The sequence below is a fragment of the Chrysemys picta genome, chromosome 17, assembly GCF_011386835.1.
Source record: "Chrysemys picta bellii isolate R12L10 chromosome 17, ASM1138683v2, whole genome shotgun sequence".
NCBI lineage: Eukaryota > Metazoa > Chordata > Testudines > Emydidae > Chrysemys > Chrysemys picta.
The window spans coordinates 10,425,849-10,478,067 of NC_088807.1; the positions used below are offsets into that span (position 1 = coordinate 10,425,849).

At 44.2% G+C, this 52,219-nt stretch overlaps 1 protein-coding gene across 2 annotated transcripts; it reads left to right on the plus strand.

Annotated features, from left to right (window-relative positions):
- The first annotated feature begins 21,389 nt into the window (after window positions 1-21,389).
- Window positions 21,390-43,110, plus strand: LOC101941008 (butyrophilin subfamily 3 member A3-like). Of its 2 annotated transcripts, XM_065571421.1 has the most exons (11): window positions 21,390-21,562; window positions 25,618-25,714; window positions 28,851-29,213; window positions 30,620-30,904; window positions 33,862-33,963; window positions 34,848-34,904; window positions 37,134-37,160; window positions 38,675-38,701; window positions 39,883-39,903; window positions 40,038-40,064; window positions 42,026-43,110. In XM_065571421.1, exons 2-11 carry the CDS (start codon window positions 25,648-25,650, stop codon window positions 42,631-42,633), a joined length of 1,584 nt encoding a protein of 527 aa, XP_065427493.1. In that variant the 5' UTR covers window positions 21,390-21,562; window positions 25,618-25,647; the 3' UTR covers window positions 42,634-43,110. The 2 variants fall into 2 exon arrangements, with proteins under 2 accessions (XP_065427493.1, XP_065427494.1); XM_065571422.1 differs by lacking the exon at window positions 25,618-25,714.
- Window positions 43,111-52,219: the final 9,109 nt, after the last annotated feature.

Genomic DNA, 52,219 nt, shown 5'->3' on the forward strand with positions numbered 1-52,219 from the left:
ATCGCACATTAGCAGAGTCTTCCCTGAGCAGCAGATCGTGCAATAGGCCTGAAGGCCATCGTAGTACACTAACTGCCAAGCGCCCAGTATTTGCTGCCAAGCACCCAGAAGATGCCGAGGGCTATCAGTCATGCTGCACTGTCGTCTTAAGATGTAAAAAATAGATTTGTTCTGTATTCATTTGCTCCCCTCCCTCCGTGAAATCAACGGCCTGCTAAACCCAGGGTTTTCAGTTTAATCTTTGGGGGAACCATTCTGTGTGACAGTTGTTTGTGTTTCTCCCTGATGCACAGCTACCTTTCTTGATTTTAATTCCCTGTACCTGTACGCCATGTCGTCACTCGGCCCTCCCTCCTTCTCCTGGTCCATCAGATACTAGTTTCGCGCCTTTTTTCAGACCAGGCGCCATAGCTAGCACTGGGATCATGGAGCCTGCTCAGATCACCGTGGCAATTATGAGCACTATGAACACCACGCGCATTGTCCTGGAGTATATGCAGAGCCAGGACATGCCAAGGCGAAACCCGGACCAGCCGAGGAGGCGATTGCAGCGCGGCGAAGAGAGTGATGAGGAAATTGACATGGACATAGACCTCTCACAAGGCACAGGCCCCAGCAATGTGGAAATCATGGTGTTACTGGGGCAGGTTCATGGCGTGGAACGCCGATTCTGAGCCCGGGAAACAAGCACAGACTGGTGGGACCGCATCGTGCTGCAGATGTGGGACGATTCCCAGTGGCTGCGAAACTTTCGCATGCGTAAGGGCACTTTCATGGAACTTTGTGACTTGCTTTCCCCTGCCCTGAAGTGGAAGCTTGCAACGCCAGACAGCTACCGGTCAGTCGGGAATCAATTTGGAGTGGGCAAATCTACGGTGGGGGCTGCTGTGATCCAAGTTGCCAGGGCAATGAAAGACCTGGTGATATCAAGGGTAGTGACTCTGGGCAATGTGCAGGCAATAGTGGATGGTTTTGCTGAAATGGGATTCCCAAACTGTGGTGGGGCCATAGACGGAACCCATATCCCTATCTTGGCACCGGAGCACCAAGCCACCGAGTACATAAACCGCAAGGGGTACTTTTCAATGCTGCTGCAAGCCCTGGTGGATCACAAGGGACATTTCACCAACATCAACGTGGGATGGCCGGGAGAGGTACATGATGCTCGCGTCTTCAGGCACTCTGGTCTGTTTCGAAAGCTGGAGGAAGGGACTTTCTTCCCGGACCAGAAAGTAACCGTTGGGGATGTTGAAATGCCTATCGTGATCCTTGGGGACCCAGCCTACCCCTTAATGCCATGGCTCATGAAGCTGTACACAGGCAGCCTGGACAGGAGTCAGGACCTGTTCCACTACAGGCTGAGCAAGTGCCGAATGGTGGTGGAATGTGCATTTGGACGTTTAAAAGCGCTCATGTCTCATGTCTGACATTGACTGCCTCCACGCATTCTGCTGTGCTCTATCAGAGTGGGAGGACATCTGGAGCTCCGTGAACATATCGTCCCGCGTCCTCCGTTTTCTCTTTCTAATGTTCACTAGCCTCTGTGAAAGAGAAACATTTGCAGCTGGTGGAGGAGAAGGGAGAGGTGGTTAAAAAAGACACATTTTAGTGAACAATGGGTACACTCTTTCGTTACAAGGTCGCATTTTTCCTCTTATAGTGAGGGCCTGCTGGTTTGGTATGAGAGATCACTCATGCAGTGCCAGGCAACAGATTTCGGCTTGCAGGCAGCCATGGTAAGCCACAGTCTTTTGGGTTTTTTAACCTTCTTAACATGTGGGAATGGTTTCAAACAGCAGCGCCCTCATTTTCCATATCAAGGATGAATTGGGTTGGCCATTTAAAATGGGTTTTCAATGTAAAAGCAGGGGCTGCGGTTTCCGGGTTAACATGCAGCACAAACCCAAGTAAACCACCCCCCCCACACACACACGATTCTCTGGGATGATCACTTCACCCCTCCCCACACCGCGTGGTTAACAGCGGGGAACATTTCTGTTCAGAAGAGCAGGAACGGGCACCTCTGAATGTCCCCTTAATAAAATCACCCCATTTCAACCAGGTGACCGTGAGTAATATCACGCTCCTGAGGATAACAAAGAGAGATAAGGAATGGATGTTGTCTGCATGCCAGCAAACACCGTGACCATACGCTGCCATGCTTTGTTATGCAATGATTCCAGACTACATGCTACTGGCCTGGCGTGGTAAAGTGTCCTACCATGGCGGACGGGATAAGGCAGCCCTCCCCAGAAACCTTTTTCCAAAGGCTTTGGGAGTACATGAAGGAGAGCTTTCTGGAGATGTCCCTGGAGGATTTCTGCTCCATCCCCATACACCTTAACAGACTTTTCCAGTAGCTGTACTGGCCGCGATTGCCAGGGCAAATTAATAATTAATTATTAAACACGCTTTCTTTTAAACCATGTGTAATATTTACAAAGGTACACTCACCAGAGGTCTCCTGTGTGCCCTCAGGGTCTTGGGTGAGTTCGGGGGTTACTGGTTCCAGGTCCAGGGTGACAAACATATCCTGGCTGTTGGGGAAACCGGTTTCTCCGCTTCCTTGCTGCTGTGAGCTACCTACATTACCTCCATCCTCATCTTCCTCGTTCCCCGAACCCTCTTCCCTGTGTGTTTCTCCATTGACGGAGTCATAGCACACGGTTGGGGTAGTGGTGGCTGCACCCCCTAGGATCGCATGCAGCTCCGCGTAGAAGCGTCAAGTTTGCGGCTCTGCCCCGGACCTTCCATTTGCTTCTCTGGCTTTGTGGTAGGCTTGCTGTAGCTCCTTAATTTTCACGCGGCACTGCTGTGTGTCCCTGTTATGGCCTCGGTCCTTCATGGCCTTGGAGACCTTTTCTAATACTTTGCCATTTCTTTTACTGCTACGGAGTTCAGCTAGCACTGATTCATCTCCCCATATGGCGAGCAGATCCCGTACCTCCCGTTCGGTCCATGCTGGAGCTCTTTTGCGATCCTGGGACTCCATCATGGTTACCTGTGCTGATGAGCTCTGTGTGGTTACCTGTGCTCTCCACGCTGGGCAAACAGGAAATGAAATTCAAACGTTCGTGGGTCTTTTCCTGTCTACCTGGTTAGTGCATCTGAGTTGAGAGTGCTGTCCAGAGCGGTCACAATGAAGCACTGTGGGATAGCTCCCGGAGGCCAATAACGTCGAATTCCATCCACACTACCCCAATTCTGACCCGCAAAGGCCGATTTTATCGCTAATCCCCTCGTCGAAGTCAGTGTAAAGAAACCGGTTTAAAGGGCCCTTTAAGTCGAAAGAAAGGGCTTCGTCGTGTGAACGTGTCCAGGCTTAATTCGATTTAATGCTGCTAAAGTCGACCTAAACCCGTAGTGTAGACCAGGCCTGTGTTACACTGAAACAGTCTTTGGTCTTCATTCATAAACGGGAACATTTTTTGTTGCAATGCTCCTTTTTTTACCGCTAAGTGGTTTCTATTGTTTGCAGTTGTGTCTGATGGTTTTCCATTGAAAGTCTTGGGATGGATCAAGGCTACACAACTGAGCCTTGGATTGCATCTTCGTCTGACCAGGGAGGGTGACAATTCCCTCCTGCTGGAACAGACCATCACTGAGACGCGTTAACTCTAGTAACTAACTTTCATACCCAAGTCCATACAGCATACTTTCAAGATAGTTATTTAATTTCTTAAACATTATCGGTACATACATCTGGCAATGATTGTGAATCTTGACAAGTTATGAGCTTTCTGCAGATACCTTATATGTTACCCCTTATGGATAAATACCCTGCAAGACATGTGTCTTTTGTAGTGATTGTGTCAGGTCTGAGATGAGAGTTGTTTTCAAACAACAGGGGACCTTTTGCCATGGGGGAATGAGACCACACAACATTCCTGTTGGGGGATGGGAGAAAGGGGGACAATGATAGGGGGTCAAGGGACATGGGAGACACACACAGCCTGTGGGATGGGAGGAGGAGGTAGTTCCCACAATAGAGGGGGTGGAAGGATGGCTCACAGGGACACTTACAGTCACTCCTCACTCTGATCATCTCTCCTCAGCTGCTGAGGGCTCAGGTACCAAAACCAAACTTTGTCATTGCTCTGAGCCTCCTTCAGCTCATCAGGGTTTAGGGAGCTCGTCTATCTCTGAGATACATTGTCTACATCTGGCATCTGAGATCAGTACTGTTCCATGTTTCCTGCCCTGCCAGCCTCACCTCCAGCCACAGCCTCTCTAGTTAGGGCTGGAAGTTTGAGAATTGAACGTGGTTGGGTTTTGTTTAAGCCTAATCATATCACTAAACTCCCCTCTTATTCGTTACTGAGAAAGGATTCAGAAAAATGAACGCACAGCTGGGATGGGGCCAGGTTAAAAGTCCCCATGTGATAGAGGTGTCCTGGGAGACTCTCCCTAAGCATAACAGTTTTGCCTCCATCCTGCTCTCTTATCACTGGTAAGAAAGATGCTAGTCCCCAGCCCAGGGTGGAATTCAGACCATGGAGGGTGTGGCACGATAAAGTTTAAGGCCAGAAGCGCTCACTAATCATCTAGCCGGACCTTCTATATTTCACAGGCCACCAACACCACCCAGCTACCAAGCCCAACAACCAGAATTAGTCTAAAGTATCACATGCCTCAGGAGACTACACTATTGTATGCTGTAGACAGAGAACAGGAGGGACCAACATGCACCAATACCCGAGGTTCAACAAAGCTCCTGTATTAAGGTGTGTGTGTGTGTGTGTGTATGTAAGACACGGGAGGTAATTGTTGCATTGTACCCAGCACCGGTGAGGCCTCAGATGGAGTTCTGTGTCCAGTTCTGGGAGCCACTCATTAGGAACTGTCAGGGCTGGATCCCCACTTTGAACTTTAGGGTACAAATGTAGGGGCCTGCATGAAAAACTTCTAAGCTTAACTACCAGCTTAGCTCTGGTTCGGCTGCCACCATTTCAATGGATTCCCTTCCTGGGAAGCCTTGAAAAACCTTCACCAAATCCCTGGTGAAAACAAATCCAAAACCCCTTGGATCTTAAAACAAGGAGAAATTAACCATTCCCCTCCTTCCTCCCACCAACTCCTGGTAAATCAAGATCCAAAACCCTTGGATCTTAAAACAAGGAAAAATCAATCAGGTTCTTAAAAAGAAGGCTTTTAATGAAAGAAAAAGGTAAAAATCATCTCTGTAAAATCAGTATGGAAATTAACCTTACAGGGTAATCAAACTTAAAGAGCTCAGAGGACTCCCCTCTAGTCTCAGGTTCAAAGTACAGCAAACAAAGATAAACACTCTAGTAAAAGGTACATTTACAAGTTGAGAAAACAAAGGAAAACTAACACGCCTTGCCTGGCTATTTACTTACAAGTTTGAAATAGGAGAGACTTGTTTAGAAAGATGTGGAGAACCTGGATTGATGTCTGGTCCCTCTCAGTCCCCGAGAACGAACACCGTCCCAAAAAAAAGAACACAAACAAAAGCCTTCCCCCCCCCAAGATTTGAAAGTATCTTGTCCCCTTATTGGTCCTTTAGGTCAGATGCCAGCCAGGTTACCTGAGCTTCTTAACCCTTTACAGGGAAAAGGATTTTGGAGTCTCTGGCCAGGAGGGGTTTTATAGTACTGTACACAGGACAGCTATTACCCTTCCCTTTATAGTTATGACAGGAACAATGTGGACAAACTGGAGAGAACACAGAGGAGAGCAACAAAAGTGATCAGAGGTTTAGAAAACCTGCCCTATGAGGAAAGGATAAAAAGCCTGGGCATGTTTAGTCTTGAGAAGAGAAAACTGAGGGGGGAGGCAGTATTTAGGGACTTAAAAATACAAAGAGTCACCTAAATACTTTTTAAAAATCTGATGCCTAATAATCTAAATCACCCTGAAAGTCAAAGAGATTGATTTTACATCTTCCAAGGCAGATTTTCCAGACAAATTATTGTTGTTAGATCTTCTCTGAGCTCTCTCAGGCCTGGTGAGCCCCTGCTAGGACATGGTGTGCTGTTCTGGTGCAAAAGGATTGTGCCTAAACCACTTTAAAAAACTGGATTTAGGGGCCTGTAAATTAATCCACTCACTGCTATGCCTCCCCCAGGCATGGCACCCCTGGACTCTTACTAGGCTAGCACCCTCTGCTGATGATCGCTCTAGCGCAGTGGCGATTTCTGTGCCAGGTAACTTCGACCTCTGCTGGATCACCATGTTTAGTCCACCCCTTCCGAGGGACAACTGTCCAAAAATGTCTAACAGAAACAATTCCTTCCTCCTTCTCTGGGGTGACTCCTCAGTCTGTCCTCAGCTCAGCCTGCTACCCCTGGCTGGGCTTAGTGACCATCTCTGTGCACTTGTATGCCCCTTTCCTTGGAGCCAAGAGGGGAATCCAGTCCCACTCTCAACACTAGGTTCTGGCCCCTGTACTGAACAGCTAGGTCTGCTCCTTTACCTGTGTCGGGGTTTTCTCTGGGCCACTTCCTACATCTCTTCTCAAGTTCCCTCTGGCAGACCCAGAACACTGCATTGAAAGACCCATTGCACAGCCACAGCTGGCCTGGATCAGCTGACTCAGGCTTGCAGGGCTTGGGCTGCAGGGCTAAAAATTGCAGTATAGACATCGGGCTCAAGCTGGAGCCCAGGTTCTGAAATCCCATGAGAGGGGAGGATCTCAGAGACTAGGCTCCATCACAAATCTGCACATTTATACTGCAGTTTAGTCCCACGTTCTAAGCCCCACAAACCCAGGTCAATTGACTTGTCTGAGACACAATGCTATAGGCTTTTATTGCAGTGTAGACATATCCCGGTCACTTCTCAGGCTCCCTGCCTGGAGAGTTTCTTCCCTGCTCTGAACTTCCTTTCCTGCTATGGCTCCCCCCCTGCTGCCTCAAAGCACTGCAGCAGCCTTTATGCTCTCTGCAGCATCTACAGGGAACTGCTGTCTACTTTTATACAGGAATCACCCAATTCCTCTCAGGTGAGGCCCATCCTGTAATCAGAACTGGCTTATCCCCAGGCTCCAGCCAAGGGTCAAGTTAAAGCAAAGCAAAGTGAATAACTGATTGTTCAGTTCGGTAGCCAAACTAAACAAAAGACCAAAATATGTTTTGTTTCTAACCTAGACTGATTTTTTTTCCTTGCTGAAAAGAATCCCTCCTCCCAATTTCATTTGGGTCAATTTGAAACAAAATGAAAAGTCAATAAAATGATTTTTTTTAATGAAATGCCAGTTCAGTTCTACTTTTTTTTTTTAAATGTTGATTTAAAATGAACTGTCAGAACAGATCATTTCAGCGTTTTCTAAATGGACTGTTTTGACATTTCTGAAATGTTTGTTTTCAGTTTTTCTTTTGGCTGAAACTATTCACTGAAACCTACCTGAGTTCACTAATAATGTTTGTGCCCTGAAAAGTGCATTTTTCAGCAAATTATTATTGATTTGTTGTCTTAAAATCAAGTTTAGATTTCTGTCTAAAATACACACTCTTGCTCATCCAGAAGATATTTGGCTTGGTAGAGAAATCAATTCATGAAATTCTCTGTCTTGTGTTATGCATGTTAGACTTTGAATCATAGAATCATAGAATATCAGGGTTGGAAGGGACCTCAGGAGGTCATCTAGTCCAACCCCCTACTCAAAGCAGGACCAATTCCCAACTAAATCATACCAGCCAGGGCTTTGTCAAGCTGGGCCTTAAAAACCTCCAAGGAAGGAGATTCCACCACCTCCCTAGGTAATGCATTCCAGTGCTTCACCACCCTCCTAGTGAAATAATGTTTCCTAATATACAACCTAGACCTCCCCCACTGCAACTTGAGACCTTTGCTCCTTGTTCTGTCATCTGCCACCACTGAGAACAGCCGAGCTCCATCCTCTTTGGAACCCCTCTTCAGGTAGTAGAAAGCAGCTATCAAATCCCCCCTCATTCTTCTCTTCTGGAGACTAAACAATCCCAGTTCCCTCAGCCTCTCCTCATAGGTCATGTGCTCCAGACCCCTAATCATTTTTGTTGCCCTCCGCTGGACTCTTTCCAATTTTTCCACATCCTTCTTGTAGTGTGGGGCCCAAAACTGGACACAGTAATCCAGATGAGGCCTCACCAATGTTGAATAAAAGGGAACGATCACATTCCTTGATCTGCTGGCAATGCCCCTACTTATACAGCCCCAAATGCTGTTAGCCTTCTTGGCAACAAGAGCATACTCTTGACTCATATCCAGCTTCTCGTCCACTGTGACCCCTAGGTCCTTTTCTGCAGAACTGCTACCTAGCCATTCGGTCCCTAGTCTGTAGCAGTGCATAGGATTCTTCCGTCCTAAGTGCAGGACTCTGCACTTGTCCTTGTTGAACCTCATCAGGGTTTTTTTGGCCCAATCCTTTAATTTGTCTAGGTCCCTCTGTATCCGATCCCTACCATCCAGTGTATCTACCATGCCTCCCAGTTTAGTGTCATCTGCAAACTTGCTGAGAGTGCAGTCCACACCATCCTCCAGATCATTAATAAAGATATTAAACAAAACCGGCCCCAGGACCGACCCTTGGGGCACTCCACTTGAAACCGGCTGCCAACTAGACATGGAGCCACTGATCACTATCCATTAAGCCCGACGATCTAGCCAGCTTTCTATCCACCTTACAGTCCATTCATCCAGCCCATGCTTCTTTAACTTGGCGGCAAGAATACTGTGGGAGACCGTATCAAAAGCTTTGCTAAAGTCAAGGAATAACACATCCACTGCTTTCCCCTCATCCACAGAGCCAGTTATCTCATCATAGAAGGCAATTAGATTAGTCAGGCACGACTTCCCCTTGGTGAATCCATGCTGACTGTTCCTGATCACTTTCCTCTCCTCTAAGTGTTTCATAATTGATTCCTTGAGGACCTGCTCCATGATTTTTCCAGGGACTGAGGTTAGGCTGACTGGCCTGTAGTTCCCCGGATTCTCCTTCTTCCCTTTTTTAAAGATGGGCACTACATTAGCCTTTTTCCAGTCATCCGGGACCTCCCCCGATCGCCATGAGTTTTCAAAGATGATGGCCAATGGCTACACAATCACATCTGCCAACTCCTTTAGCACCCTCAGATGCAACGCATCCGGCCTCATGGATTTGTGCTCATCCAGTTTTTCTAAATAGTCCCGAACCACTTCTTTCTCCACGGAGGACTGGTCACCTCCTCGCCATACTGTGCTGCCCAGTCCAGCAGTCTGGGAGCTGACCTTGTTTGTGAAGACAGAGGCAAAAAAAGCATTGAGTACATTAGTTGTTTCCACATCCTCTGTCACTAGGTTGCCTCCCTCATTCAGTAAGGGGCCCACACTTTCCTTGACTTTCTTCTTGTTGCTAACATACCTGAAGAAACCCTTCTCGTTACTCTTAACATCTCTTGCTAGCTGCAACTCCAAGTGCGATTTGGCCTTCCTGATTTCACTCTTGCATGCCTGAGCGATATTTTTATACTCCTCCCTGGTCATTTGTCCAATCTTCCACTTCTTGTAAGCTTCTTTTTTGCGTTTAAGATCAGCAAGGATTTCACTGTTTAGCCAAGCTGGTCGCCTGCCATATTTACTATTCTTTCTACACTTCAGGATGGTTTGTTCCTGCAACCGCAATAAGGATTCTTTAAAATACAGCCAGCTCTCCTGGATCCCTTTGCCCTTCATGTTATTCTCCCAGTGGATCCTGCCCATCTGTTCCCTGAGGGAGTCAAAGTCCACTTTTCTGAAGTCCAGGGTCCGTATTGTGCTGCTCTCCTTTCTTCCTTGTGTCAGGATCCTGAACTCAACCATCTCATGGTCACTGCGTCCCAGGTTCCCATCCACTTTTGCTTCCCCTACTAATTCTTCCCTGTTTGTGAGCAGCAGGTCTAGAAGAGCTCTGCTCCTAGTTGGTTCCTCCAGCACTTGCACCAGGAAATTGTCCCCTACACTTTCCAAAAATTTCCTGTATTGTCTGTGCACCGCTGTATTGCTCTCCCAGCAGATATCAGGGTGATTAAAGTCTCCCATGAGAACCGGGGCCTGTGATCTAGCAACTTCTGTTAGTTGCCGGAAGAAAGCCTCGTCCACCTCATCCCCCTGGTCTGGTGGTCTATAGCAGACTCCAACCACGACATCACCCTTGTTGCTCACTCTTCTCAACTTTTCCTAAGTTACCTACGTGCTTTTGAATAGTTTACCCTTTGGGATTATTGTCTAAAGCAGGTAAACATGAGCTGCCTGGTGAGCAAGAAACGAGCAAAGTTCAAAGTGGAGTTAAGATGCAAATTTTTACCAGTGAGGGTAATTAACCAGCGGGACAATTTACCAAGGGTTGTGGCAAATATTACATTATTTGTCTTAAAATCAAGTTTAGACGCCTTTCTAAACGACACACTGGAGCTCACTTGGAAGCTATGGGCTTGATAAAGGAATCAGCGGGTAAAATTTTCTGTCCTGTGCTATTCAGGAAGTCATACTAGATGATTATGATGGTCCCTTTTAGATTTCAAATCTAGGAATCCTGCTGTCATAACTATAAAGGGAAGGGTAACAGCTGTCCTGTGTACAGTACTATAAAATCCCTCCTGGCCAGAGACTCCAAAATCCTTTTGCCTGTAAAGGGTTAAGAAGCTCAGGTAACCTGGCTGGCATCTGACCTAAAGGACCAATAAGGGGACAAGATACTTTCAAATCTTGGGGGGGGGAAGGCTTTTGTTTGTGTTCTTTGTTTGGGAGGGTGTTCGCTCTCGGGACTGAGAGGGACCAGACATCAATCCAGGTTCTCCACATCTTTCTAAACAAGTCTCTCCTATTTCAAACTTGTAAGTAAATAGCCAGGCAAGGCGTGTTAGTTTTCCTTTGTTTTCTCAAGTTGTAAATGTACCTTTTACTAGAGTGTTTATCTTTGTTTGCTGTACTTTGAACCTAAGACTAGAGGGGAGTCCTCTGAGCTCTTTAAGTTTGATTACCCTGTAAGGTTAATTTCCATACTGATTTTACAGAGATGATTTTTACCTTTTTCTTTAATTAAAAGCCTTCTTTTTAAGACCCTGATTGATTTTTCCTTGTTTTAAGATCCAAGTGGTTTGGATCTTGATTCACCAGGAGTTGGTGGGAGGAAGGAGGGGAGTGGTTAATTTCTCCTTGTTTTAGATCCAAGGGGGTTGGATCTGTATTCACCAGAAGTTGGTGGGAGGAAGGAGGGGGGATGGTTAATTTCTCCTTGTTTTAAGATCCAAGGGGTTTGGATCTGTATTCACCAGGGAATTGGTGAAGGTTTTTAAAGGCTTCCCAGGGAGGAAATCCATTGGAAATGGTGGCAGCGGAACCAGAGCTAAGCTGGTAGTTAAGCTTAGAAGTTTTCATGCAGGCCCCTACATTTGTACCCTAAAGTTCAAAGTGGGGATACAGCCTTGACACCTGCAGTATAGTGTGTAGCAGCATTTGTAGACTTGGAAATGTCATCCACCAACAGAACTGCAAATGCAATTCAAAAACATTACAACATTTACTTCCCCCTCCTCTCCAGCAGCTTCCTCGGGCTGCACTGATCCATACAGCTGTGTTCCCCCTTCCCCAAAAAGGAAGGGACAATGGTTCATAAAGGAAAGAAATGACTGTGCTTGATATCTCCCATAATTCCTTTAAAAAGCTCTGAAAGGTTTCAGCTACAGAGTATCTACTTTTAGATTTATATATTCTTTAAAAAATATATTGGTCTCACTCATAAAAAGTTAGGCCTAGAACTGCAAGTGCAACATATTAATAAACCTAATTTGTGTGCTCAGTCACCATGTTTATGCAGGCAAATCTGGTAAGTGTGAATACAAATCAGCAGTACTGGTCATTTGCTTGTCAAGATGCCTCATTGCATGTAAACTTGTGATAGCTGCATGCACAAACCAGGTATGCAGTGTTACATGTATTTTTCACACATAAAAGTGTCCCTGATTTCTGAAAACTCTGGGCCTTTATGTAAATTTTTCACAGCTTCTTTCATTCTGCTTCTGTTAAACATGGTATGTGAATTTCATTACAGGGAATGGAAGAGATTGACAACCTTGGAAAGTTAATGTACTGATGTATCCATAAAGCAAGGACATGCAAACATTCCCCATAGACTGCTGATTGACAGTTCAGCTGCCCCCTGCTCTGGAGAGAGCAACTCTAGGATTGAGAAGGGGATTTCTGTCTCCTTGGCCCATTCAGTCCTGGCCATCTCTGCTAGATGGCGCATAAGGAAGTGGAGTGGGGCAATTGGTGCCTGTTGTGATTTTAAATGTAGCCTGTATGCTGAGTAGAAGCAGATTTCAGGTTTTAGCAGCTCAGTTGCCTGTTGAAGGAGAAATCAGTGACAGAGTCTGGGTATTTTATTAGTGTAATTTGTTTATTTACACCATATACACCAGTCCTGGAACAGAATTGGTCATAAACAGCATGCAGCTAAACTTTTTTTTCTTCAGAAATCTCAGCCAAAGTACCAATTCACAGTTCTGCATCAGGATTTGACAGTAATTAGAGAGATGAAGGCAGAGAAAAAACTCTTACTGTTACCAACAGCTCATCCAAAGAAACTACATTGCAAAGGTACTAATAATACAATATTTTTTCATAAACTATTCACTGCTCACATGCCAAGAAATCGGACTAGTGAGACTATGAATAAAATAAAAGACCACTATCTCCTGACTCCCACCATATCAGCATTTGTTGTGTCATTCTAGAACAGACCTATTGTGTTTATTCTTAATGATGGACAAAACCCTGGCTGGGATGATTTAGTTGGGGTTGGTCCTGCTTTGAGCAGGAGGTTGGACTAGATGACCTCCTGAGGTCACTTCCAACCCTAATCTTCTATCATTCTAAGGATCCAAATCTCAGTCAGCCTGACATTTACTCTTGTGTGAAAATGAGGAGACTCAGAAAGAGGCTAAGTGTTAGAGACAAGCTGCTCTGACCAGGAAATTACATCACAGATGATTTAATTTGTATAGCAGAGAATCCTCTTCACTGTCCCTTGTGGCTCATTATGACAAATCCTTTCCTCTCTCACACCTCTCTGAAATCAGGGCAGAACTGGGTCTGTTATTGCTAAAACCTGTGAAGAAGTTCGTGAAGGCAGACACTGTGAGACAAGGCAATGAAAGGCTGAACTCCAAAAAGGGCAGCAAAAGGGGAGATAATAAATAACCTGTAAGCAGTTGTTTCCTGGTTGATGCCTGTTTGTTTGCAGACACAGTCTGATTGCACAGCATAGCTGCAAAGAGAGGTCTGTCTTAGAGGCAACCACAGCATAAGGCGACAACTTCATTCACCCGAGCATCTGCAGAGAGTTCCTTGTGAAGATGCTTCATCTACCACTAGTCAGTGACCATTCCCCATGTCTCAGCCCCAATTTAGCAGTGCAGAAAGTTTGGTGTTAATACAACATAAGATACATTCTCTTCAATGATTTGGCAACACAATGATATGTCTGGCCAGATATGTAAACATACCTCAATTGCTATTCTTTGTATGTTAATGTTTTCATTGATTTTAAAGCCAGAAAGCGCTGGTGTGACCATCTAGTCTGACCTCCAACATAACACAGACCAGAGAATCCCAGCCAATTATTCCTGGATGAAGTCCAGTACCTTGTGACTGAGTAATAGCAGACCTTTAAGAAAACTATCTAGTCTTGATTTAAGGACTCCAAGTGATGGAGAATCTACCTCATCCCTAGGGAAGATGTTCCAAAGTTTAGTTACTCTCACTTAAAAATTTTGCACCTTGAAGTCCTAACTTACCCACACTAGACATTCGTAAATGATACTGAAAGTTTATCACTCCAAATGTGGCCCTGAGCTTTCTGGTGAACGTGTGTCCAACAGAAATTGCAGAGGCGAGAGGTAGCAGGCCAGAAAAAGACAAACAGAAAGGATGGGAACTCTGAGTAATCAACTTAATCCAGTTTCCTCCATTATCTTCTTGATGTAATAGTTTAAATAAAAGCCATTACAGTAAAACCTGAAATCGTGAGTCCAGGATGGAGGACTCTGTCCTAGGAAGAAATAGCTCTGAAAACTATTCAGGATCAGTGTGGATAATGAATGGAACATGAGATCCCAGTGTGATTCTGTGGCCAAAAGGGAGATCCTTTGGGTGTACAAACAGGGGAATCCTGAGTAGGAGTAGGGAGGTCATACTACTTCCATATTTGGCATTGTTGCAACCACAGCTGGAATACTGTGTTTGATTCTGGTATCCATAATTCAAGAAATGTGTTGATAAATTGGAGCAGGTTCGGAGAAGAGCCACAAGAATGATCAAAGGATTAGAAAACCCGCCTAGTAATGATAGACTCAAGGAGCTCAATCTGTTTAGTATAACAAAGAGAAGATTAAGGGGTGACTTGATTACAGTGTATAAGTGCCTGGGGAACATTTTGGGGGAACATAAATTTTATATTAGAGGGCTCTTGAATCAAAGGTCTAATGGTATCCAATGGCTGGAAGTTGAAGCTAGACAAATTCAGACGGGAAACAAGGTATAAGTTGTTGAAAATGAAGATAATTAACCACTGGAAAAAACTTCCAAAAGATTCTGATGAATTCTCCATCACTGGAAATTTTTAAATCAAGATTGGGTGTTTTTCTACAAGATCTGCTCTAGTTCACACAGGAATTATTAGGGGGCAGTTTTCTGGCCTGTTTTATACAGGAGGCCAGACAGATAAGCACAGTGGTCCTTCTGGCCTTAGAATCTATGAATTGTCAAGACTACTACAGTTTGGTACGAGTGATGGTTTGGTGAGGAAGTTTGAGGAAGAGGACAAGTCCCTATTTACCACCTCCCCTGCCTTTCAACTTAAATGCAACTGATCTCTGTGCAGAATTTAAGATGTAGACAGATTCTTTCCCCTTCTATGAAGCTGCCCATGGATACACAAAACAGATAATATGAAATGAGCTTTCCTGCACTGTAAGGGACCTCTTGTGCAAAGGATTTTCTCTATTTACCAGAAAAGGAAGCAGTGAATAAACAATCAAAAGCAGCCTTAGATGTTAAATTTACACCCCACACAAATGTAAGATCTGAACAATGCAAATTCAGCAAGAGAATGCAAATTAATGAATCCATCAGTTCATATGTAAACACATGAAGGGAACTAGCTAAGTCTTACAATTTTGCTACAGTTGACTCAGACATAATTTGTGATTGAATTTGGGAAAAGTGTGCTCATAATACACTGTGTGAAAGGCCTTGTCTAAACATAGAAGCTGCACTGGTATAAATGATAAGTTTCATTAAGTTGATACAACTATTTTAGTTCTGTGTTCCCACAGCTGATATTGCACTGTAACGGGTGGTGCTCACCACTGTGGCGCCTCCTGCTGGTTGCTCCGGGAATTAGCTCTGTCCAGCTCTGGAGCGCCCTCTGCAGATGGTGTCTCACCCATTGACTGCCCTGCTGTTTGTCTCCACCACCGGGACATGCGTCACTCTCTTCAGTGTCCTCTTCAGGTGGCTGTCCTTTTCAGGACACTGCCTACTGGCAGTGCCCTCTAATCCATTCTCACTCCTTCCGGGGTGGGGGGGTAACGGCAGTCCTCCAGCTTGCCCCTGACTCAGTGGCCAACCACAACCCAAAATCTAGCCCCTCACCTCAGGGGCAAGTTTCAGTCTGTATCAGTCATGCTCCTCCGCGGCCAGGTGCAGTATAAAGGGGAATGGGGGGACAACCCAGGCCTGCCCATTACTCTGGGTCCTGACCCAGGGCCCCTCTAGCAGCAGCCTCTCTCTGCCATCCTTCTTTCCCCTTGTCTGCCTATCATCCCTGGGCCATTTCCCGTTTGGCCCTTGCACCTTCTTGACCCTTTTTACCAGGAGCTGCAGTATGGCAGGTAAGGGGCCTGAGCTCTCTTCTGCTCCCTAGAGCCTGCCCAGCACTGCTCTGTCCATGGCTTCCTATTTCATGGCCCTGAGTGGCTCCCCACAGGCCCTTGCTGATTGGCTGATGGTCTGTGCAGTCTCTCTGGCCTATTCCAGCCCTTTTTCTCATGGAGTGGGGCAGCTGCCCCACTACATGCACCTATACAAACAACATCACTTGTGTCTACATCGGGACACCCTGAATCTGTTTAAGTACAGTGCAGTGTGAATAGGTTGCTCTGCCTTCAGATTCACTAACAAATTTATGGGCTATTTTGTGCAGCATTGTGGTGTACATACTGGTGTCCTAGGGTATTATGGGAGCAGGGTCAAACACCCGCTGTCTCTTCTGCTGTTGCTCATAACTCACCTACTGTTTATGCCATTTCCAAACTGCTCCCTGCCAGCATGGAGGGTCCCAGGAAACGGATATGATCCTGTCCATTATTATGAGAGTTAAGCAGATATTGTCATTCTGGTGAAACCATGGCACTGTGTCTGAGGTACCAGCTAAGTGAATCTGCAAGGGGAGGGAGTTCTCAGAAGAAAACCCATGCTGTGATGATGTTCCTGTTGGATCTGTTCTCAGATCAGCTGCACTTACTGCAGCAATGCTCTGAGGCCATACAACAAGCACTGAAGGATGTGATGTGATTGTTATGCAGACATATGATGTCCAGCACTGGCTCCAGAACTTCAAGATCTGGAAGGCCTCGTTTCTGGAGCTGTGCACTGAGCTTGTCTCTGCAGCTCAGGATCACCAACAACAAGAGTGAGGGCATGGAAAAGCTAATGATTATCACAATATAGAAGCTTCCCACCCCAGATTGGTATTGGGGAATCAGACTGGCGTAGGGAACTCATTGGTCATGGAGGTCTGCAAGACAGAACTTTGGACATATTGGTTGAGTGAATAGTTTATTTGATGAGAAATGCAGTTTTGGTGGGTCTGAAACTTTGCAAATTTGAGATTCACCAAGCAGTCAGAGGAGGAGGAGAAAGAAGAAGTGCTGCTACCCCCACCTTCAATTTCCCTCTCCCCTGCTCTTTTCACCTATAGTCCAGTGGGTAGTGTGCTCTCTTGGGATGTAAGTGATGCAGGTTCAAATCCCTGTAGTAGAACAGACCCTCAAAAATCTTTTTCGGTTTGCCAAACATTCAGATTCAGTTTAGCCCAAACTGATGTTTTTATTATTATTATTTTTTAGAAATGCCACCTAACCAAAAAATCAATTCTTCACCTAGCTCCACTGCAAGACAGGATGTCATACAGGATGATCAAGCTGGGAAATGTGCAAGGTATAAGAGGTGGATTGAAGCTGGTGTGATTCCCTAACTGTGGTGGGGTGCTTTGCAGCCATATGCCAAGTTTGTGCTTATCTCCCTTAGCTTCAGAATATTTCAACAGGAAGGGCTATTTCTCAACTGTTCTGCAGACCTTACTGGATCACTTGGATGGATTTACAGACATCAACATCAGATGGTCTGAAAAAGGCACAGACACTATTGTTATTTACATATCATGCACAAAGTATGAATTCTATCACTGTAAATGACAATTGTATCTGCTGATATTGTGGTGGTCTGTGTACACATTCACAAGCTATCTGTGGAGCAAGGATGCTAAATGTATGTACTTATTAAAAAGTGCGATGCTATGTGAGAGCTGCAGAAAGTAAGCAAATAATGGAAAAATGGACATTGAGATTCTGAACTAAATCAGCCTCAAGATAAAAAAGAGATTTAAAAAATGGTTTATTTAAAACAAAGAAATGAAAAAGACAGACTTTCAGCTTAGAAAAAGAGATGACTAAGGGGGATGTGATACACATCTATAAAATCATGACTGTGTGGACAAAGTGAGTAGGAAAGTGTTATTTATCCCTTCACATAACACAAGTGTGAGCTTTCAGTCCATATGTTTTATAGAAATATGCTCATGAGTGTGAATATAATGTAACTGGAATATGCTTCATGCAAAATGTCTCTTTGTAAGGTATCATTACAAAGCTTATAATCTACTGAGTATGTTCATCCTATTTGTTAGCATGTATTATTTCTATGTCTGGAGTTAGGAGAATAAGATATAAACTTGTATCACTGATGTAAACATGTTAAGTGGAAGCCATTCAGGGTGCTTCAGAATCAATGAACTGTGAATGTGTTTGTTTACCTGCAAGTCTTCCTATGTACCTGTGGGCCAGCTCCTAGGTAATGAAGAAGAAGGTCTAAAAGTGGCATGTGATCATGTCAACTGAACTGGGATCCATCTTAAACCAGGTGCTTTTCCATTTAGAAGGAGGGGTGGGGATCCAGAGAGACAAAAGATTCCGCTCTTGTGCCAAAGCTAGAAAACGGGGTTGAACAGAACAAAGGAGGCTGCCAGTCATGAGAAATCCCCGAGTTACGACCTGAGCAGGACCTAAGAAGGTCTGTACCAGGGGAAAGGGTTGGGCCCAGACTAGAAAGGAGTCTAGACTGTGAAAGAAGCTTATTGGAACATCTCTGAGGGTGAGATTTATCTGTAATCAGTTTCTTAATGTATTAGGCATAGACTTGCGTGTTTTTTGCTTTATTTAGCTTTGTGACTTACTTTGTTCTGTCAGTTATTACTTGAAATCACTTAAATCCTACTTTTTATACTTAATAAAATCACTTTTGTTTATTAATATACCCAGAGTAAGTGATTAATACCTGGGGGAGCAAACAGCTGTGCATATCTCTCTATCAGTGTAATAGAGGGCAGACAATTTATGAGTTTACCCTGTATAAGCTTTATACAGAGTAAAACGGATTTATTTGGGGTTTGGTTCAGACCCTGGGTCTGTGTTGCAGCAGTCTAGCATGTGTGGCTCAATAAGACTGGGTTCTGGAGTCCCAAGTTGGCAAATAAAATGGGCTCAGAGTTAATTTCAGCACATCAGGTGACAGTCCCAAGGAGGTTTCTGTTACTGAACCCATCACAGCAAGAAGTAGGGGTCACTCAGTGAAATTAATTGGCAGCAGGTTTAAAACAAATATAAGGAAGTACTTCTTCTCACAATGCACAATCTGTAGAACTCATTGCCAGAGGATATTGTGAAGGCCAAAAGAATAACTGGGTTCAAAAATAATTAGATAAATTCATGGAGGACAGGCCCATCAATGGCTATTAGCCAACATGTCCAGGGATGCAACCCCATGCTCTGGGTGTCCCTAAGCCTCTGAAGCTGGGACTGGATGTCAGGGAATGGATCAATAAATAATTGCCCTGTTCTGTTCATTGCCTCTGAAGCATCTGGTACCGTCCACTGTCAGAAGTGGATGGTACCAGATGGGCTAGATGAACACTGGGCTAGATGGACCATCAGTCTGACCCAGTAGGTTTGTTCTTAAATTCTTACGTTCTTAAATAGAAAAAAAGAGTGCTGGATTTCCAACCTAACTTGTGATTTAACACACTATCAATAACTACAGCTGTGCAAATAATGTTTTCCCCCCACTGGCAATTCAAAAAAAATATTTAAAGAAATCATTTTGGATTGAGCCGAAACAGAAATTTTTATTTTCTTTTGCTGGTCCCATGGCTGTGAATAATGAGTGTTCTACACAAAGAGACTGTAGCAGCTGGTAGTTGGTTAACTCATCTAACATGTGAGAACTTTAAATCCTTTCTCCACATCAGGCAGATGGGGAAGTGAACCTAGACCACTTCTGTGCCTAACCTCTGGAAAGGGAAACTATTCTCATGGGCTGCTCTGTGAATTTGTTTTTGTCAAAATACCCAACATTAAAAAAAAATAGAGTCATGTCAAAACAAAATGTTTCATTTTAAACATTACTGAAACATCTTAATTGATTTGGTTTGGTTGAAATTATTTGGCAAACTTGACACAAATTCATGTATAATTTCAGGTCAACTGAAACTTCATTCACCAGCCAATAAAGAATTTACCAAAATAATCAGGCCAGCTCCTAATTGTAACTCCATTATCCTAGGTGTTAAAGCAGATCACCCTGATGAACAATATGTTGATAGAGAAACCTATGAGTTTACTATTAAGGTATTTCATGAGTGTGATGAACTTGGGGTGAGTACAGATTTTTGTTATAGGCTGGAGATGGCAGTGAAACCCGTAAGTGGCACTGGAGTGTGTTATTGCCAGTGTTGTAGACAATATGGAGATGGCATGGAAAGCTGTTGATATTTCCTTAATTTCTTATGTCCATAGCGCTTAGGTTTTAGGTGGATAGGAAGCATCCTGATGAAATTTTAACTCTCATCACACATTTATTTTATTTTATTTTTTACTGGTAGAGCTGAGGATTTTGGGGGGGGGGGGGGGAATACTAAATTAGTTGAAAAAAATGTATTTTAAGGCAGTGGTTCTCAAAGCCGATCTGCCGCTTGTTCAGGGAAAGCCCCTGGCGGGCCGGGCCGGTTTGTTTACCTGCCGTGTCCACAGGTTCAGCCGATCGCGGCTCCCAATGGCTGTGGTTCGCCACTCCAGGCCAATGGGGGCTGCGGCAAGGGTGGCCAGCACATCCCTCGGCCTGCACCGCTTCCTGCAGCCCCCATTGGCCTGTAGTGGTGAACCACAGCCAGTGGGAGCCGCGATTGGCCGAACCTGTGGACGCAGAAGGTAAACAAACCGGCCCAGCCCACCAGGGGCTTTCCCTGAACAAGAAGCGGACAGGCTTTGAGAACCACTGTTTTAGGGGACACTGAAATTGTTCACAAATAGGCAAGTAATTTTGTCTGAAAAATGTTTTTTTTTTATGAAAACAAAATGGTTTGTTTTGATAATTTCAAAACAATGCTTTTGACTTTTAATTTTGAAACATTTTGTTCAGAAAATTAGTTGAATTTGTTTTTTTTTAAATAAATAAACAAATGAAAACCCCTTGTTTTGGTTTTCCATTCTGTTTAGTTTTCATTTCTGGTGTTTTACATTAAAAAAGTGAGGTTGGGGTTGTTGGGATGAATTAGTTCTGGTAAGAAAAAAAATCCATTTCAGTTTAACATGAACAAAATTTTTTTCTCCAAAAATTTTGGTTCTTCCCCTGAACTGAAAAATCCTTTATCGGAGAATTTACTATTATTAAAGGTTACTATAAAAACAAGGAGTCCTTGTGGCACCTTAGAGACTAACAAATTTATTTGGGCATGCGCTTTCATGGGCAATAACCCACTTCATCAGATGCATGGAGTGAAAAATACAGTAGGCAGGTATATTTATACAGCACATGAAAAGATGGGAGTTTCCTTACCAAGTGGGGGGGTCAGTGCGAACGAGGCCAATTCTATCAGGGTGGATGTGGCCCATTCCCAACAGTTGACAAGATGAGATGAATATCAACAGAGGGAAAATTACTTTTCGTAGTGCTAAGGAGGCCATTTCAGTCAGGGTGGATGTGGCCTCTAAGGTGCCACAAGGACTCCTCATTGTTTTTTTCTGATACAGACTAACATAGCTACCCTCTGAAAGGTTAATATGTAACCAGCTCTCTTGTGCTTTCACTTTCCCTGATCACAGTTCAGATACAATTCCTTTGTTGAGGAGGTGGAAGATACATTCACTCTTCGTCCCTCACGCACAGTTCCCATTTCAGTTTGTTGGGTTTTTAGTGTGACACAGGAGCTATCTTCATGGATGGCTGAATTGAGACTCTTCCAGCTCAAGGGACATTTTGAAGCATTGAGGTAGGTTCCTCTCCATCATTCTCTGGGCCTGCACACTTTTCCAAGCAGCCTGTAACTGTCCCTGGGAACATTTTCACCTGTGTGACAGTCCATTCCCATCTCCCATCATCAGTGAGGGACAAACCGCAATGATGTGTGATTCCTTGCTCTGTACTTAATTTACTTATTGTATCATGTTGCCTTGTGGTGTTTGTGAGTGGAAGTCAAGACCTTTTGATAACGGGGTGTAACAGGGCGTATAGATTTGCCACATGATTTCTAGCAAAGAATCACAGCCCTGCCTCAGTGATGTCTGTTATGTTCAGGGCACACACAGAGAGAAGTTAGATAAAAACATAAATACTGTTGCTGGAAGGTTGCACTGTAACACTGCTCATTCCTAGAAGCCAGGACAATAACAACCAGTAACCAAAACCAAACAGTGGCAAATGAGGCTACTCCCCATGGCAGAGAGACCCCTTTCATGCCATTTTGCTCTAGGCTGGGTCTTTTGAGACTGATGCTACCTGCATGCTTCCCTACAAAGCTCTCTAACCTGCAAGCAGGACAAGGAAACCCCACCATTCTCAGAGTGATCGTTAATAATTCCAGCATTGTCCTCAGTACACCACAAAACCCTTAAGAGATGCCACTCAGCCAGATGGTGCTGTGAGGCTTTGGGGGGAAAGACTAGCAAGAGTTTCTGGGTCCCAGTTGGGAGAGGCCTCTGTGAGCCAACAGCTGGGCTGCTGTCCTGAGAGGGAGACCTGGATAGAAAATGGGAGGTTCTGGAGATGCGAGAGCTGCCCTGTGTGTTGTTCTGTTTGGGCTGGAATAAGGCAATCCAGAGCCACATGCCAGCCATGACAATGCAAGGGGAGGAGGGTCGGGGGAAGGGCGGGGAGCTTGGCGGCTTCACTCCTATGTCCCCATTCCTGTGCATGTGTAGAGATATGTTTGTGCAAGATTATAATTTAGAGAGCTTTCATCATAAGGGACAGTATTATGAATATAGGAATTTTGAGCCATGCCCTGGAAGCCGGGATGCAGAGCACAGTGTTCACCACAGACACTCTCTAGTTTGTTTTTTAATAAAAGCTTTAATCCTTTCTCATTCACTGGTTTGTTGTTTAATGGACCCCAAGATCATTCCATGGTGTCAGAAGTGCCGAATGAGAAGGAGACTGCAGCAGTCACCTTGAGGTTAACTCCTGTGTTTGAAACTGAAAGCAGAGGAAAGAGGAGCAGGTGGAGCAGAGAAGGAGAAAAACAGGGAAGAAACAGAAGCTTTTGTATGTATTTTAAGAGCCCAATAGCTGCTTGACTAGTTTAAGAACCTAGTCTACAATTGTCAGGTAATGTTGCAGAGAACTGGAAAAAATTCCAACAGAGATTTGAATTGTAATTGTCAGCTGTAGGGACAGAGGAGAAAAATGATACAGTGCAGTCATCAATCTTTATGCATGTTGTTGGGGAGGAAGCATTGGATATTTATAACAACTTTAAGTTTGAAGAGGGCGAAAGCATGAAGTTGAGTTCAAGTACTGACTAACTGTGAGGAACATTACATGCCAAAAAGGAATGAGACCTTTCAGAGATGCACATTTCTTTTACATGTACATAATCCAGATAAACAAGCAGGCCCCTCCAGATATCCATCCATGTAGAAAGTTGCCATTTGCACTTCATGATAAACTCAAGGCTAAGATTGAAAGGATGGAAGCAATGCAAGTAATACAAAAAAAATTGAGGAGCCAATGGAATGGGTGAGCTCCCTAGTCATTGTGGAGAAAAATAATTGCCAGTTACACATATGCTACCCCAGGGCTCCAGCCGAGATTTAAAGGGCCTGGGGCTGCAGTAGCCCTTTAAATCACGGCTGGAGCCCTGCTACCCTGGGGCTCTGGCAGTGGGGCTTGGTGGCACTTTAAGGGGCCCAGGGCTCCCCGCAGTGGCCGGAGCCCCTGACCCTTTAAATCACCACTGGAGCCCTGCCACCACTACCTGGGGTTCCGGCAGTGGGGCTCAGGTGGCGCTTTAAAGGGCCCGGGGGTCCAGCCGCTGTGGGGAACCCCTGGTCCTTTAAATCACCGCCGGAGCCCTGCAGCCGCTACCCCAGAGCTCTGGCAGTGGGGCTCGGGCGGCGCTTTAAAGGTCTGGAGCTCCCAGCAGCGGGACTCGGGAAGTGATTTAAAGGGCCCAGGGCTCCTGCTGCTGCAGGGAGCCCTGGGCGCTTTAAATCGCCAGCCTGGGGAAGCCAGTCTAGTCTGGCATGGCATACCGGCTCTTGCCGGTACGCCATACCAGACCATACCGGCTTACTTTCACCTCTGCTCACACTGTAATGAAAGGCTTATCCTGAGAAGACCAGAGAGGGAAATTAAACGTACTGAAAGACACATAAAGACTTGCTAACTTGCCTGGAGAAGGGATATTTGAGGAAAGTGAGTAGTAAAATTCACTCCAGCTTTGTGTGCTGATAACTTCTCCTCTCTAGGTAGTGGACACATTGGGTTTATGGAAATGTACTGGTTGGGTTGAGAATGTAATGTATATGTTATTAGATAGCTGTTAGCTGTTTATATGTAGGAGCTAATTGGTTTTGTTTGTCTCTTTGCTTTTTGTTTTTTAAGCGGGAAGATGTAGAGATATGTTTGTGCAAGTTTATAGTTTAGAGAGGCTCTATGGTGATTTTGCAGCATGCCCTGGGATCAGGGGTGGAGAACACAGGCTATCTGTGCACAGGAGTTCACCACAGACACTCTCTAGTTTATTTAAGAAAAGTTTTGTTCCTCTCCCATTCACTGGTTTGTTGTTTAATGAACTCAAATATTGTGACACTGTGGTCCTGCCTCCCCTTGGAGTGGCAGTGACAGGGGGGCTTTCCTACCCATAAACAGAGACCAAGCAGCATGGAGTCGATTGGGAGGAACAGGCACCCCCTCTTCCTTCGGTGGGGGCAGCAGTAGAGTCCCCAGTACTTACTCCAGCAGCTGGGTGGATGTACTAACATTAATGGGCTGAGCCCTTTCTTTCTGCCGCACACACCACAAATCATTGGCGGGATTTACCCACAGCAGCAGGGGCTTGGTGTTAACACCCCCTGGAGATGCACAGGGTGGTTCCCTCCCCCACATCACAGCTCTTGTTTCAAGCTGTCAGTAGACATGGGCAGACACTTACCCTTTGCTCTGGGGCTGGGCTGCTGAGCGATAACAGAAAGTGCTTTCCGTTGGGCAGCCAAAGTCCAGTCTCTGTGCCAGGGGGCTGGGAGAAATGTGCAGAGCACATGCCCAGCTCTGGGGAGGAGGGAGGAGGGGAATACCTCATGTACCTCTGGTGACATAGGAAGCAGCACTGAGAAGGCATAAGACAGATTTCTTTGGTGGGAGGGTCCCCCACAATGCGGGGGCTCGCTATAGAGAGGAATAAAGTACCAATGGAGAAGGTGGTCCCTGGCTCTCTAGAAGGGTCAAGAATTACAACAATAAGGGTTAACGACTAAAACAAAAACCCCAAGGGTTCTGGAGGGATTATAAGTCCTCCAGCTTCAGTGTATGAGCCTGGCTGTAACTGACAGGGGCTGGGAATAAAGCTCTTTAATAGTCACCTTATCCCATAACTACTTACTGCAGGGTTTCATGCAGCTTCCAGCAGCAGGTGCTGGCCGGCATCAGAGATGGGATATTGGAGTAGAAGGGCCCCTGGGTCCATTTCACTGCAGGGATTTATACACTCACATGCAAAGAGCTCATGTGTCCCCCCTCTGCACTCTGGCTAGAATGTGTTTTCTATTGGTTCTGTTGGGACTCATTGCTTTCAATGGGGCAGAAGCTGTTATTTCTGTGAAGTCCCTTGTGTCAGTTACAGTCCCTTCTGGGTAAAATTGAGAAAGACCCAGAACAGCATAACAGGGACAATCCCCTCGCCAGTCCCTGGTGAAATGCTGGTTTCTGATTGTAGAGTCTGAGTAGAACATATTGAGTCAGTCAGACATACAGGGCACGGGACCTGCTGCTCCCCTCACATGGTATCCCCATAGTGGGGTCTTATTTTCATTGCTCTTTCCCTTTCAGGACCTTGCCTGATGAATCCCACCTACCCTGATGGCTCCACGACAGCTCTGTGCAGACTTCCTGGGAATTCTCCTCCTGCTGACCCATTCTGTTTCTGGTAAAACCACTTTCAATCCACTTTCCTCCCTTTAACTTATCTATTTGGGCTTTCACAAACTAGAATAATAAAAAGTGCCCCTCCATTGCCCTGGGCACCCTGGGAAATGGATTTAAAAATACTCTTAAGTAAATTAATATCAGCACTAAGTGCTGTCAGCATCAAGTGAAATAACCCAGAAACAACATAACTTGAGCAAGAACTGTCCAACCTCCGCATACAATCCTCACCAGTGTCCCACAACACCAGTATCCTGCCCCCATGGGGTGGGATTTGGAGACACTGTGCTCTTAGGCCCCATGAACTTCCTGACAGAGTGGGATGCTTCAGAAAGAGGCAATTCTGGGGAGGGAAGGGGCAGGGATGGAATTAAATGACAAAATGGGTAAATGGAAATGTATACATCTAGGAACAAAGACTGCAGACTGTACCTAGAGGATGGGGGACTCTATTGTGGGAGCAAAGCCTCTGAAAAAGTTTCAGGGTTCTTGGTCGACAATCAGCTGAAACATGAGCTTCAAGTATTACGGTGTGACCAAAAAGGTCTAATGTGATCATTGGATTCATAAATAGAGGTCTCTCAAGTAGGAGTGGAGAGGTTACATTACCTCTGTTATTGGCACTGGTGTAACCACTCTAGAAAACTGTATTGTTGTAGCTGGGTCAATCCCAGGATAAAAGAGAGACAAGGTGGGTGAGGTTATGTCTTTTACTAGACTTATGAGGAGAGGCTGAGGGAACTGAGGTTATTTAGTCTGCAGAAGAGTAGAGTGAGGGGGTATTTGATAGTAGGATTCAACTACCTGAAGGGGGGTTCCAAAGAGGATGGAGCTAGACTGTTCTCAGTGGTGGCAGATGGCAGAACAAGAAGCAATGGTCTCAAGTTGCAGTGGGGGAGGTCTAGGTTGGATATTAGGAAACACTATTTCACTAGGAGCGTGGTGAAATCTCCATCCTCAGAGGTTTTAAAGGCCTGGCTTGACAAAGCCCTGGCTGGGATGATTTAGTTGGTGTTGGTCCTGCTTTGAGCAATGGATTGGACTAGATGACCTCCTGAGGTCTCTTCCAACCCTAATTTTCTATGATTCTATGATTCTAAACCAACTTTTGTTGGTGAGAGAAACAAGCTTAAGAAGAGCTCTGCATAAGCTCGGAAGCTTGTCTTTCTCACCCCCAGAAGTTGGTCCAATAAAAGATATTACTTCACCCACCTTCTCTCCCTCAAATCCTGTGTCCAGTTCTGGTGTGCAGTTCAAGAAGGATGTTGATAAATTGGAGAGGGTTCAGAGAAGAGCCATAAGATGATTAAAGGATTAGAGAACTGCCTTATAGTGATGGAATCAATTAACTCAATCTTTTGCTCTTAACAAAGAGAAGGTTATGGGATAACTTGATTAGTCTGTAAGTACCTGCAGGGAAACAACTATTTAAAAAAGGGCTCTTCAGTCACATAGATTCATAGATTCCAAGGCTAGAAGGGACCATTATGATAATCTAGTTTGACCTCCAGTATAGCACAGGCCATTGATTGAAGAGGCCATTATAAAATTTTTGAGAAGCAGACATAGAGTTGTCAATGTGAGCTTAGATCCTGTAGCTTTTACACTCTGAGCTGCCTTTCAGGGAGGGTTACCCCACTGTGCTGCCATTTGCAAAGGGAATTTGATTCCTTAGGTAACAACACACCCTAGGGTCAATCGTTGGCAGTAGGGATTGAACTGGGACTTTGGGTTCTGAAACCACGAGCTGCTATTCCTGAGCTAAGTGACACTCTTCTGATAGCTGAGGCTGCAGTAGTCTCATCCACTTCTGCCTGTGGCCCCGGCAGCACTAGAGGGGGAATGAGTGGAGTTTACACTTACAGCTTGCACACACTAGCATTTCCATCAGTATAACAACTCACTCAGGGGTATGGAAAAGTCACCTCCCTAAGGAAAGTATGTTACACCAACCTAAGCACTGCTGTGGACATTGCTATGTAGGCAGGAGAAGCTGGCCCGCTGACATAGCTACCACCACTCAGGGAAGTGGAGTAATTATGCCGATGGGAGAGCTCTCTCTTTTGGCATAGAGGCTCTGCCCCTTGGATCCAGTGAGAATACACAAGCCTTGGTATGGGTTGGGTTTCACCGCACAAATTCTTCCACTGACAACTGCAATGGCTATAGAGGGAAGTGATGGTGTCTGGGTGAAAAGAGGCTTCAGGGTCAGTCTTCATTCACCAGTCTTGTTAATTTGTTCTTTCGGATCTAATAAGCTGGGTAAGGACAGGTCACAGACACCAGTGTGATAGACAGAGGAAAATTAATCATAGATTTTAGAGAGGGAGATGTCCTGGATCAGATCAGATCAACAGCGGAGATTTTCATACACAGCAGCAAGTGAGAGCACATGGTTATGTGTGTCTGGAAATAGCCAAAAATAATCACTAAATATTCACCCCTGCAGAAGAATGTGTGACCAAGGGAGTAAAAAGGGGTTATGAATTAGAGCAGGCCAACATCTTTTGGCAAATAGTTTAGTCACCAAAAAGGCAGTTTTGGGTCAACCCAAATTATTCCTGAATTCTGTTTGGGCCAAAAAGAAAAAAAACAACATTTTTTTTAAAGTTAAAATGTTTTGTTTCAATATTTTCAAATGAAAGGTTTCAACTTTTTATTTCAAAGATATTTTGTTTAGAAATGTAGCTATATTTATTTTTTAAAAAAAGAGAAAACCTCCCAAAAAGTGTAAATACCACCAAAAAACAAAACAAAATGAAAAACAAAACAAAAAAACCAAACAGATTTTTTGATTTAACCACCCAACCACAAAACTCAGTTCATTCAGCTCTATTGTTAATACCTGATGGAATATTCACACACATTTGTACAGATTGGGGTCAGCTGAACGTCTCTGAGCACTTACATTTCTGAGGTTATCAGATGAAGTGGCTGAGTGGTTATGGTGACGTACTACTAATCAGTTGTGTTCTTGTGTGTCTAATTCCCACCCTTGTTGTAACTGGATATCTTCATTTTGATCACAAAGGTCCCCTACGGCCTTGAAATCTATGAACATTTAATTTTTGGTGAATACCTCTCCTCCCATGAACAGAATGTCCCTTTCACTCCACTCTTGGGAATGTTTCTTACAGAGAAATTCTCCCTGTCTGGATCACCCTACCCTGTTGTAGGGATTGTTGGCCAGGATGTGGTGTTACCCTGCCAGCTGTCGCCCAGGACTTGGCCTGTAGATACGGAAGTGCTGTGGTCAAAAATTGAAGGGACACACAGTGAAGCTGGATATGTAAACGTACATCAGTACAAAAATCAACCTAACCTGGACATGTCAGGAGACAACTACCAGAGACGGACAGAGATGTTCCAGCAGGAATTTAGGAATGGGAATGTATCACTGAAGCTCAAGAGGCTCCATGTTACAGATGCTGGGACATATATCTGTTTTGTGAAGTCTCCTACATGGAGTCACGAAGCCAACACTGAGCTACAGATTGCAGGTGAGATATTTCAGGGTCAGTTTATTTGGAAATCAGGGGGTCTGTGCCATACCACAGTACAATGAAGATCAGTGGGGGACTGTGTCCTGCCGTGCCCTGTAACTTGGAGTGCCTTGCAATGCCTTGCTGTTGTAACCTACAACACGGACTGCTCACAACTAGACAGCTGCATCCCCCATGTGTTTGTGTAACTGAAACCTGCCAGTCACACCTTGGGTCTCACCAGCCTGGGTTGTACCGAAGGGTGACCCCAACAGACTCCCAGTCACCAACTTGCCTCCACATATATATGTCCTGCACTGTCCAGCCCTCTCCCAGACAGTCCAATGGCTGTTTTTCTTTGCCTTCTTAGGAGCAATGCCAGCGACAGTCAGGGAGAGAAAGGGAGGTGTCTTGAGGATGTTTGCCCCTTCTTTTTACAGTTTCAGTGCCCCACTTCCTTCTTGATAACTTTGTTTACTGCTTAAATGAAAATTAAGGCAGACTTACACTCCTTTCTTCAAGACAGGTCTGTTTGACCATTTTGGTGCTACATGAGTTTTGAACATATATTCTTCACATCCTAATGGGAAATCTTAGAACTTCACATGGAATGTTGCCACACATATTTTATCAGAGTAAAACTGACCAGCAAATTATTTGTTTTTAAATGATACCTTACAAAGCAAACCTTGTACAGAGTTTATTACAATAGTGTGTAGGGTGTGAATACAGGAGTGTCATAGAGTTTAAGATCCTTCTCTGCAACAGCAACAGCTCCTCCAGGGATAAGACCAGTCCCAGTACTAACTAATCCCAATGTCCAAACATGGTGCTAAGGGGCACTGTGCTGCAGGGAATGGGGTGAATGACTCAGTAAGGTTTGCTGTTCCCTCTGAGTACTGACCCCAGTGCAGTCTTTGGGGCAATGTACTGCAGAAGGTGTTGCCTTTTTCATTAAACTTGTCCTCACCACTTCGGGAATTTAGGAGTGTGCCCTGTGAAATAAGTGCAGAGATACAGGCTGGGTCAGCATGCTGCACCTTCTGACTTAAATTGAAGTATAGTATTGCAGTGTGTCTGTTCAACACCCATTGTATTTCCGCTCCAGAAGTGGTTGCACTTAAGCAGTGGGTGATCTTTAAATATGCAAAGCTTTACATTGGCAAAGGCCTTTTTGATTCTTGAGGCTAATATGTTAGAGATATGTAAAAAAATGTTGATCGATTGATTGATTTGTCTACTCCATCATCTTACCACTTGTCAGGATGAAAATTCCAGCATCATCATATAAAGAAGTCATCTAGACCAACCACAGGAGAGGGTTGGACACACACTTTGTCAGTGGGTTACAGAGTTATTTACTAGTCAGCAGCAGAGTGTTGGTTATCAAGAATCTAATTTTTTCTCTCTCTCTTTATCTGCAGCTGTAGCCCCAGTGTTCATTGATGTGCTGGGTCCCCAAGGTCAGGGGATCGGGCTGGCCTGCAGATCCACAGGGTGGTTCCCCAAACCTGAACTCCAATGGGTTGGAAACAAAGGGCAGAGTCTGGCGCTGGAGTCCAAGATTGGAATGACTCAGGACAATGAAAGTCTATATAATGTTCTTGGCCATGTCACTGTCCCAGGAGGAGAGGCCCTAGCAGAGATTATCTGCATAGTGCGGAATGACCTACTGAAGACAGAGCGAGAATCTGCCATTCATCTCTCAGGTGAGTCACTCCCATCCCAGGGAGAGGGGTATAAAAGAGAGGAGGGGGCCTACCTCATTTGGAACTTGCACCTCAGCTACTGTCTATTTCAGGTAGCTTAGGAAGAAAAACAGTTGACAATTTTCTCCCTTTTGTTGCTGCTGTCACTGGTGGTGCAGGTTTCTGTAATGTGGACACCTAACCTGTAAGAACTGAACTGAGATCCACCAACTAAATGCACAAAGAGGCCACTAAAGAGCCATCCAGTGGTAGCAACCTTAGTTCGTTACAGCACTTGGCTTGATTGAAGATAGCTACTGAGAGTTGAAAGGCTCCATATCCTGTACCCTGACCCCCTGGAACAAGCACTTTAGAGGTTCCTCTCTACAGCCTTTGGCATCACCCAGGCCTTTTATTTCCCAGATTGTTTGGAAAATTCTGCATTTGTTGCTATTTCTGAACAGCGTCGCCACCAATGGCCGCAGCTGAAAATGGGAGAGCTTTTGGGGGACCAGAAATGGTCTCACTGGGATCCCTACTGGGCAGTCTTTGTGGGGCTGGATCTGAGAAGTGCGGGATGGAAAACAGAATTAGACCCCATCTCATCGTTCCACGGGGGCCAGTGCAGGATGGTCTCCAATAGTGTATTCTCCAGGAGTTGTCCAGTAAATTTCACTATGTCACCAGTCATAGGGGCTGTACCATCACTTTTCTTGGGAGACTCTTCCAGTTTCCCCTCCCTATGCCAGCACAGTCATGTCTCTAAACTTTGTTAAAGCATGCACAGTGCCCAATTGGAATTGAGACTGGATCCCTTCCCCAAAATCAGGTAGAGCCCAGAATTTACTCGTTGTCTCACACACTCACTGTGTGTGTAATAGTTCTGGACAATAAATAACACTGTGTTACTCTCTACCTGACATGAGTGTCCCTAGAAGCCAGGGGGAGACTCTTTAGCCAAACTCCATTTTACATGTTTAGTTTTTTTTTTCTTTTATTAACACAAAAACAGCAGATATTCATCATTCTTTCCACTGTCCACAGGGAATCTGTAACAGATTAATGGTGGGGTTGTGACCAACTCCACTGTAATAATCAGTTGTTGCCATGTTTCTGTAGCTTTGGAAAGACATTTCTAGGGCCTGCAGTGAGGGCTGTGGCATAGAGTTATGTCTGCATTTGAGGTTGGAGGTGTGATTCCTGCTCACATAGACATATCTGTACTAGCTCTGCACAAGCAGTGCTAAAACCAACAGTGTAGCCGGGGTAGTAATTACAGCAGCTGAGGCTAGTCACCCAAGTACCAACCCATCCAGATCACCTGTGTACATACTCAGAGCAACTGACACAAGTAGCCACGCATGCTAGCCCAGCCATGCTGGTATTTTTAGCACACTAGCTCAAGCAGGGCTAGTGCAGACACATCTACATGAGCTGGAAATCATACAGTCCTTTTGTACCAAGCCCACTGGCTGGCCTCTGAATTCCACGTGCAAGAGGCCCAGCCCATTCATTAAGATTGAGTGGGGAAAAATTCTCAGTCAAGACATTTTTCATTCTAAAGTTCCTTGAGGAACTGATAATGAGGACACCGAGTGAGCCAGCGGGTGTTGGCTAATGGGCACAGAATTCTGTTGTTGACTTGCGGTCATGAAAAATGTGTGGCCAAAACAAAACCTTGTTTCTTTTAACTCATGATGTGTTGGATCCTCAGGCTTAAATATTCCCAAAGCCCCTTTGCGGCTGTATCTAGGTCTGGAGTTGTCCTTTGGAGAGAGTATTCCTTTTGTCTGCGTTTGGCTTTCCACACACAAACAGCAAAATGTGACTTTTTAAATTTCAGACAGCAGAAAGCATGTGATAAACAAAGGAGAAATTTAAGTCTCCCTTACAGATTGCAGAGTGTGCTACTCACGCTGCGATAGACATAGCGTCATAGAATCATAGAAATATAGGGCTGGAAGGGCTTGAGAAGTCAAGTACAGCTCTTACACTGATGCAGGACCAAGTAAATCTAGACCATCCCTGACAGGTTTTTATCCAACTTGTTTGTAAACTCAAATTCAATTTGTGATCCACTGTAATCCCCAGATCCTTTTCAGCAGTACTGACACCTAGCCAATTATTCCCCATTTTGTAGTTGTACATTTATTTATTTTCTTCCTAAGTGAAGCACTTTGCATGTATCTTTATTGAATTTCATCTTGTTGAATTCAGAGAAATTCTCCAGTTTGTCAAGGTTGTTTTGAACTCTAATCTTGTCCTCCCAAGTGCTTGCAACTCCTCTGAGCTTGGTGTCATTTGCAAATATTATAAGCATATTCTTCACTCTGTTATCCAAGTCATTAATGAAAATATTGAATAGTACCAGACCCAGGACTAACCCCTTTGGGACCCCACTAGATACAACCTCCCAGTTTGTCAGTGAACCATTGATAACTACTCCTTGAGTACGGTCTTTCAACCAGTTGTACACCCACCTTATAGTAATTTCACCTAGGCCACATTTCGCTAGTGTGCTTATGAAAATATCATGTGGGACTGTGTCAAAATCCTTATTAAATCAAGATATATCACACCTACTGCTTCCCCCTATCCACAGACTATTTATATTCACTAGTAGCACTGCCTCTTTCCATGTAAAGGTGGAACAGAGAAAGATAATTTTGTTAATTTTTTGAGGTGCCTAAAGATGCAGATAGATGCTCACTAGGATTTTCAAAAAACATCTATCTGTCTAGGCACTTTTGAAAATTTCACTAGATTCCTATCTGCATCTTTAGTCACCTTCATGCCTTTACAAATCTAGCTCTAAGAAAATCCAATCAGAGCTTCTTCCCTACACACAGCACAATCCTTAGGAATTGCTGGGGATCACTGAGCCATGATTGTGCAGTCAAATGAGATGGAAAATCTCATTCCTCCAGCTCTGGGATGGGATCGTATTCCTTATACACTGTTATATCTTTGCTTCACAGATGACATTTTCCCACATACTTCTCCCTGGCTGGCTGCATTCTGGATATCATTTATGCTACTTCTTCTTACTAATGGAGCCTGGGCATTTCGTGGATATAAAGGTGATGGGAATCTGTTATTCTTTTTTTTTTTTTTAATCCCAGGCCCTGGGTGCTAGGCTAAGGACATAGGACTGACTGTCTTACAATTCACATAGTTTACCATGATTTTGTTTCAGAAAACAATCCTGCAAAAGATTCATTTAAAAAAACTAAAGATACCAGATTTAGAGAGAATAATTATCAGGAAAAATGGCAAAGAATTATTAGCATTGTGTATATAGAATGGGAAGAACATATATATATTGGGGAGAACATATATATATTATATATACACAATTGATCTCCCCAACACCAACACCATCTTTCTTATCCCTCTTGTCTTATGTTGTAAACTGTAAGCTCTGTGCAACAAGGACCCAATTTTGATATATGTTTGTATGGGATTGAACATACTGCGGTCCCAGTCCTTTGCCTCTCAGAATGTCTGTTATTAAATCTACTCCAGGGGAGCTCCCTTCCATCTAGGCCATTTTATGCTGCCCTAGTCTGATATTCATGAGTGTGGCGATTGTCTCAGACCTATGGCCTGTGAAAGCTTTGGAGGAGTGGGACTTCCTCAGGTTTAACTGGCTGGGGTTTCAATACCAGCTCTGGGGAGGTCTGGCTTCTTTGCCATGTTTATTTTTAGAGATTCAGCAGTTCCATTTCCAGGTGAAACACAGGAATCCCCATGCAATGGTCGATCTGGCCCAGTAACCTGTCTCTGCCAGAGACCATTACTTCTCACTTGCTGTGCTTAGGGTCACAGGTACTTGGCCATGTATGGGTCACTGAATTTTGGACATTGGTAGTTGAAAATCTCATGTTATTTTATTGATCAAACTCCCTATAACTTCAGACAGCTTTTCTATTATCAATGAAATGTTTAATTCTTAATCTTATAGAGAAGCAAAAGGTTTCTCAGAAGAAAAGCTGTGAAGAGGATGCTCTATTATCTCTAGGTATGTTCCCTGCTTTGTTATTATTTTTGTTCTTTCTGTAGAACTGTGTGAGTGCTGGGGTGGATTAAGGTGTTGAATGGAACAGGGCTGTCTAATGAGTCGCTTCCTCACTCCCCATGGTCATTACCCACACTGATTATGGTAGCTTTACAAACGTGTACTTTGCAGGGGAAACCTGACAGTCAGTGCTTCCGTTTCCTGGCTGGGGGTGGGGTTGAGATAGGAGATCATCTTTGTGGTGATGATTCTGGGGCTAATTCTGTAGGCTTTACTCACACTCATTGTACCTCACTGTCTCATGGATTTCGATGGGACTGTTCATGGAGCAACACAGCATTCAAAATGGGTAAAGGCTGCAGATTCTGGCCTTCCACTCTGAATAGTTTTATCAATGATTAAGATCAGTGCTGACCCAATAAAGCCTCTTCTGGCAAGTCCCCTGGTGGATTAAAACCAGAACCAGGCACTGGGGAATTCATCATAAGATCTCAGAAATCCAGTGTGGGGTCTGTGTGAGCTGATAAATCCCTGATCCTCAGATTTTCAGTTGCAGAATTTGAAATGTATTTTGAGTTTCAGCAGATCTGATGACAGCAAAATAACATTGATTCTGTCTGATTTTATTTATGGTTTGTTGCATGTTAGCCAGTGAGACATTGTTAGTAGAAAATCAAAAAGGCTGTGGTGTGTGAGAACGCTGGGGCATAAAACATAAGCTGGTTAAGTAAATTAAATTAACCAGTTACCTATACTAGATTTCTTGTTGCTCTTGATACCCTGTTCATTAGCTAATGCTCAGGCTGGGGATTTATTGCTAATGTATAGGTTTCATTATCAAGAATTGAATTAGGAGAATTACAATTAAGAGAATTGTAAGCAGTTCCACCCACCCCCATATCACCCCAGGGCATCAGAGCATGGCATTGCAAGTGTCTTCACCTCCAGCACCCTTGTTAATTGCTTCTTAAGGCTCACTTCTGTGCATATCAGAGACTTCTGGTTAAGTCACATCTACTCTGGACCCCTTCTGGGTAAGAAAAGTCCCAAACAGTTCTATTGATAAATTGTATACTCAATAGCTTGACCACACTTTTGTTTGGTATGAAATATACTCAAGAGACCAAACAACCAATGTCAGTCAAAAGTAAATAATAGCACAGTACAGGAAGAAAAGCTCAATACAATACCAGTTTCTGGGAGGCTGTCTCATCCATGTTGTACATTCACCTTACACAGAAGATGTGCTTTGAAAGTTACACATTTCAGCTGGTAGTATTTATTAGATGATTTTACATGTTAAAAAAATCTGTATACATCACTAAAATCCAACCCACCAGTTCACCTCAGTTCCTTAATTTCTTTTTCTGTACCTTTCCTTATCTTTGCTTTGGATACAAGCATTCCTGGTACTGGTCAATGAAGGTACCTCCCCAGCTTGTACCAGGGCACAACATTAATGTACTTTGTCTTTGACAAATTTTCTGTTTTCTAATGTCAAGGCTGCATTAAATATATAAAGTTAGATAGATAGATAGATAGATAGATAGATATTCACACAGTATAGTGATGTTATATTGATATTGTGTGCTCCCTGGAGTTCCTCCTGCAAACTGGATTGTCTCAGCCCTTTTCCAAGACCCTGGCATTCCAAGCTGCCACCTGACCCAAATTAACCCTGCCCTCTCTGGCTAAGATGCAATTATTTATGGCACAAGTGGAACTGATTGAACATGGCTGGCTAACCCCAGGCCTCTTGGCCCTTAAGGGGCAGGCTACCCTGTTAGATGAATATAAGGCATTACAGAGAGGGAATGAACTTGCCTGAGGTAACATAGCAATTCTGTGGCAGAGCTGGGAATAGAGTTCTGGAGACCCGGCTTCTTGTCCTGATGTCTTAACTAAATAACCATCCTACCTATTCCTCCTGAAGGCTGGATGGGTCTCCTTTAGTTATCCCATCACTTCCCTTCTGTAACTGGCTAAAGGGATTGCTGAGAAGCAGTGTTAGATACTTTTTTTGGTGAAGGACTGGATGTGTGGCTTCCACTGAGCTCTCAGTCCCCACTTTGCCACTGACTGGTCCCAGGAGTCCAGTCTAGGTGAGCAGCATGGCCATGCATAATGCTAATACAGCACTGCTCCTACCCAGTCTCCTGGCTCCTGCACCGTGGCTGGGAGAGGGGAGCATGACATAGAATGTGGCTAACTCTTTTCTCTCTCCTATTCCAGAGGCTCAGAAGAAGGAGTTGGAATCAGGTATTTTGATAAATCCCCTGGCAAAATTGTGTCTGTGTTTTCATATTATAATTAGATAGACAATTTCCCTTCTCTGTGCGCATGATCTTTAATCATATCTGTGTGCATTTCCCAATCCCTCAGAAATAAGAACATACAGCAGAACATACAGCAGCTAAGTCTTCTGTGACATTCTCAGCAATGAGGAGTGAGTGTAGTGTTTATGGGAAGGAGGGATGTACAGCATTAGCTAAAGCCACATACAGGGCAGGCTAGGGCTGGGCAAGCTTCTTCCATGATGGTCTATGAATACACCTCAGTCCTGAGACAGTGTTATTCCTTTTCTGGACACCCCTCCCATCTCTACAAATGTACCTCACTCCTGTTTAGCAAGGTGGTGTACTGAAAACTGTTAAAACTGGGATCTATTACTTTAAATTCTCAGAGAGCTTCCTCCACCTGCTTGGAGGCAGTGGGCTCTGTAGGGATTGGGAAGTGTGTGATCTGGGTCTTTCAGCACTCAGTGTGCAGACAGCTAGAGCAAAGTGGGGTGAGTTGGGTCTCTCTGCCATAAGAAGCAGCCTGCTTTGTCTTTAGTTTGGTGTGTTGTTCTGAATTGTAAGAAATAAGGTTAGTATTAACTGACAGCAGGAGTATTTTATGTTTTTCTCTATTTGTATTCAGTGAAGCATAGCAGAGAAACTGATCCCATTCTCATCACCAGTTTTATCCTGTCTGCAGGCAGGATCATGAAAACCCCATAGAATTTAAAGTGATAGATCACAATTTTAACATGATTTTCAATGCATCACAAATAACATTCCCTGTTAGTTCATTCCTGGGCTCCCCTCCCTCCCTTCCAGTTCTACCAAGGAACCCTACCCCTGATTGCTTATATCTCCAGACCCAGAGCACTAAACAGAGACTACAAATCATACCAAACTGTGCATTGACTTTTGTGAAATGCTCTATGCAGAGATGCACTGAAATCACTCTTCACAAGTGAATCAAGACATTCAATGTGAAACCTAAAGATGAGTGGTAAGTTCAGGAACCCACAAAAGCACTCAATAGACAATGTTACAGTATTGTGGTAGCCATGTTGGTCCTAGAATATGAGAAAGGCAAGGTGGGTGAGGTGATATCTTTTAGAGCTCTGTGGAGCTTGGAAGCCTCTCTCTGTTACCAACAGAAGTTGGTCCAAGAACAGTATTTCCTCACTCACCTTATCTCTCTCACAATGCTACAAATCAGACCCATAAAGGACATACACCACTTTGCAGACATACAGAGATCTTTCTTCATGTTACACATGGTGCCCCCGCTCTTGTTCATTAACTACAACAAATGGGAATCACAAAATTATTTAGGTGTCTAACTGTCATTGATTTCAATGGGAGCGAGGCACCTATATACATCTGTGGATCTCACCCAATGTACCTTTGGTTCTGAGATACATGGCTCTGTGGTTCAAATGGCTCTAATCCAAATTCCATACATTGAGTTTGTGATGTGTTTCTTTCTTCTCTTCCCAGAACAGCATGATCGAAGCAAGAGGATTGGTAAGTGCATCTGTTGCCCCGTTAGAAAGTCACTGAGCAGAAGTTACCTGCAATACATGATGCTGAGTAGTTACAGAAATGTCTGTGCTGAGAACAGTGTGAGCCAAATCTGAGATAGCCAAACCTAACTCTACCCCAGCATGCATGTTTTCTCCAGCAGACATAGGATTACCAGCTCTTGTGCCTAGATAGATAAATGTCACATTGACTTCCGCATCAGGTCATCAGTCACATTTTTGTGATGCAATAGAGAAGGGCTGGCAGTGTCCTGTAGCTATAGGAATCTTTTCCCCATGTGTGGTTGTGAGAAAAATTAACAGTCTCCTTACTTTCTTGTCAAGATCCTGAACCCTAAGCACCATTCCTTTCCAAGTTAATCTAAATCCTATTCAACTAGAGCGGAAACACATCATTTTAATGACCTCGTGGATTACTAGTAGAGCTGAGTGAATAGTTGATTTTTCATTTTGGTGGCCAAACCAAAAAATCTGAGAAAAATCATTGCTTTTGTCAAACCCAAATTCAAATTTTTCAGTTTTTTTCAAGAAAATGAAAAATCAAAAAAAGATCAATGAAACATTTTGCTCAACTTGAAACATTGTTTTCCCCAGGTTTTTTTTTGCTTTTGTTTAGATTGTTTAACTTTGGGGCATTAATTGCCCTTTTTATTTTGTTCTTTTTATATGAATTGAGCTAAATTTAAAAACATTTTTACTTTTTTGAAAATAAAAACCCTTTTTTAGCTGAAACTATTCACCAAATTCCATCCAAATTAGCAAGTAGTTTTGCTTGACCTGAAACTGCCTTTTTCGTTGAATAAACTATTTGTCTGAAGAATTTTGCCCAGCTCTAATTATCAGTAGTGGAGAAAAGGAATTTTCTTTAAACACATTTTAACCTTGTGAGGTTCCTTTAATCTCCCTTTTTTAATGTTGACAGGACGAGTAAAGCCCCAGCATCACACAGAGAATACCAAATCCATCACTGGGAAATTATTGTTATTAGCACAGACCTCCAATCTCACAGCTGTTAAATGATTTTCTTTCCCTCAGTGTCTGACCGGGACTTCTCTCCTGTTGCAGTGAGAGAATAGAAGAAACATGCTTAAAGAGATCACATGACTATTGATCAGCCCTGCTCTGCATAATTTATAAGGAATAACCAATCTCTTTCCATTTCAGAGAGACTGACAGTGGAATTAGGTAAGATGATATGTTTCTATGTTGCATATCATGGACATGCAAATTCTAATCTGCTCCAGAATGACATCACTTCTCTCTACAAGTGTCCAGGCAATCCAGCCTCTATAAACATATTCATTTTCCTTCCTTTGCAGATTTCAGGAAGGCTCGAAGCTACATGGGTGAGTGGGACAGCACTGGGAGGCAATGCTGACTCTAGACTGGGGCCAGATGTGTGTGTTGATAAATTGTATAGTCAATTGTTTGACCACGTTTTTGTTCCTTATTTCATTATGAAATGTACTCAAGAGACCAAATAACCAGTGTCAGTTAGGTTTATTAATATGGTACAGGAAAAAGATGGTACAAGAGTGGTCCTGTAAAGCAATGTTATGTTCACCTGATGCAGAAGGTGTGCTTCCCAAAGTTACACCTCAAAAGCCATCTTTTTTTCCCCTATTTGTTTACCAGTAAAAAAACCCTATTTGTTTACCTCATTTAAAACTAGAGTCAACAAATTAGCTTTTATCTTGTTTTTCTTGTCCCATGATGCACCCTAATCTTTGTTTTGGGTACATGCATTCCAGGTTCTAAGGGGAATGAAGCCACCTTGTAGGTTTGTACCAGGATAAATAGGTTTGCAAGGGTTACATCCTTTCTGTTGCTGTATGGAACCAATTATATGTCCTGATACTGACAGTGTTCCTATTTAAGCCAAAGCTTACTTCAGCTAATGCAAGGTTTATGAGATACTTAGCAAAAATTAACAGGATTTTAATAAAGATTCAGGCCAATTTGGACTTCACAACTTCTATATTAATGCTTAATAATATGAATTTTTACATGAATGGAATATATACTGTGGGTAGTATTATCAGCACAATATATATGTGTACTAGCCAGCATATATTAGTCAATGCTGTGTAATGTACAAAAGCTGTAGCTTATCATTAGAGTTTGTGATGGGGGTGAATTGATGGCCAGAACCACCCACTCCCCAAATAGTAGGCAGCTGATAGTCCAGATTTTGAAATACAACATATATTCCAAAATTAGGTATGGAAAGACAAGCCACATGGAACCACTGTAGGGACAGGCTGGTGAGTGTGTGCATTGCAAGACATAAGACAGAAGTCTCATGAATAGTCTGTCCTTCATTAAGTATGATTACAAGTTTTGCCCTGGTGAAATTGGATTGAATTCTCCATTGCAATGTGTTGACTTTGCCACAGGTACCATGATAATCCAAATTCATTTACATCACCTTAAATGCTGTGTGGCATAGGAGGCCTGTGGTATGCAGGAGGACAGACTGGATGATCTGGTGGTCCCTTCTGGCCTTAAACTCTATGACATTAGAGGTACAAGTAGAACTGGGTGAAAAATTTTGGCAAATAGTAAATTTGCCAAATAACAGCATCTTTCAGAACACCAAAACTAATCATGAATTTGGGTCAAATTTGGCAAATAGTTTTTGGTGGAATAAAAATGTTTTTTTTTTCTCAAAAAAGTTGAAATGGTTCTACCATTTCAAAATTAAACATTCTGAGTTTTCATTTTGAAATGCTGTTTCACAATTTAGCCATATTTATTTTTGAAAAGAAAAAACAAAGAAAAAATGAAAAGCCAAAACCCATTTTTTTTCAAAAACAAAAAACAAAAAAAAAACCACCCCGGAAAATTTAACAAAACAAAATGGGGGGGGGGGGGGAGAAAAAAATGTTTCAGGGTTTTCATTTTGTTTCATTCTTGGCAGTTTTCAATCTGAAATGATTTGTTCTTGTTGGTTTTGGTTTTAGTTTCATTGAGAAATACGGAGAATATTCAGGTTTGTTTCAAAACTAAGCAAAACAATTTTCCGGTTAACCCCCATACAGCAGAATCATTATTCACTCAGCTTTAAATATAAGTGCTGTTCTGAGCACAATTTCTTCATTGTGGTAAATTGCAGGCTATCCTTTCTCAGGTCCTTTAATGGCCTGTCAGCAGCAAACCATCTCATTAACCCTCCACATGGAGAACAATTGATCACCAGCCTCTTTATAACAGCCCTTAACATATTTACAGACCTTTTTCAGGTCTTCTTTTCTCAAGACTAGACATGTCCATGTTTTTTAACCTTTGCTCTGGTTTGTCTCCCCAGTTCCCATCACTCTGGATCCAGATTGTAAACACCCTGCACTGAAAGTGTCCATGGATGGGAGAAGAGTCTGGCATGAACCTGATTCTCCAGAGCAGACCACCCCCTCTGGACCCCTCATCGCAGTGGGGAGGGAAGGGTTTGTGTGTGGGAGGCAGTACTGGGAGGTGGAGGTGGGGGATGAACCAGACTGGGAGCTGGGGGTGCTGAGTGAGACTGTGAGGGACAGAGTGATAGCAGCACAATTAGAGAAACCCCCTGTGGAGGGGTGCTGGTCCCTGCGGAGATCTGAGGGGCTATATCAGCCCAATGAGGCAAACACTAAAATCCGGGAGTGGGATTTATGGCCGACAGTGATTGGGGTTTATCTGGATAGAGAAGCAGGGACAATTTCATTTTATAATGTTAACGTCTTAGCTGATATTTTTGTGATGCCTCTTGACAATTCAGAGAAAGTGTATCCATTCCTCAGACCTGGTCATGATATGGAGAGAGACAATGGGAAACCCCTCAGCATATGCTCCCGCAGAGACTGGGATTTCCCTACGAAATTATCAATGCAGACTGTTTGTCAGGATAGAGACAATGACCCATATTCCCTGTCATCCTGAACTGAGAAGATGGGAGAAGAGAAGAAATCAGTGCAGGACCATCCACAACTGAACAAAAGGCCAAAGCAGGGATGGAAGAAATTACTAAATCTCATGGCTTGAAATTCGACCATAAGAAACTCACTCCGAGGTTTAAAAAAAAAAATCATCCAAGGGAATGCATTTACCCCTTGCATCCATCCCCACAGAGCTGTACCTTAGCAGGCCTATTGTCTGCTGTGAAATCTTGGAAATTGATTTTTTTAAATGTCCCAATCTCCCAAGGATCAGCAAACCTGGTAGAGATATTAGCCCCAAATTGACACCTTGAGGACAACACCACAATGCTCATTGAGCCCAGTGGTCTGGGCACTCACCAGCGAAGGGGGTGATCTACATTCCAGTCCTAGTGCCAATGACCATTCAATTAGTTATACAAAATGGAAGGGCTTCAACAGGAGAGACTGAGTAAGCTCTGTGCCAGAATATTGCATTGCCCACAGGTTAGGGTGCTCATGTGAGTTGTGAGCCCTGGCTTTAAACCCTGCTCCACTTCAGGCTGAGTGGAGAACTGAACCTGGTTCTCCCACATCCTGGGTGAGTGCTGTAACTACTGGGTGTAAGAGGATGGTGCCTTCTTCCTTTTTTTTTCTTTTTGTAAGGAAGGGCTAGTCTGGCTTAGGTGCTATGACACAGAGGCTCCTTGGCCAAGGGTCCCTCATTGTTTGCAAACAACAGTTACCTCTGACCTGACAAACTCACTACACCAAACATATCTTGCAGGATATTTTCCCATAAACAGTTACATGTGAGGTATCTACAGAAAGCTTGTAACTTGTCAAGACTCCTAATCAGTGTGAGATATGCGTACATGTAATATTTAACTGTGTATTTATATTGAAAGTTTGCTTTATGAACTCAAGTAAAACAAGTCACCAGGGGAAAAATAACAGAGGGTCCTGTGGCACCTTTGAGACTAACAGAAGTACTGGGAGCATAAGCTTTCGTGGGTAAGAACTTCACTTCTTCAGATGCAAGTAATGGAAATCTCCAGAGGCAGGTATATATCAGTGTGGAGATAACGAGGTTAGTTCAATCAGGGAGGGTGAGGTGCTCTGCTAGCAGTTGAGGTGTGAACACCAAGGGAGGAGAAACTGTTTCTGTAGTTGGATAGCCATTCACAGTCTTTGTTTAATCCTGATCTGATGGTGTCAAATTTGCAAATGAACTGGAGCTCAGCAGTTTCTCTTTGGAGTCTGGTCCTGAAGTTTTTTTGCTGTAAGATGGCTACCTCTGCTATTGTGTGGCCAGGGAGGTTGAAGTGTTCTCCTACAGGTTTTTGTATATTGCCATTCCTGATATCTGACTTGTGTCCATTTATCCTCTTGCGTAGTGACTGTCCAGTTTGGCCAATGTACATAGCAGAGGGGCATTGCTGGCATATGATGGCATATATAACATTGGTGGACGTGCAGGTGAATGAGCCGGTGATGTTGTAGCTGATCTGGTTAGGTCCAGTGATGGTGTTGCTGGTGTAGATATGTGGGCAGAGTTGGCATCGAGGTTTGTTGCATGGGTTGGTTCCTGAGTTAGAGTTGTTATGGTGCGGTGCGTGGTTGCTGGTGAGAATATGCTTAAGGTTGGCAGGTTGTCTGTGGGCGAGGACTGGCCTGCCTCCCAAGGTCTGTGAAAGTGATGTCCAGGATGGGTTGTAGATCACTGATGATGCGTTGGAGAGGTTTAAGCTGAGGACTGTAGGTGATAGCCAGTGGAGTTCTGTTGGTTTCTCTTCTGGGCCTGTCTTGTAGCAGGAGGCTTCTGGGTACACGTCTAGCTCTGTTGATTTTTGTTTCTTTATTTCCTTGTGTGGGTATCGTAGTTTTGAGAATGCTTGGTGAAGATCTTGTAGGTGTTGGTCTCTGTCTGAGGGGTTGGAGCAGATGCGATTGTACCTTAGTGCTTGGCTGTAGATGATGGATCGTGTGGTGTGACCGGGGTGGAAGCTGGAGGCATGAAGGTAGGCGTAGCGGTCGGTGGGTTTTCGGTATAGGGTGGTGTTAATGTGGCCATCGCTTATTTGTACGGTGGTGTCCAGGAAGTGGACCTCCCGTGTAGATTGGTCCAGGCTGAGGTTGATGGTCTGGACCCATGGGAAGGAGACCCTGGAAGAATTCCACCATGCTTTCAACAGCTTCCACCCCACCACGGAAGCTAACTCCGCCCGGGGAGACTCCCCCCCCCCCCCCCCCCCCCCGGCGGAAGCTAACCCCTCCTGTGGAGCCTGCCCCAGCTCACCTCAGCTCCACCTCCTCCGCTGAGCACACCGGCACCGTTCTAATTCTCCTCCTCTCCCAGGCTTGCGGTGCTTGGAGGAGAATTAGAGCGGGGGCTGTGTGCTCAGCAGAGGAGGCAGAGTGGAGGTGATCTGGGGCGGGGAGCGGTTCCCCTGTGCGCCCCCCCCCCCCCCCCGTTACTGCGGGCGGCTTCCCCACGCCCCAGCTCACCTTCACTTCACCTCCTCACCTGAGCGGGCTTTTAGGCACCCCCAACCACTAGGCACCCTAGGCGGCTGCCTAGTTTGCCTAAATGGTTGCACTGGCCCTGAACACATGACTTACGAGGAGAGGCTGAGGGAACTGGGATTATTTAGTCTGCAGAAGAGAAGAATGAGGGGGGGATTTGATAGCTGCTTTCAACTACCTGAAAGGGGGTTCCAAAGAGGATGGATCTAGACTGTTCTCAGTGGTACCAGATGACAGAACAAGGAGTAATGGTCTCAAGTTGCAGTGGGGGAGGTTTAGGTTGGATATTAGGAAAACACTTTTTCACTTGGAGGGTGGTGAAGCACTGGAATGGGTTACCTAGGGAGCTGGTGGAATCTCCTTCCTTAGAGGTTTTTAAGGTCAGGCTTGACAAAGCCCTTGCTGGGATGATTTAGTTGGGGATTGGTCCTGCTTTGAGTAGGGGGTTGGACTAGATGACCTCCTGAGGTCCCTTCCAACCCTGATATTCTATTAAGAGAGCTGACTGCCACTGGGTCTCATTTCCCCAGTGTGGTCCATACTGGGCTCTCCCAGATCAGGGACCCGGCTCTCTGAGGCACTTGCAGTTGGGCTGAGCCCATCCCACATGCTGCTGCCCAACTGCTGCTGTCTCCAGTCCCCCCAGAACCTTCCCATCCCGGCCCTGCTGACTGTCCCAGGATCTCACAGCCGGCACCGCCAACAGTGGCTCCCACTCCTTTAGTTTGCTCTATGATTCAGAGAGCCCCTTTACTTCCTTCCTCGGTCAGTCTCCCTCCTCATTTGTTCCCTTTTCATCCCTTTCACGTGCCCCTAATTTTAAAGGCCATAAACCAAAGTTCCCCAGGTTCCAGGCAGATTTAGCATCCATGGTTTTTAGAGTTGAAAACTATTTATATTACATACAGAAACTATAATGATAAATATTATTTAGGTTCTTCCCCTTCTGCATCCATCCTGTGCAGTAATCAGACAGGGCACCTGTGGATAATAAATGATCTGGAAAAAGGGGTAAACGGTGATATTGCAAAGTTTGTAGATGATACAAAATAACTCAAGATAGTTAAGTCCCAAGCAGGCTGCGAAGAGTTACAAAGGGATCTCACAAAACTGGGTGACTTGGCAACTAAAAGGCAGATGAAATTCCGTGTTGATAAATGCAAAGTAACGCACATGAAAAACATAATCCCAACTATACATACAAAATGATGTAATCTAAATTAAATGTTACCACTCAAGAAAGAGATCTTGGAGCCCTTGTGGATAGTTCTCTGGAAACATCTGCTCAATATGCAGTGGCAGTCAAAAAAAAAAAAAAAAAAAAAAACCACGAATAGAATGTTAGGAACCATAAGGAAAGGGATAGATCATAAGATGAAAAATATCATAATGCCACTAGATAAATCCAGGGTCTGCCAACACCTTAAATACTGCATGCAGTTCTGGTTGCCTCATCTCAAAAAAGATATCTTAGAAATGGAAAAGGTACCGAGGAGGGCAACAATAATGATTAAACGTATAAAATGGCTTCCATATGATGAGAGATTAAAATGACTGGGACTGTTCTTCTTGGAAAAGAGATGACTAAGGGGGAGGTATGATAGAGGTCATTACAATTATTAATGGTGTGGATAAAGTTTATAAGAAAGTGTTATTTACTCGTTCACATAACACTGGAACAAGGGGTTACTCAGTGAAATTAATAGGTAGCAAGTTTAAAATAAATAAAAGGAAGTATTTCTTCACACAAAGCATAGTCAGCCTGTGGAACTCATTGCCAGGGTATGTTATGAAGCCAAAACTATAATTGGGTTCAAAGAAGAACTAGATAAGTTCATGGAGGATAGGTTCATCAATAGCTATTAGCCAAGTTGGGCAGGGTGCAACCCTATGATCTGGTTGTCCCTAACTCTCTGATTGCCAGATGCTGGGCCTGCATGATGGGGGATGGATCACTTGGTAATTGCCCTGTTCTGATCATTCACTTCGAAGCATCTGGCACTGGCCATTGTTGGAAGTGAAGATACTCATCCAGATGGACCATTGGTCTGACCCAGTGTGGCTGTTCTTATATTCTTATGGAAAAAAGAGTAAGAGATCACATCATTGACAATTGTATCATAATACAGACACACACGGGGGGCAGGGGAGGTGAATTGAGGTAACCATATCTCTTCATTTTCTAACTTTTGAGTGTTTGACATTGTATCCTAAAAATGTTATTTTAATGCAGAAAATGTTTTGTATATCATGTACATAATTTTTGTATATAATTTCCTATGTTTTAATAAAAGGAAAATATAGAAACAAATACTGCTGAGTACATCTGTTAACAACCACCTATGCTGAATAGGATTTGAACTTTGTACCTCCGGTACCAACGTAGCTATCTGACTAACTACATTAGTAAGTGAGGCAAGGTGGGTGAGGTAATATCTTGTAGTGGACCAACCTCTGTTTAGTAACAGAGACAAAGTTCTGCGCTACACAGAGCTCTTCTTGAGCTCAGACTGTTACAGAGCTCTGTGAAAGCTTGTATCTCTGACCAACAGAAGCTGGCCCAATAACAGATATTACCTCACCCACTTTGTCTCTCTGCAACCATCAATAAGTGGCTGAAAAGGGCTGTTATCTAGGAGATGGGCTGAACTGCTGGGGCCATGTGGAGAAGGGTGACTGGGGAAGCCCAGGCTAGCTCTGTTCCTCCCTCACAGCAGCAACCGAGCATTGCCAGGGCAATGTTGCTGCTGCTGTTTTGGCTGTGGTTTGGTGCCAGCTTTTTTTAGGATATTTGCATTGTTACAACATTGGCAGGCTGCCAAAATTTTCCTGACCACACCTGTGAAATGGTGATTTTTCAATCAGCAAAACATGAACAGAATTTCCTGGGACACATAAAAGGCATTTCTCTAGCTCAAGGGCTCCCCCTGCTGAATTTCTATGGTCTGCTGTAAACAGTGGAGGTGTGAGTGCTTCTAAAAAAATGTTGCAAGCATCTTATATAAAATTATGTAACTCAAACATAGGTCTCCCTACCAGCTCCCCTTAACATTGGGAATAAAGAATTGTGAAACTGAGGTCATAGAGAGAGCTATTTTCATTAAAGAGATGAACCCCACAGCATCTTCAGGGCCCTGAGAGAATTATTATTTTTTCTTCCTTATTTTGGGTCTCTTTCATATATTGGTTTTGCCTACATGTGTTACAAAATACATTAACTCGCATGTTTTAACTGACATGATGTTAAACAGGATTTTTACCTATAGCGTGGACAAGAAGAGCCATGTTTACAATAATGCTAGTTTGTTGTGGGTGTCTCCTTTGACCCACTAATAAACTTGAGCATCCTTGGCCACGTTATCATGTTCAGTAGCATCCCAGCTAAAATGTGTTATGTTTTCTGACACGATGCTTTCCCCTCCATTCCAGGCAAGCCCATTAAGAATTTCACAGGCTGAGGAGTGTGCCCCTTTTGTAAATATTTTTTCTGCCGGTTTAGCTTTGGGTAGCTGCTTGTTTCTTGTGTAAAGGGGGCTGATAGTTATAACATTATTGTCCTTCAAATTGCAGCTAATTTTCTCTGTCTCACTGTGCACTCTGCCATGCTTTCAGGGTGATGAATCTCTGCCATCAGGCCCTCCTGCCTGGCTTTAATTGATTCCAGCTCTGGTCTCTTAGGGTTTGACTATATGGAGTTAGTGCACAATAATCTGGCATGTACGTCGATGGTGTGTTAGCTTGCTGTGAGTTAATTGGCCTGTGGACCCCACAAAATGCACAAAAATATCTTTAGTGCACTTGATCTACTGCTGCATTCATATTGGTGCTGTACTCACCCGTGTGAGTCACTAGGACTTGTCCCAGGGCTCTCAATGCTGCCCGGAGCTGCACTGCTCTATGAATTTGTTGCATTGTGTATTGCAGGAGAACTGGTCTGTTCTTCTCAGGCCCCTGTGGAGATGTGGTCTGAGCCCACCAAATGAGTAAAGAAAAATGTATCCTGTGTGCTGCCTCCATTGCAACTGGTGGAAAGGCAGGGGCCCAACTCTGGCCGACCTGTTCCATATGTTAGCATCAATGCAAATCATATTTTGACAACAGCAGACAGTTATGGGCATGAGATACTACAAAGGACATTGTGACAGTGGCTTGTTGCCCAAAGAAGGTGGCTGCATGCCCTGGTAAGGAGAAGGTGCAGACTGAATACAGGCATGGAACAGTGGATATAGCTGATGCAGGGTTTAATAGATGTGGATTCCCTCTGTGCTAACCTGTGGCTCTGGAGCAGGGCCACAAGCTCAGAGTGGTGGGACCACACTGTCATGCAGACCTGGGATGCTCAGCAGTGAGTCCAAGACTTCTGCATGAGGAAAGACACTTCCATTCAGCTGTGTGAGCAGCTCCCCCGATCCACCTGCATAGGACACACAGGTGAGGGAGGCCATACCAGTGCAGAGGCAGGTTTCTGTTGCCATCTGGAAGCTGCCTCCTCCAAATTGCTACTGGTCCATGGCTAATCAATTTGGTGTTGGCAAGTCAGCTGTTGGTGCTGTGGTGATGTACATTTGCAAGGCAATTATTGGTGTGGTTCATCCATGGGTGGTGAAGATTGCTAATATCCCCCAAATAAAGGTTGGCTTTGAGCAAATGGGCTTCCTGAATTACACTAGGATCATCAAACATTGTCTCTCCTGCCCATCTCCCACCCACACCTGCCCAAAGTGCACATGAACATGTAAACAAGAAAGGTCACTATTAGCTCAGCTAGCAGGGCGTGGCTGACCATAGAGAGCAAGGTTTGTAGGCACCAATATGGGACTTTCTTCCTGATCCTGTACATGGACAGGACCTCTGGCCCACTGAGGGCCCCAGTCCTTAATGGAGGACTGGAAGGACTTGGCCTAATGAGGCCACATATGACTGAGCGCTTACTCTGGGCTGAAGCTGTAATGAACTTATGACCAGAAAGGAATCTCCTTGGGTGGGGCTTTGAAGGACAGCTCCTGCCAGAATCCATGTTGGGGTTGGGGGTGATTGCTGATAAGATTCTTAGCATGTGTGTGAGTTGTTTTATTATTTTAATATGTTCTCTCTGTATTGCTTTTTACCTTATGGATAAAGTACATAGATCATGCTGTGTGATACCTTATAACTGTAGCAATTACATACACACCTTTTAAGTATCTGAGAAGAGAAAGCAAGCAGGTGCCCTTAGGCAATCTGTCTGTGCTGGGAAATACACAGGGAAGGCAGGGAACTGTGCAGCCCAAAAATAACCTGGTGAGAAGGGACAGAGAGATGTGGGTTTCTGTCCAAGAGAGGTGATGGGTGGGGATCCGGAAGCCTGAGATTGGGTGTCCTTGCTGGGCTGCCAAGGGGAAATACAGCTGCAGTTGTCCTGAACTGTGGCAGTCATAATTGACCATCCCCACAAAGGGACACAATTGTGACACATGTTATGGATGAGTTGCCATAAGGACAGCTTTCACCATCTCTATCAGTGGTGTGCCTGCAGTACACAACTGAATCTATAAATATCATATTTCTCTCTGTTTGTTCTAAGCCCACATTGAGACAGCCTCACTGGTACCTTGGGAAGTGTTCGTGGTGTTCTTAATCACCAGTTCCTATGACCAGTGTATCATCCAACACCGAGTGCCAGGATTATCCTTTAATATCTAGTCATTTATTGTCTTCTAAACTAAACAGTTGTAGAGATGTTATAACATTCTCAGTGGGCACCATGTTGTGACCTGCAAGCTAATTCATCTGAAATGGCCTGGTATTGTAGTTATTGTGCATTGTTCATAGACCTCCATATTACTGTGAGCCCCTGTTTGTTGCAGTTCCTACAGGTTTTGTCCTTAAACCAACAATCAGTTGCATTGTGAGACCGTTTTCCAAATGAGAGCACCCAGTCTTTGAGTTAGCATTGTCCATGTTGTGCTTCCACTTGACTGCCAGTTTGTTTATTGCTCAAGTCACATGATGTGATTGCAGCTCCATGGCATCTTCAGTAGCAGATTCCATTGATACAGCAAGTTTTAGCACATGTTGTAGGGTCCAATCAGCCTCAGCCAATAACTGGTTTGGATTCCTTCATTTTGCTTATTTCACAATAACTCTCCAAACTGGCCATACTCTGATAATATCCTTAAATCAGCCACATATTCAGGAATTGTTTCATTTTCTTTTTAATTTTGTTTATAAAATCAGAAACACTCTGCAATTGCCAGTGCCTTTGGTGAGATGTGATTTTGGAGAATTTCCATAATCTCAGCAAATGTTCTATTTGCTGGTTCAGCAGGAGCTGTCAGGCTACACAACAGATTATAGGCGTAAATCCGCATTACACTAAGTAAAACTGATATATTTTGCTCAACATGTCATTAGCTATCACCAAGGATACAATTCTGTAATCGAGGTCACATATTCCGTGACTTTCTGGGACCTCCGGGACTTATTCCAGGGAAGGGCTGGAACAGCTGTCAGTGTTCTGCAATTAGCCCTGGTGCCACTCAACAGTGGTCTCTGGGCTGCTGGAACAGCAGCCAGGAGTCAACCCTGAGGCCGCCGAAGCAGCTTTCCAGAAGGCTGATGGACAAAGCAGCAGACCCTGGCCCCTGGATCAGAGGGCCCTAGGCTGAAGCAGTGGGCCTCCTGGGGCTGGAACAGTGGTGGCTAGCCCCTACCGCAGGAGCAGCAGTGGGGCTGGAGCAGTTGCTGGAGGTCAGCCCCTGGCAGTGCTCTGTTAGTCCCCCCACCCCTGGGGTATTTTTAGTAAAAGTCAGGGACACGTAGTAGGCTTCTGTGAATTTTTGTTTATTCCCCAAACCTGTCCCTGACTTTTACTAAAAATACCTGTGACAGAATTTTAACCTTAGCTGTCATACTCTGTTCTACTCTCCCACCACAGCTCAGTGGAGGACTGACTCACTTTATCAAACAAGTCAATTTTCCTCAAACAGCCAGACTTTTACAAACCTTTCCCCCCCACCCCAAATGATCAGTTTTCGCACAGTCTCAGTGGCTGCAGTTTCCTTTTAGTCTAGGACTCTGCAGTTATTCTCTGTTCTGATGTACTC

What these genes read in the sequence shown, in the direction of transcription:
- LOC101941008 (XM_065571421.1), top strand. Translation starts at nt 25,648, where the DNA reads ATGGCTCCACGACAGCTCTGTGCAGACTTCCTGGGAATTCTCCTCCTG. An exon ending in GCTGACCCATTCTGTTTCTG is followed by an intron (nt 25,715 to 28,850) that starts GTAAAACCACTT and finishes TGTTTCTTACAG; the next exon opens with AGAAATTCTCCCTGTCTGGA. An exon ending in GAGACTGACAGTGGAATTAG is followed by an intron (nt 39,904 to 40,037) that starts GTAAGATGATAT and finishes CTTCCTTTGCAG; the next exon opens with ATTTCAGGAAGGCTCGAAGC.